Source organism: Castor canadensis, chromosome 1 (assembly GCF_047511655.1).
Source record: "Castor canadensis chromosome 1, mCasCan1.hap1v2, whole genome shotgun sequence".
NCBI classification, from domain to species: domain Eukaryota; kingdom Metazoa; phylum Chordata; class Mammalia; order Rodentia; family Castoridae; genus Castor; species Castor canadensis.
Window position 1 is genome coordinate 91,962,054 of NC_133386.1, and position 55,126 is coordinate 92,017,179.

General features: G+C 37.7%; 1 protein-coding gene across 1 annotated transcript; it reads right to left on the reverse strand.

Moving 5' to 3' along the window:
- Nucleotides 1-812: 812 nt before the first annotated feature.
- On the reverse strand, nucleotides 813-31,569 carry Elovl4 (ELOVL fatty acid elongase 4). The gene is made up of 6 exons (XM_020181933.2): nucleotides 31,182-31,569; nucleotides 11,303-11,490; nucleotides 9,482-9,562; nucleotides 6,437-6,608; nucleotides 5,059-5,186; nucleotides 813-2,872 (listed from the first exon to the last, which is right to left on the reverse strand). Exons 1-6 carry the CDS (start codon nucleotides 31,279-31,281, stop codon nucleotides 2,597-2,599), a joined length of 945 nt encoding a protein of 314 aa, XP_020037522.1. The 5' UTR covers nucleotides 31,282-31,569; the 3' UTR covers nucleotides 813-2,596.
- Nucleotides 31,570-55,126: the final 23,557 nt, after the last annotated feature.

The window sequence follows — 55,126 nt, forward strand, 5'->3', positions numbered from 1 at the left end:
GTGTACACATGTATCTAAATGGAAAAATGAGACCTGCTGAAACTATTCCAGGAATTGGGGAGGGGGAGGTAAAAAAGAATGATGGAGAGGGCAAATTCAAGTATAGTATATTATAAGAACTTTTGTAAATGCCACAATGTACCCCCAGCACAACAATAAAAATAAAAAATATTTTCAAATGCCTAGAGTGTGGAAAGAGAGAATAAATACTGTTAAAACTGAAACTAGTCATCAGCCAGTGTCTGTCAGCAAAACAGTCAAGAGTAATAGAGAAAAAAGAAAGAAGAGCTAGAGGAACTAACTACAGTGGAAAACCCACTGTTCCACATTTCTGGTATTTTTAGTTAAATATTTAAATATGCAAATGTTTAATGGATTCTCTATTTCTATATAAGAAAATGGTATTTTCGTTAGTGACAAAGTTTTGCTGCAAAGGGGATACAATCTAATTCACTGAGTTATACTGAATTATATGTAGGACATATACATACAGGTATATTACTCAAATCTGTAAAGTCAATGACTTATCCATGTTGATGGAGAAATTATGAAAGCAATTAGAAAAGGCTGTATTTATCACATCTTAAAGTCATCTTTGACAAAGAAACACATAGGAATGGTTGAATAATTTAAGAAGAGCTCTCCTATATCTGTAAGAAGAATTTAGAATTGTAGTTTCAGTTCTTTTCTACATAGGGAAATAGCGGCAGGAAAAAAATGACAGCTGAAAATAATTTAGAACATTAATAATCATATAAATATAAACATCTAGCAGACAATTTACATCATAATAAACTAACAAAAAAAAACCATTTTTCCTACAGCAGTATATATTTATTGTGCTGAAATCAGGTAGCCTGGAATGAATAGCTCTGCAAAATCAGTACAGAATGTTCACAAAGATTAAAAATCTCTAGTCATCACACACTGAGGAACAAAGACAACAGTGCTGAATCTTCTTAGGCCAAACTACTGTATATGTGTCACGAATTTTTTGTAATTCTCATGACTGCATGCCTTGGGGGAAAAGTATATAATTTTAATGCACAATAAATATTTTATAGTTTACAAAATATTCTGAAATAGTTTTACAAACAGCATACATCCTACACATGCAGTCTTTGACATGTTGAGATACTTACAAATATTCATGCTATTTTGTCACATTTTCTCTTTCTATAGTGATCCCTCTGTGGCATCCCCTAACAAATTAATCTATGTAATAAAACATGGTACAAATTCTGTTTTTCACTTTATTTCCAGCTGCTCATTTCTACTACATGAAATACTTCATTTGCAAATAGCAAATTTAACTTAGTTCTGTCTACTCTCACTGTTTTAACAATTAACACCTTGTAACATCAGCACTGAATTTAACTATCTTTAGCACCAAGGAGTCAAGAATATTGCACCCAAATAGTTCTATGCTTCATGTCTAGTAAATAAATAAGATTTTGCAAAACTCAGACACATGGGAAATATTATTCCAAAATTAAAACACTGAAAGAGAAGGACAATTTCACAAAAATGTTTGGTGTATGCTATTTGTAAAAAAGTCAAAAAAAAAATACTTGTGGATTTGAAAGTTCAAAAGTTAGAATTTACATTAGAGGACTCCTTGATTTTTTAAATTAAAATTTATTTAATTTTAAATGTTCTTTCCAACAGAAGAGGTAGGTATATTTCTATATATGAAAAATCAGTAACAGCCACAAATCAAAACAAGGAAAGCCTGATAAAAATCAACATACTCTGGGAATTCTAACTGCAAATAAATGTAACTATCTTATGATGTTATTAATAAAGACATGAGTTGCTTCATGTTTTAATCAGACAATAATCTTAATTTTCATAATGTATTGGAGTATTCAAAGGCTGCCTTTTCATCACAAAAATCGTTTCCCACAGTGATTTGTGCTGCAAGTCATGGTGACCTTTGGGTCACTAGACAGGATTTTACTAAACAGTATTTTATTCTTTCTTATTTTCACCAACACCATCATCATCAAGCCTCTAAGAGTCTACAGAGATCAGCAGATTTTTTAAATTTAATTACAACCAAAAGGGTATATTCTGAGGTGGAGAGATTCAACCACAATGGTCAATAAATGAATTCAAAAGCACAAATTCAAATGTCCCCATCCACATTTCTGTCTTTGGACAAGAAAATGTGAGGTTACTGATTTTAATCAGTAGGTAATGGTCATTTAGCCAAAAAGTGAACTCATAAAGACTGTGTTTCTGTGATCATCTAAAATCCAGATTGAACAATCAGTGAATATTAGATTCATGAGAAAATTTCACCCATTGGACAAATGGACAATGAATAGAAAGAGAGTCTCCAAAGTCACATTGTGACTGCTTTGGTCTGGACAATATCAAGGCTAATAAAAAAAAAAAGGTTTAAAATAAAAACTTTATAAATAAAACATCTGGGTATTGTATTGAACACTTTAGTCAGTCTAAAGGTCACCAGTACACAGAGCACATATGCCTTTTCTCCCCACCCCAAACCCTCCTTTGCTTCTGTTGCCCTGAAATTTTATATGACATAGGAATTTCCTCACTGTCAGCCACAGTTAAGGCCCAGTTCAATTTACTCTCCTTTTGCTTTTCCATTTTTCTGGTTTTTTCCATTTTCTAACACTAGCTGTTTTTCTGATTTGTTCACACCATTTGCTGAAATACCATTCATGGCTACTTTTCCAGTTTTTGCTTTCTTAGGCTCATTGTATGTCCGAATGTAGAAGTTGAGAAAGAGAAATATGAAGCTGATTGCATAGACGATTAGAGCCCAGTGCATCCATTTGGGGAAGGGGCAGTCGGTGTAAAGAGACAGTGCTGTGTGTCCAATGGTCACATGGAACTGAACCTAAAAACCAAAAACAGCATTTAATCAGAATAGCAAACATTGTGATCTTCTACATGCTATAGGAGCCCAAATTTTGCAACATTTAAAAACTTAATTCTGGTTCCAATTCATTAAGGCCATAGTTTGAATGTCTTCCCTCAGCAAGGACTTCCTTGTGGTGCCTTCCACAGGCCTTTCAATCCCACTAACCACAGAGGGCTGTGCTTTGTTTAGTTTCCCATTAGAATCTGAAATTGACTTGTGTAAGTAAGGTCTGTCTTATCATTAGAGATGTACTTCATATTTCTATTGCTCACTGATGATTCCCATATGATTCTTGGCTTAGCTTTGGACTATCTGAATATTTGCTGAATAATGTTACCTGATGAGAGAGAATCAATGGCCCAGAAGAGTAAAGCAGAAGCATTGTATGATGTTCAATTTTTTCCCCTCCTACATTTTGAACTGATTTTTTTGTACCAAATTGTCAGCAAGCACATACATATTTCTTTAAAAATGAACTTACCAAAATGGCTCATTTTGTTAGTTATTTCTTACATATAGTAGACAGGATAATTTTCATCTGAATGAATTGGTTTTGAAAAACTAATACACTGATTACAATTAGTAGATGTTTGAGAATGAGTGCAAAAAGAATTACCATTGACTTTAAGACTTCTTAAAAAGAAAAAAATGTAAAACTCAGAGGCTCAAAATAAAAAGTTTTAAATTCTAGATAGCCGCTCTACCACTGAACCACACCTCCAATCCTAAATTCTAAATTCTGATGTATTAATTAACCCTTGTTATTATAGAATTTGCAATTCTTATGTTGGAAACAACAAGGGTTAATTAATTCCTATAAGGTTCTTGTATGATTAACTTATAAGAACTTCTGGCTTTGAAATACAAATTCAACATCCTGTTTGGAATGGGCAATTACAACTTCTTTTTTAAGACTATCATTATCAATACTGTTATATTAAATATTATTGAAAATAACTTATTCCACATTGTCAGAAATTTATATTAAACAACTTTTACAATTCCCATGGCAAAAATCCAAATTTTAAGAGCTTTTGGTTTCACAATGGTTCTTAGAACCTGTGCCACTGCAGAAGGGTGTGTAGTAGGGTGTGATCTGAGCATGGTATAGCTCAAGGAGAGCCAGGGGCTCCAACCAAGCTGATGTAATAGTTCAAGTGGTTTTGGTCACCTCTTCATTTTCTGAGGACCATTCACTAGTTGATGAAAGAAATGAGCTATACAAACTGTATAAACAGCTGTTATACAAAAACTGGAGGAAGCTTCCTGTGGCATTTCATTATAAATGAGTCCTTCGTGCCTAGCGTTTCTCAAAAGTTGTGTTTCCTGTTTGGCTAGACAGCTGTTTAGCAACTTAAGGCAGAGATGGATATTTCCAAATGTGATTCCACTGATAAAACTCTGTACAAACTATAATTAAAGCAAATTATAATAGATTCTAGAGCCTGGAGATTAACTTACCAGTTTGGTTTTGGATTTTCAGTTTGATTACATGCCAGTACCTAGCTCTGAACAGTGCTCTGACAGGTGCACTCAGACACTACAAGTCCTGCTCGGAGCAGGTGTTGAAAAGCATCTACTATGAATACCAGCATGTGAACATACCTGGCTCTGTTCTTCAAGGACAGAGTTTTAGAGAATTAAAAGATATTCTCTGACCCTTACTCCCTTCTTTCACTCTACCTTTCCTTATCTCTTATCTTCTTTTCAATTTTACATTCTAAGTGTATGGGATCTATTCACAAGGACTAAAAATTGGAAGAAAATGCAGAAAATTTAAGCAAGGACAAGATGAAGACAAAAAAATAAAAATTTCACGTTAAAAAAAAAAATCACTCCAGGAAAAAAATACTGTTTTTTCTAGTCATTCATGAATCTGTATACTTTGTGGTGTGCTTAGAGGTTTTTTTTAACCATCCACTCTACAGGTATTTTTTAAAGCATGTTTTCCTTCGAGGGATAGGTGCTGAGTCTAGTTTTTTAAGCAAGTGGCTGGCTATGCAACAAACCCAAGAATATGTAGGTTAGAGCCAAGGCCTATGCTAAAGGATAAGTTTAATTTTACGACGGAAAATTATCTAAAGCAACTTAGTACTTTACAGATATTTTAAGTGAAATATTTTGGTGAAAACCAGAAGAAATTTTAGAAGCATTTGACTCACCAGCTGCAACATGGTCAGGTATCGTTTCCACCAAAGATACTTCTGAATCCACGGGCCAAAGGCAGTTAGCCCATAGTACGAGTACATAATCACGTGGATAAAGGAATTCATCTGGGCTCCAAAAAATGCTTTAGAGAAAATAAGAAGTGATTGCAGAAAACGTGGTTAGGCAATGAAACACTGAGCTAAAACATGAATTCACATTATTTTCTTAATCGAGTTAAGTACAGATAAAGTGATACCAATGAAAAAGACTTCTCTCAAATTAAGCTAGATAGTTTTAAGGTTTAGATTTGAGATTTTTATCAGACAAATAAAAATGTGTGTTGCTCAAATGCCAAGAACTTTCAAAGTGAACTTAAGTAAGCCCCAATATAGCAATCTTGCCTACACTGCTTTTAATTCTACTATTCTTAGGGGGAAAAATTATGGTATATCTAAGTACGTAAGTAGACTTGTAAATGTTCCATTACTGTCACAGCTGTGCCAACAGGAATACCAGTGACAAATGTTACTTATTTCTTAGGTTTCTACGTAGCTTTAAATATGACAGCAGCACCCACACTGGGCAATACGTTCAGTATATACATATCTACAGAGATATCCCAGTCAGCCTAAATCAATATTCCTTCATTTATTAAATCAAAGTATAGACTACAATAATAAATCTTGTTATAAAGCAATTTAACAAGTCAGTTCAGACTTACTAATTTTTTTAAGCTTACCAAGTTGGACTTTAATTGTGTGGTTTTAAATTGGAACCCTAAAAGTAATTTATGGGAGTGAAATGCCTAAATTGTCCATTGCACATGACAATGGAAAGAAAACAGCAGAGTGATCTGCACTAGGGGACTTGTACCCTGCACCCCACCAGAGGACAATGGTGTGGATCATCCTCAATCCACAGGCATCTGAAAAGACTGGAAGCAAATGCTGGCCAGACTGTGAATGCACACCCTCCTTAACACTAACAATGCTATATAAAATTTCATTTAAAGAAGAACGAATAAGGTCACGTAAGGCCTGTAATAGAGTAGAGGTGAGCTCGGAATGAAGTTCAATCATTACTCTGAGTTGTGTTGTGGTATCCTTTGGATAAGAGATCCTGACTAGTACTGTTCCCCATCAAAATATTATTTTTTACATGTAGGCTTGGTTTATGCTCATCTCTAAAGCAAATTCTTAGGTGTTAAAAGCATTCACAGATTGAAAGCTGAAGCTTTTCTTTCTTTGAAATTTTTAAAAATAAAATGAACATGGATGGGGATGATTAACCATGAAAGCAAGTTAAATGACAGACCAATTAAAACTCCCAGGCTCTCACTCCTTTCCAGCCAACGTATTTACATAATTTAATACATGCAGATACATTGCTCACCTTGTCCCCCTGCAACCCACTTAATTCCAATCCACCACAATGTAAACATTGTGCAGTGATGATAGACATGAAGGAAAGAAACTTGGTTGTTTTTCTTCCTCAGAATAAAAAACACTGTGTCCAAATACTCAACCCCTTTAGATACAAAGTACCACCACAAAGCAGCAGCTATCTGTAAAAGGAAGGAAAAGCATACTATAAACACCCAAATCACACTGTTGTGTGGGCTTCTAAAAGTGTTAATAGATTCAAAATATATTACACAAAAATGTACATTGAATCTTTTTTGTTTTTTTGGCTAAGTAGGTCTGAAAACTAAGCCTGTATATGGGGGGGTGGGGGATGGAAAAGAGAGACTCCAACACTTATCTCTACTCAGTAACAACTATCTAGAGAGAATTTTCAGTGTTTTACACAGGTGAATATCACACAGTGTGGGAATTGTTGAATACTGAGCTGTGAACACATTCACATTGCTATGCTTTCAATTTGATAGAGAAACAAACATGTTTACTTTATAAAGGTATTTCAAACCTTTGTGCAGAACCTACACTATACCTCAGACAAATTTACAGGAAGTAAACTCATGAAGCCACTGTCAGTCTTTCCCTCTTCTTTAAAAGGCACATACAAGATATCCAATCATAGCAGTTTGTGTTGGATAGTAAAACTTGTAAAGTGGTAAAACAAAACCAAAAATACCCCAAATATTTCCTAGGTCATAAATATAATCCTGCTTACGTGAATTAGTCTTTTCCTGGGCTCTAATTAAGGCACCAGATGGTGCTGAGATTAAGGATCTAGTAAGAGGTGACCTCGGTATGTATATCTAAAAATACTTTGCAAAGGATCTTATTATCACAGTAATTGAAACATAACTTTTTATAGCAAGTGCAAGTTTTCTATGTAAAAATAACAAATAAGGTAGTACATAACTGAAATCTATTTGTAAACATTTTTCTGTCAGAGGCTTGACAGATTCATTCAGGGACAGGCTGAGGTGTTATAGAATTGGAAGATCCCTTCCTCATTTTATACCTGCATCTAGGGGGTGTAATGAGTTTTTGTTTGCATGTTTTGGATTTTTGCTGTTTTATTTATTTATTGTTTATTAGAGCTGGCAATAAAACATATGGCCTTGTGCTAATTTAAAAATCTTAATTAGTTTTATTTTCAATTCTAGAATTGAGCAACACTTCAGTCCATTTCCCCAAAATTAGAATTTTAAAATGTGGATAAAGAACAAAGAGAGAGGCCAAATTAAAAAAAAATAAAGCTGTGTATTTATTGGTTTAGAATCATTTAGTGAATTTGCTTGAGCAATATTATTGAAAATAATAAGACTAGCTGAAAATGGGCTTGCAATAATTTACTCACGTCAACACTATACTTAGGACTCACAATTATGTTACTTTAAAGTAACTAAAACCATTTTGACCCAGAAAACTTTATCCTGGAGGAAGGAGACAATGTATTATTTTTTTCCTTCCATTTGTGCTACACTAGCTACAGTTCCCATAGAATTTTAATAAGTAAATAATAAATTTATCATTTGCTTATTAATATTTATTTTTATTAATATGATAAATTAATAGTTATAACATTAAACATTAAATTTTGATATTTTGTTTAATATTATTTAATATTTTAATATTTAAATAAATAAATATTAAAATATTAAATATTTAAATTAATGTTTATAATAAATTAATATTTATTGTTAATTAATAAATAAATAAGAAATAATTTTCCTTAGTTTGTAAACCCCACTAGCTGTCTTTGAATAGGCTACACCAAAGTGAAAAGTGATACTTCTTGATTCCATAACAGTGAACACAAAACTGAGTCTCTGAGCAAAGCATTCATTCTATTGGCTCTGGTGTTGGACAGGAGAGGGGAGCAAAAAGATTACAAACGCAGTCTGTTACAGCTCAGGCTCTTTCTCCTCCTAGATTACAGTTTGTGTAGTAGCTCACTTTTTACTCAAAGTTTGTCATGTCAGAAGAGTAGGCTCACAATTAGTAAGAGTGACAGTTTTGAACTTAGGCAGGCACTCTACTGCTTGACCCAGGCCCCAGCCCAGAAAGCAAGTCAGACACTTCTCCTCTCCCATTGTCTCAATCAAGCAAGATGCCACTTCTCTACTAAGAAGATAACTAGCAATATGGTCATCAGAAAAAAAATTTTCCTAGCCAGCAAATCTAAACTCAGTAGACCTCCTCATTCTCTCAGCCACATCATGGGTTTTATTTTCTTACCTATTTCTTTACATGCTAACTGCCTGCCTTGCTGTCCTCACTAAAATGTCAGCTCCGTGAAGGTGCAGAGACCTCCTGTCTTCTCACCTTGGTGTCCTCAGGACCCCTCACAGTATCATGCTCAGTACACAGGTATTAAGTGAATAAAACCAACATGACAACCACAGGGGTGATTTTCATTAAACATGCACATAAAATGGTGAGTACATTAAAGTAAATTGGTCACGGATCTTGATAAACACTGATAGGTATATTGACTATATTCCATGCCTGAAAGCTATTTTTCTTAATGTAAGCTACCATATATTACAACTGCATATCACAAAAAACACATTTTATTATACTTAATTTTTATGTGAACCACTGTATAAGAGTTCATTAAATACTTAATAAAATAACTTGGTAGTTCTTCCACTTATGTTAAATGGTAATTTTACTAATAAATGTGATTGGAAAATAAAATATTATATTACTAGTGATTTTTCTCCAAGTTTAAAAAAGACCCAAGATATACCTATACAAATTATGCTATGTTTAACTTCATAAATACAATGTACGTACTACATTCTAGTAATTCAATGCATATTCACTCTCATACTGCCAAATAAAAGAACATACTGAAGATACAAAACAGATTTTCAATTTTGTGCTTTAAAAAAAGCAGAGGTTTATTGACCCCAAACAATCCAGTCTAATTTTGCAAGCACACTAAAATACCTTTTTCATAGTCTTGGGAGTATAAAATTACACTACTTAAACTTACTAAGAGTAGTTTTAACATACTTACCCTGACTTCATGAACGTTATTAGAATAATCCACAGTTTGGCAAATATAACTATATCCTGCATTATACGATCCCATGAATAACTGGAGAAAGAGGAAAAATATTTGGAGTAAGGTTTAAGTATATACAGCATTAATTACAGCCTTCCAATTATTTGATATACAGTCTTTAAAATTATTTTCAAAGCAGTATTTTCTTTAGAAAAAGTTCATATTTGATACATTATAAGAACCCTTGTAAATGCTACAATGTACCCCCACCCAGCACAGCAACAACAAAATTTTCAAATGCATTAAACATTAATTTGCTACTTCTATTTTTTTTTTTTCTATTTTTGCCATACTGGGGATCAAATCCAAGACCCCACACATGCTAGGCCATGCTACACTACAGAGGTACACTCCCAGCCCCATACTGCACATTTAATGCACTGGAATTTCTAAAAGTTATTGTATGTCAATTTTTTTTCCTATAACTAAAGTCTAAATTAAAAATCAGGGCCGGGGGTGTGGCTCAAGTGGTAGAGTGCCTGACTAACAAGCACAAAATCCTGAGTTCAAGCCCCCGTACTGCCAAAACAAAACAAAACAATTTAATCTTTGGACCAAGATATCAATTCCATCCACTTCAAAATACCAAGACAAATTTTTGTTGCCATGATTCAGAGACAAGAGCTGTCCTGCCTTAACTTGTTTCTGTCCTTGATCCAGAGTGGTCTGTAGCTAAACAGTAAGTAAAGGTATCCAAATAAAGAAAATGAGAGTTCTTATCAAGCTGAGATTCTGTAGATCAAACTGTCAACAGAGAACAGATTTTTTTTTTTAAGGGTTACCATTAATTTTCCTAGCATCACTTGTCAATTCTCTGGGCTCATATAAAATTTTAAGATGTGTCTTAGGAACAAACACCTTACACCCTACTTTTGATTGTTGGTTTTGTTTTGTTTTTGAGATAGGTCTTACTATATAGTTCAGGGCAAATCCTCCTATCTCTGCCTCCTGAGTTCTGGGATTATAGGTATGTACCATCATGCCCAACTTCCTTAGAACTCTTGCTTTAAAAAATAACTGTACCAATCTAGCACTCAGGACATCCTTTCAAAATGTCACGGAGAATTTGCTGATTTCCAGGAAGGCATGTGATGGTTAGGAGCAACAGCTGTATGACAGTTCATTTGGGTTCAGGGGGTGGCTCAGTGGTAGAGCACTTGCCTAGCATGCTAGAGGCCCTGGATTCGATCCCCAGCCCCACAAAAATGATTAAAAATAAGTAAAAACAAAGTAAAACAAAACAAGGATGACAGTTAACTCATTTACATTCCAACACAAAATATAGTAAAATCATATAAGTGGATTTAACTTGAAATTGGCATTTATATCTATATATTTTGATCAGTTACCCAAGTCTGAAACTGATAAGGATTTTAAACAAATAATTGCTACTGTTTCCTGAAAACTGAACATGTGCCAAACACCATGAAAAAAGTATCTCATTTCACTCTGATAGCAACTCTAGATGGTAGATATTTTCCTTGAGGAAAACGCAGCAAAGAAAAGTTAAATAACTTCTAACATCAGAACAGCAAGAGTAATTTGAGAATCCATTCTCTGAATGAAAGTTCCATTTTAACAATGATCCTATACTTTCTGCTTGCTACTTTTTTTTCCTACTGTTTTTGTTATCCTAACATTTTAAATGTCAAAAATTTACTCTTAGTGTACCCAACAGTTATCCTGGGGTACAGGATTACAATGATAGCATTATACATTTTTTATTTCTGGTAATCCTGGACAATTACTTTAGATTGACCTTAACAGACCTACCTCTCTGAAGATGAAAAGGTTAAGCAAAACCATCCCAAAATTATAGACAATGAGCACTAAGCGCATCTGAAACGGTTCCCGGTCCTTCATCCACTTGGGACCCAGCCACACAAACAGGAGATAGAGGGTGCTAATGCTTAGCGTGGGCCACGGGGACTGCATCAACGGCCAGTCTTCCACCCGCTTATCTACAGAGAGAATGAACGACGAGACAGTCACTAAACAGCACGTTATGCAAAAGGAACCCTTTAAAACGGTTTAACTTAGCGTTGTAATTCCACCGAGTACGGGGCTCTTGAGTACCAACAAAAATAAGTGGTATAAAAGCCAAAAGATTGATTTCTGCAAGTAACTTTTTAAAATTATGGTATTTGTTATGTTTTAGAAACAAGGACAAGAGATAAAGTGTGCCAAAAGTACAGCAGATAAACTTGAGATTAAAAGTTAATCTCAAGACTTCAAAGACTGGAAATAACGATTTTAAGGAACCACTGTCATCTACAGTAAGCACATGACGTATCAGTTCAGCGTGGAAGCCGAACAGCTTATGTCATCCCTAAAGTAGGCCATGATTAGACAGAAGAGGTGTGGGGCAATGGAAACCATTTGCTGGAATCTCTCTAGAGAGCGAAAATAAGAGTACAGTGATACCTGAGGGGCTGGGTCAATACTCACTATAAGTCTAGAATTTATCTAGATCGTAAGCATATTCAAGACTTTTTAATACTTTTCCACTAAGATCATGCCTCTATTTTACTCCTCATGAATAATAATTTGTGTGCTTAACTTACATATGTGAAAACAGATACATTATGTAAAATAAATCAATATCCATAGACTGATACATTCCATAATATTCAAATATGCAACCATGAATAAATTTTATAATAGACTATTGCCACAAGTATAACATCTCTAAGACAAGCATAATAATGAAATATGGGATGAACAAAAATTCATCTTTTACTATATAAGTATATGTTAATTTTTACATTTCTAAAAGCTAGATACATTTAATTTTTTAATCTAATGTCTATTGTTGGACATGCAAAACATTTTTATATTCTACTTTGAGAAAAATAATGTATTTTTAAAAATAAAGGAAAATATGTCCTTTAGCCAGCTCCTAGAGTCCAGTCTAAATGAATTTAACGTAATTGCAGATTACAATAAACCTCTGTGTAAACTGTCTTGCTTATGAGAACTATACATGCAAAATGGTTCTGGGTTAGATAACTGAGCACTAAAATACCTTACTTAAAATTATACTAATCTTGGGCTGGGGGTGGAGTGCTTGCTTACCATGCAGGAGACCCTGGCTCAAAACCCAGCACTGAAAAAAAAATAAAGAAAGAAATGTGTGTCTGTTTATATATAATATTTTTCTGTATACTGTCAATGGAAAATAAGATTTTTAAAAACACAGCAGTTAAATAATATCCAGAGTGAGGAAGTGCTGTAATTACTATGGTTTCAAAGAAATCAGAGTTGTTAAAAAGATAAGGTCCTTCAGTACTTGGGAGTTTCAGGCAGGGGGATAATGAGTTCAAGATGGGACTGGGCTATATAATGAGACCCTGTCTCAAACAGACAGACAAAAAAAAAAAAGCCCCAAAACCAAAATACAAAGGTGATAGCGCCTGAAAAAAAATCATATATGGGAGGTGGGGGGAGAAAAACTGATTTTATTTCATAGTTTATAAAGGAAGAACCATTCTTGGAGATTATGGCTACAATGGTGAAATCACATACATTCCAGAGTTTAAAATAAACTAAAAACATCTGAAAGAAGAGATACCAAATGTCTTACAATGAGGAAGTGACTCAAGTGGTAGAATGCCTGCTTTGCCAGCATGAACCTCTGAGCTCAAACCCCAGTCTTACCAAAAAGAGGAAAAAGAATGTGACTTACAAGATGGTGTGGCTGACTTTTGGCAAAGGCCACTGTGATTTTGTCAGTATTGTTCACTTTTTTAATGTCATTTTATGCTTCTATGTTAATTATCCATTTATGACCATATCCTTCTATCAAGGACCACAATAAGAATGATGGAGGGGGTGAATTTAACTAAGATATATTGTAAACCCTTTTGTAACTGTCACAGTATACCCCAAGCACAACAATAATAGGATTTTTTAAAAGACTCCTAAAAAACCACAGGCACTGATCTCCTTGGGCCTTTGTTGATTTAGACAAACTCCGGAAGCCTAAAGCTTTGTTCTAGGTCATAGAGGGGTTGCCATCATGTCATATTCTTCTGCACAAATGCTACAGCAAATACTATCTAGTATTGTTAATGGGATAATCTATGTAACAGTGAAAGGAAAATAAATTCACCTTTAAGGAGATCTTAATATTTGAGATCATGGATTATTTCTCACCCCTTACCACATACCGGATTCCTACTGAATTTTTCAAAGAAAATTCTGAGAAGCAGAAAAATAGGTTGAAATTTTTGCCAAAAATTAAGTGACTAAAAACATTTAAAAATAATAATAATCTATGTTGTTCAACTTGGTGTTGAACCCATAAGGCTCAAGTAATCCTCCTGCCTCAGCCTCCCAAGTAGCTTGGACTTTCAAGTAGCTGTGTACCACCATGCCCAACTTGCTCTTTCTTCTAGATGTATGTGTATTTTGTGTGTGTACAAAGATGCATAGTGTGGTATACTTTACCATTCTCTCATTCAGAGACATTTACAGAGGACTATCAAAGGGAGACAGAGAGAGAAAAGAAAGACATGACTGACAGAGTGAAGATCTCACAATATGTAAAACTAAAAAAGGACAATAGGAGAGTAAGTGAGGAAATACAGATGTCAGAGGAAGCATGCAAGTGCTACCAGAAAACAGACCGGCTGAGTTCTAGCACTGGCTGGCCCTGTGTCGGAGGACCTTAGGGGAGAAAGTGAACTAGGTGAAGGCATCTCCAGCTTTACTTAGAAAAGGAATCCCTGGAAAGACTGGTTAAAATGCAGGTTCTGATACAGTCCGTCTGGGATGCAGCCCATTTGCAGGAAGAATGTGTGTTTTCTAGGATGTCCCAACTCATGCTTTGCCATTATCCCTGGATCACCTTTTAAGTAGTAAGAAACTCAATCCCTTAGGTTTATTTTAACTTCTAAAAATTGTTATATTGAAAATAATAATTAGGAGTAACAATGGGTTGAAGGTGAGGGAAACTAAATCAAGGAAACTGGCCCTGGTCAGGGACCCATTTTGCTCTGCCAGCACCCCCTCCTGAGGTGTCCCAGTGTAGCAGTGTCACACTGCCCTGTGACAGCCCTGAAGGCAGGGCTTGGGTTTCTTGTATTACAAGGCCTACCAAGTGCCAAAACATTTCTGGATGGTGAATATTAGTCATTTCCCTTCTGTCAAATCCAGTAGCATATTTGTTGACACCTGAGGCTTCTTCAGTGTCCAGCAATCCTTTGCTACAGCTCTTCCCAGATCACCCTCTGTGTTGGCACAACTTTAATCTCAGGTCAACAACACTTCCTCTCAGTATTTGATGACTGTGTATGTGCTCTGCAAGGCTCTATGCTTACTCTACAGTGGGGAGGGAAAGCCAGGCCCAAGCTCCTCTGAATAACAATACAAGTCATGCATTCCTTCAGCAATCACTTAACAAATCCCTGCTTTCGGCCTATATAAGGCCCCACATGTCTCAGACTAGCCCTTCCAGTTCACAAGGGTCAGGCAGCTCTCAAAAATTCTACCACCTGTGATTATTATGAAAGTGGGAGTACCTAAACCATGGCATAACAACTCCCATCCAAATACCTGCATGATATTTCATCAAGCCTTTCACATTGCTCCACAAATTGCATGTGTTTTTCTGTATTTATTTGCAATGTTTCTTTTCGAGCTTCTGATGAGATTCAAATATCCTGTAGTTCTGCTATGTTTCCTTTTTCATTAAAAAGGACTGAATGTATCACAATGATGTCACATAATATAAAAATACACCATTACCAACAGAGCTCCCTAAATCTTAAACCAAAAAAAGTGTTGGGGGCTAAAACAGTAAAGGAAAATCATGAGTGCCAAAGCTTTATGCATTTTATGACCTTCGAATACAATAAAATAATAAATTCTCCGTATTTTTATTAACCCAAATGTTTAAATATAAGTATTTTGAAGTTGAATTAAGTATTTAAGTTACATTGAACCCAAGTGCAGATCAAACATATTAGAGGAACAGAAGATATATTTCTAGTGTATTGCTAATATCCTAATCCTAAACAGTTGTGGGTAAAGACTGTATATTACAAATTTATTTGGGGCAAGAATGAAAGTTTTTTGAAACTCCCCCCTTCCTGCCACCACTGAAGTCAAATTCTGTCATCATAGAGTACCGGGATCCAAGAGTGTTTCATGTAACATTTTTGGACATTCTCTCTCTTTGGAAAGCTTTTTTGGAAGGATTAAAAATGGCACAAATATAACTTGACTTTTGTAAACTTGTTTTTCAAGTTGTCTTAATTCTTATTTCAGACTATGTTTAGATACATGATTATTATATCTTAATGTGTCAAAGGCTCCTATTTTGAGCCTACTTATTAATAACACCTTTCATAGTGTCACACAGGCCTTTATATAAACTAGAACTGTAAGATTTCATCTTTAGAAAGGATCCCTTTATCTTCGAAATGAAATTTAGAGAGAGCAGGAGATTTGCTAAAGAAACTGAAATAAGGTCTCGTGTAACCCAGCAGCCGCTTTAACATTATTCAGTCATTACGTATAATAATATTAACGGACAGCATTTCCCATTCCTTTTTCCAGATTATAGGTACAAAAAGATTATTCCTTTAGAAGAAAGAAAAGAGACCTACTAAAGGTCCCTTAGTAGAATGACAAGAGATACTCAAGCAAGCCACATCTCACACTCTATCAAATACTAAGCCTGGCAGGTCTGGTCCAGGATCACGGATGCTTTGGGAACCACGACACCACAGGTGAGTGTGTGTGCGTGACCAATGACGTCTAGTCTGGAAAACAGAAGGAGGGCTCATCAAATACTAAGAGATCAGATTTATTCTGTTTTCAGAGAGCAGATTTAGAACCAGTAAGAAGTTACAGGGAAATAAATCTCATCTAAATTTAGAAAATTTCTAACCACTGGGTCTTTCCCTCTGTATGTGGAAGGGTAGGTTCCTTATCCTAGTTTTAGTGAAATTTTAGTTTTAGTGAAATTTAAAAATTGCCAAGCAAAGTAGGCAGAAAGATCTTTTTTCAGAGGGCAGAATTAGAGGAACTTAAAAGTACTCTCAGTAGAATGACAAGAGACACAGAAATAAGAATACATGAAGACTTCTGAGAAAACCAAGCCATCCGGAAACAAGAAGTAAAACACTGATGGAGGCAGTGAGGAATGGACTGAAGGGGAAAGAGATAGGTCAAGAGGCAGGAAAAGCTGGGTGCCAGGGCTCACGCCTGTAATCCTAGCTACTCAGAAGGAAGAGATCAGGTATATCATGGTTTGAAGCCAGCTTGGGGAAATACTTTGTGAGACCCTTATCTCGAAAAACCCTTCACAAAAAAGGGCTGGTGGAGTGGCTCAAGGTGAGTTCAAACCCCAGTACCACAAAAAAAAAAAAAAGACAGGGAAAATAGTCAGGTCTGTGGTTCTCAAATACCAGTCTGTTGCTAGACTGCTCGTGTAAGAATTATATGCTTTTAAAAATACAGATTCCCAATGAGGAGAGAGGGGATAAAGGAGAAGGATGGGATGAATTCAAGTATGATATATTTGATATATTGTAAGAACATTTATAAATGCTACAATGTATCCCCAGCACAATAAAAAAGTAAATAAAAATACAGATTCCCAGGCCCCACCCCAGATTTACCAGTCAACAGCTCTACAGCTGGGGCCCAGCACTCTGATCATGAAGTTTCCTTGGTGATTCTGATAGGCAGCCAGACTTGGAGACCATGATAATGCAAGAGATAATGGAAGCCAGGTTTCGGGGGGGCCACACTGGTGATGGACAGAGTAGGCAATGTACAGGTTACAAGGGTAAAATCTACAGATTTGGAGACTGTTAAGGATGTGAGCGGTGAAAACAAAACAAAAGTTCAGGACTGCTCCCAGATTCATAAATCTGGCCTAATGGATAGCACAGATGGGAAGTCAGGATCCAAGAGAAGACAATAACTAGAGAGGAGAAGGTCTGAGAAGCCATGATCGGGTAAATGTTAAACATTTCCTGTTTAAGGTGCTCTTGGGATGGAGATGGAGGTGCCAGCTGGAGCTGCAGAGGAACTGCCAGGGCGGAAACACACAAGAGGCGTCACCGACCATAAAAATTAGATCAGAATTTGGGTCACAAGAGAAAGAGCACAAAGACTGATAAAATGAAAAAAAATTGAGCCTGGAGACACTTCTGGAGAGAGAGTGGGTAAATGGCAGCAAATCAGCCAGAGAAGCCAAGAGAGACAAAAAAGACATCAGAGACCAAGAGAACTTCACGTTTCTAAAAGGACAGGGCAGGCAATGACATCTACAGCTAGAGAATCAACTCTTCTTTTCCTTTTTTTTTTGTTTTCCTTTTTTAAATGGGAGAAATAATTACCTTATAGGGTTGATATGTGAGGACTAAATGAACTAAAGTATGTGGAAGTTCCCAGCACACATGCATGCTGCATCTGTTCCCGCCCCTCTCCAAATCTTCCAGGAGTAATGTGAGTTACTCCCCTTGAAAGTCAGGCTCTTTGGTGTCTTTTCTTCCTGATTTGTAGATTCTCTAGGCTCTGAATATGGACCCACTTTCCATAAGTCTAGGAGTTACTTAGTCTCTGAGCCTTCTGGATGACAAGGAATAAGGTAGAAAGTGTATACGTCTGAACTCTGACACAGAGTAAGAGCTCAATGTTCATTATTACTCACAATGTAATTATTACTCACAATAACCAAATCACTAAATCCTCCTCAGTCTTCCAAGAGAAGAGATAAACCAAATTAAAGAAAAATTACCATCAATAATTCAACCTCAAAGAGTTTATACTGAAATTGCAAGAACTTTTTATAACTTAAACACTGAGAAGACAAAATATTTTACAATTTACTATTTATTAAGGAAATCAAATACTTAAAAACTGTTACGGTGCTGGGGCCATGGCTCAAGTGGTAGAATGCCTGCCTAGCAAGTGAAGGCCCTGAGTTTAAACCCCAGTAATGAAAAAAAAAATTCTCACTAACTGAATTTTTAAATTATGTTGAGAAGGTGTTTTTTTAGGACTTTAAAAAAGATGGTTTAAAACAAGTTTTAATAAAGAATACTTGAAATCCAACAGCAGTTTTCTTTTTTTTTTTTTTGGTGGCACTAGAGTTTGAACTCAGGTCTTCATGCTTGCTAGGCAGGTGCTCTACCGCTTAAGCCACGCCTCCAGCCCTTTTACGTGTTGGCTATTGGGTCTCACTTTTTGCCCAGACTGGCCTTGAACCTCTGCTGTCCTCCTAATCTCTACCTTCCAAGTAGCTAGGATTACAAGTGTGAGCCACCACTGGTGCCCAGCAAAATCCAAGTTTTTAAATAATCTAAGCAACTTCTACTTATTTATAAACAATTATAATTAATGCTTACAAACTATAGAAATGATCCCTGAAAGTAGTTTTTATAAGTAATACTTATAACAAATTATCACTCTGTACATTAAAGCAACTTCCTTAAAAACTCTAATTGGCCTACTTTTTTTTTTTTTTTGAAAGACTGATTTAAAGTTTTTTGTACATCAGGATTTCCATCAGTCAAAATGAACTTTCTTCCTCAAGTTGTCTAATCTAGTAAAGTTCTACTATCTTGTCCTAGAATAAAAAAAAATCAGTAAAATTAAAAAACTTTAGGTCATTCAAATTCATAGATGAATTAAGAGAAGAAATCAAGATTGCAGAAGGAAATACTCTTTGTCAGGTAATGGCTTGTGAAATCAGATTGAGTACAGACAGCCTGGTATAGGGACAAGATGACAAACTGGAGCCAGGTGAATTGGCTCACTCCTGAAATCCCAGCTACTTGGAGGTGGAGCTAGGAGTATTGTAATTCAAAGTTATCGAAACCTATCTCACAGAACAAACCATGCACAACTGTAATTCAAAGTACGTGGGAGAGGCAGAGGCAGGAGGATTGTGATCTAAGGCCTGCCTCAGGCAAAAGAGAAATCCTATCTGAAAAATAACTAAAGCAAAAAGGGATGATCCCATCATTTGTTTTTTGTTTGGTTTCTTTTCTTTTTCTTCTTTTTTGAGACAAGGCATGCCCATGCTGACCTGCAACTCAGTATGTAATCCAGGCTAGCTTCCAAAAAATCCCCCAGCCTCAGTCTCTTGAGTGCTGGGATTACAGATGTGTGCCACCACACCTGGCCCATTACTTGGTTTTTAAATTAATAACTTGAATACCTTTAAAAATTATTCTTCTTCCATAATAGTACATAGCAGTAGATTGTAAAATAAATTAGGAATACTGCATACCCTTGCTATTGAAAGGTAAGCACCAGTACAAAGTTATCACCTGGAAGCTTCTAAGAAATGCAGAATCTTCACCACACCCCAGAACTACTAAGCCAGAATCTGCATTTTAATAAGATTATAAGGTGATTTAGATATTAAAGGCTAAGAAGAACTGCTCTAATCTACTGCTCTGAGTCAATTTGATTTGTTCCTACATTCCACCTGAAGAAGTCAGCCACTTTTTCTTCTAACAGTACTGACATCTGTTTAATCTACCATAAACGAAAAAAAACCACAAGTCTAACGATCACTAAATACTGAGTAGCTTCAGAGCATATTCAAGACATCAAGAAGTATGTCCTACACAGTACTCTCTGAAATGCTTCACATTTCTTCAACAAGCTAAGTCCCACAGTTGCAAATCAACTCCTTTTCTTTTTAAACATTGGACTAGTAATCACCACTAATATACTAAGTGATATTGTTAAAAATCCATTCACCTTTATTGACTATACATAAACAAAGGCTACTTTTTATAGTACAATGTTTGCCCCAAAGGCAAACTTTTAAGAAGGCAAGTCTTTTAAGAAGGTACCTGATGTCCTCTATCACAAATGTCACTAGGGCCAACACCATAGTCCTCATTCCTTGCTGTATCTTTATAATTTAGTGAAAAGAATTTTTATGAAAAATGTAGACAAACATCAAGAAACATCTGAGAAAGAACTCATCTCTGATAGAGAGTAACAAAAGATCACCTGCTCAAGGTTCTAACCTAAATGTGATGCTCAGTATTTTCCTCAAGCTAAGTAGGAGCCTGTGTATCAAATGAGGTGAAAAAAGCACGAGTATTGGAGAAGGATCTTTGAATAACTAGACAGAATGGGATAGGTAATGATCTGAAATATACTCTAGAATAAAGCCCACATTCTGAATGTGGGGGTCAAGGGCAGTCAAAGCAATTTCCTTTTTGGCAGGGGAAATATCTACTGTATTCAGGAAAGAAGACGGAAGAGAACCTGGATGTATGCTATGGGAAGGGCAGCTTTTGCAGAATGCAGCAGTGGACTAGGTCAGAAGCTGGGCTGCAAAATGGCACAAGAGGTCAAAGTATGGTGGGCAGATGGAGGGAAGGAAAACCTTCACCCACCAGGGAAGGGGGAAGTGAGTGTCTGAAGACAGGAAGAGGCAGATGGCCTCAGAGTACTTTAGTGGGGGGTTACACCAAGAGGGCTAAGATGTTTTACCTAACTCAGTGGTGTAACAGTCACTCAAGAGAGTGAAAGAACAGAGAAAGGAGGTAAGAAGCAGAGGGGAAAGGGCTGGGGGGTGTCCCTCACTGGTAGACTGCTTTCCCAGCATGCCCAAGGCCCTGGGTTTGATCCTCAGCACCACCAAGGGTCAAGATGGGAGGGGGAAGAAAAGCAGAAGAAAAAAGTATTTGGTTACAAGCCTGCTTGAGCAGAAACCACAATAAAGATAAAAAAGAGGAAAATTATTAAAAATTTCCCTTAGAAAGCAGATAAATATGGATGGATTCAGAAGCTGCAAAGAAGACTGAACCACAGTAGAGGAAAGTCAGTTTGTGTGTGATTCAAGCAGAAGGTTGCTTCTAACTCAGGAGGCTCAGACCAGTCAGATGGAGAACTTCAGTTTACTCGCCTGGAAGATGGAGATAAAGGTGGTATCTAGCCCAGAGGACTATGAGAGTAAATGTGATGAGAAATGTAATATTTATATTTATATTTATATTTACAGTGGCTGGACCTATAAATACTGAATATTCATGCTGAATGCTTGAGTAGGTTATGCTGCATTACAAAATGGGAACAGTCTTAGAAAGGAAAGATCTTGATTCTATCTCAACTCTATTACGTTTTAGCTGTGTAGTTTTGAGTCTATTCCTTTGTTTATAAATAGTTAAATAATACTTAACTTAAAAGGATACTATGGATATTAAATGCACGGTGTATAAAACGCATCACTACGACATCATATGGTCCATGATAGCCTATTGTAGAAGCTCCACAGATAGCAGTGGGCTTTATCACATGCAGATGACATGATTCATAATATTAAAATGGCATATTTATTTAAGCCACTTCATATGGGAAAGGAAAAAATGCCAGCAGGGGAATACATGTCTAGGGAGAGATTTGGAGAATGATACCTCACATCCTGGGTCTATGATCAGGGGTGGGCAAGCAGTTCCCTCCTGTCCTGTTCCCACATTCAGCTGGGATTCTCAGGAAAAGTGGTCCTGAAACTCCCTCTTGTCGATCTAGGATTTCCAAGTCCAAACATCTCCCAATGATCTCCAAGGTTTAAGAAAACTGAAATGGTGTTTCCCTTCAGTAAAAGACTTACGGTATCATTTGTCTCTCTCTCTATCTCTTTCTCCCTCTCTCTCTCTCTCTCTCTCTCTCTCTCTCTCTCTCTCTGTGTGTGTGTGTGTGTGAATGGGAACTTTCTTCTATAGAAGATTTTAGTTCATTTGTAGAACGGACTAAAACGGAATACCCACTGGGTAAAATAGTGTCAGTAGTTAATTAATTATCCTTTCACTAATTAACAGTAATTTCCCATTCTTGCATTAACAATTTGGAAAATATTTTAATAATTAACTTTTAATATACTTTTTATGGTTCTACTACTTCATCACATGGAAGAAAACATCTCAGGCTTAGTATCACTTCTTATATTTTATATGTATATTTGCATTTACAGTATAAACATACTTTTATATAGGCATCACTTTTTAGTTTAATCTCATACATCAGTCTTTGTTGGTTTTATGGCTTTATTAAGATTTAGTATGCTAAATATATAGATATTCTAAACTATGCAGAAAAGAGAGCAACATAAAAAAGGATAAAATACAAAAGATGCATAGTTGAGAGGCCTGATTATTTCTTTCCTACCAGGCTAGCACTTGGGAAGACAAGAGCCCTGGGCTAAGTGCACAAGGACCTATTCACACCCATTTCCACTATGTTTGCAAGTTATTTAATTCTATGAATCTCAGGAACCTCTAAACATGGAGATAACAATGCTTCTTACCTATCTCCCAGGGTTGCAAAACTGTAAAGCAAAATACAATGCCAAAGCAGTCTTCCTTATTATTTGTTACTTTCTAGCTAGGTGGATACTTTTTTAAGGCAATACTTTTGCATTCTCTTTATAAAGCTTTTAAAATAAAAAATCTTTTTTGCATTCAACGCTAAAGAAGGATCATTTCTAGAGGTGCTATTATATTAAATTATATAATATGCAGAATTCTTTTTAACTGTGGTAAATAACAAAACATATCATGTTAGTCATTTAAGTTACAATACAGTAGTATTGTATTAAGTGTATTCACAGTGCGGTGCAACCAATTTCCAGACCCTTTTCTCCAGCAAAACTGAAACTCCATCCCCCCTAAACAACAATTCCCCAAGTCAGCTCTCCCATCTCTCTCTCCTTCCCTCCTCCCCCTCTTTCTCTTCACCCCCCCACTCCACTTTCATGTAAGAGGAGTCACACATTATCCATCTTTTTGTGACTGGCCCATTTGTATGATGTTTGTGAGGTTCATCCATGTGCAGCAGATGCCAGAGTTTCCTTCCTTTTTAATCTGAAAAACATTCTTTTATTTATCGATTCATTCATTGACGGACATTTCAGTTGTTCATACCTCTTGGCTTCTGGGAAATGCTACTATAAAATGTAGTTTGTAAAACTTCTTAAGATTTGTGCCCAAGTTTTCATTTGATAAAAAAACAAAAACAAACCCAGAAAAGCTTACTCTTTTAAACTCACCAATTCAAAATCACAAATGCTTTTATGTGATTACAACTGGGTGAATAACTGATTTCTTCAATGAATCAACATTTGTCTTGCAAACACCAAGATATATTCCAAGTAAAATGTAATCATAAAAATACCATGTTCACCGGCACCAGTGGCTCACGCCTATAATCCTAGCAACTCAGAAGGCAGAGATCAGGAGGATCATGGTTCAAAGCCAGCCTGGCAATCGAGACTCTGAAAAAAACCCATCACAAAAAAGGGCTGATGGAGTGGCAAAAGGTGTAAGCCTTGAGTTCAAGCCTCAGTACCACACACACAAAAAGGAAAACATGCTAAGATATTTAAGAATGACAATATTCCATTAAAAAAACAAAAAAATGAAAAATTAACATACTGATTAAAGAACATATTTATAGCAAAATCATTTAAATTTCTTTTGCTTTTCCCTTACTGTGAAACCTACATCATCTTTAGCAATTTTATAAAAAAAAATTTTTGACCTATGCTTCCAAACTTAAGCCAGAATAATCAGAAACAATTTTTTGGCAATACTGAGGTTTGCATTCAGGGCCTCACACTTGCTAGGCAGGCACCTTACCAGTTGAGCCATGCTACCAGCCCTTTTTGCTTTAGTTTATTTTTCCAAATAGGATCTCACCTTTCCTCCTACCCCTGCCTCTGACTAGCTGGGATCACAGCCATGTGCCATCATGTTTATCTCATTAGTTGAGGTACAGTCATGCTAATTTTTTGCCCAGGATGGCTTTGAACCACAGTCCTCCCAATCTCTGCCTCCCACAAATGATCAAATATAAAATGTCTGTAATTGAAATGGTTATCATGATTATGATAAAAATTTTGTATTTTCTAGAGAAACAATATAAAGCAAGTAAAATTGTATTTAGTTGGATCTCTTAAGTCTTCGTTTTAGGAAATATGAGAACTCAATGAAGTGAGTTATATAAATTGTATCTAACTATAGATTATATCTCAATATTGATAGATACTTCAACTCACTTACGGTACAGGTAGAAATAAGAGATCCAAAGAAACATTAATAGCTTGCCGAAGACCACATAATAAGTCATCCTCAGAAACTGCATATCACGTAATAAACATAACATGTAGTTAAGACAACTTTAGACTTCCCGGTCAGTGCTCCTCATTTTGACAAAATAGCTAGTCCTAGATTTTGAAGGAACACTGAGATAGCTAAATAGCTACAATGATATAGCAAGAAACAGAGCACTATTTCAAAGCCACGGCCTAGGTATCTGTTCCCTTTGTCTCTCTATTCCTCTACTTATTTCTGTGGAACAGATAAGATAAAGCAAAAAGGGCAAATCTGCTAGTTTTACTATTGGGGCAGTACTGATAACAGTTTTGTGAGAAAATATTTAAATTATTGTACACAATGAGATTTTTGAGTTAATGATGTTTATTACTTGAAATTGCTTTATCTATTCAAAGAATAAAGAAAGCGGCATCACCCAGAACTCTAGAAACAGGCGGAACCTTAAAGATTATCACCTCACTGGATCCTCTTGTTTTATAGATAAAAAAAGTTGAGGATTGGAAAAGCAAAGGCACTTGTCCAAACTCTCACGGCTAATTACCAGTAGCCCCAGGACGAAAGCCTGGATGTCTCCATTCCAGTGCAGAATTTTTCCCACTCACTCTACTGTGCTACACTCCTCATTCCCACACACATCACAGTGCTTCTACATAAGCAACGAAGAGAAAAGAATAATTATATCTGATTTTATGTCTGTTTTGTACTATTAAATGATTTAATGGTTTGATTCAGTCATTAGCGCTAGTCAATATAAATTGAATTTGACCAACTGAAGCTAAAAATCATTAAAAAAAAAATGAACTTTCTGGGTCTGGGGGCATGGCTCAAGGGTAGCGTGCCTCCCTAACAAGTGCGAAGTCCTGAATTCAAATCCTGGCAACACCAAAAGGAAAAAAAACAAAAGAAAACAAAAAACATTTTCTGTAATTTAGTGTGGTCTAAAACTTTATTAGTGTTTAGCACACACCATATCACTATTTAAAATTATGCTAGATTAGCTAGGTGTGGTGGCACATGCCTGGAATTCTAGCACTTGGGATGCTAAGGCAGGAAAATCCAGGGTTCAAGGTTAGCCCTGAGCTACATAGTGAGACTAGTGTTGGGGAGAGAAATATAAAGTGAAGAGGTAAATAATAATGAAAATGTAAATAAAGAAGAAGCAATAAATAATGTGTTCATTTGAGGCTAACATGGTCAGAAATGGTTTTGTGACGCAGAGGTATAGGGTAACTGGAGAGGTGAACAGGGCAAAGATGAGTAAAGGCACAAGAATGAGGTAATGAGATACATACAGGTAGACAGGCACACATTTTGCTCAAAGGCCAGTGAGCTATTCAGGTTGGCTAGTGCATAGGCCTATGGGCAGGGGATACTGGCTGATCAAGTTAGAAAGTTAATTTGGAACGTGGGTCTGAAAGCCACATATTTTCTCCCCTTCTCTTTTCTAAAAGTTCAAACCCATGTGATTTTTAAATCATATACTCTAATACAGTCTCACTCTAAGGCAAAACAACAAGTAGCAGATTGATTTGTTACAGGTAAAATGTCCTAATAATGAGAAAGAAGAGACATCTCAAGTGAGAAAAGACAACTCTTTACAATTCTTCTTTGTGTGCTGATATATACCTAATTCAAAAGAAAGGCCTTGACAGATGAGAAATTATACCCATGTAAATGTTTAATCATTTGCAGATGACCTTATAGGACTTGAGAAAAGATAAAACAAATTGAATTTTTAAAAGGTTTACCAAGTGCTCTGTGGCTTGCATCACAAAGTACTGTCTGAGATCTGTACAATTCTTAAAACTCTGTCTTTGCATGAAACTGTCCTGACACCAGTGTCAGAACTGCATAGCCTCCTGTGATTCCATATGCAACAGCATATTTCACTATACACTGAGGTTGGGGAACAGGCAGGTGAATCATCCATTTATGTCCACAAGTCTGCAGCCTCAAATCAGACTGTGGTGAAGGAAAAACTCCAACCAAACAATCAAACAAATAAACAAAAAAGGTATGGACCTCCAAGAGGCCTCAGGGGGGCTATGAGACAAGATCTCATTGAAAACATTGATCAAGGGGTTCCCATATCAGAAGCCATGAACCCATGGTAACTGTGTTCCAGGCTAAGCCAGACAAAACCAACTTTAGACAATAACATAGATGAAAAACTATACATTAACTGCGACAAATGATAAAACTAATATTACCATGCTGTACAATGTTTAAAACACATGCTCCTCTGAGCCCCGCAAGCCCTAGGATAAACCTGCTTTTACTCCAGCTTATTAGAGCTAGGTTATAGGGCTCCTCCCACATCAAACCCAGATGACTCACTGGCCCTCACATCCATCCATCCCAGTTCCCCTGGTTTAGTCAGTGTTCCCTTTGCCTTTGACACCCTTTGCCTTAGTCTACCTATCCAAACATTCTCTGACAGTTCTTATCAACTTATCCACAGGCAGGGGTAAGGAACCTGCAGGAAACCCACTAAAACATTCTAAAAACAGAGCTTGTCTATTCCTTTCACAATTCAAGACTGAGGTGCAGGTGGAGAAGCAGAGATAAGAGGAGTAGAAAGCTGGTGGCTCACACCTGTAATCCTAGCTACTCAGGGGGCAGAGATCAGGAGAATAGCAGTTCAAAGCCAGTCTTGGCAAATAGTTCTTGAGACCCTATCTCAAAAATCCCTTCACAAAAACAAACAAACAAACAAAAAAATAGGGCTGGTGGAGTGTCTCAATGTAAAGGCTCTGAGCTCAAGCCCCAGTACAAAAAAAAAAGAGGATTAGAGAAGGATTTTTCTGACCTTCCTTGGGCCCTAGCTAGACCTTACACTGAAAGATCACATGGCCTTCAGACCTTGATAACAGGGAAGGGAGAATGGCAGTGGCAGTGACCACCCACTCCCCCGCTAGACTTTGTAAACTGGGACTTAGTGTCCTCCTTCTCTCTTGAGGACAAAGATCTGTGCTTCAATATGGCCAGTGCACGTAGAAAGAATGAATGACAAAGCCTGGATTCCAAATTTCATCATCCCTCCTTCTATACCACTCATCCCTTTTCCCTCTGCTTCCTCCAATATGAATCCAAGAATGGAGCTAGACTGGCCTTTTATACTCTAATTTCAAAAAATTCTCACAAAAATGTGGGGTACTGTATCTTTGACAGAGGAGTCATGCCAGCCACCCCCAACCAACACAAATGTGTATCCATGCCCCATGGTCAACAAGAAATATGGCAGCTCAGGAGACACCTGGATTTACTGTGGGTATTCTACTAACTTTCTAAGACGTTTCTATGCTAAATGTTGGGCACACAGAAAGCTACTGACAAATATTTATCAAAGTAATAATAAATGAATGCAATACATAAAGTAGATAATGTAGATACTTGTAGAATGGGGAATATTTAGATTCATCAGTTTTAAAATTTTGTACACAAATTTCCTTAACTAGATATACATTTTAAGCCTGGAATCATAGTTCTGATCATTTTGATATACTCATAAAATGAAAAGTAGAAAAAAAACTAACACAATGATATCAGAACACCTACTCTAATACCAACAATTGGCACAAAGGTCTACATTAGTCTATTATTTCTTCTCAGATGAACCAACATTAACTTCTGTGTTCTAAATATCTGAACAGACCACACAGAGAAGTCAAAAATTACTTTTATTGTTCTTCTAAAAGTAAAGCTTTTTCAAAGTTTCAATTCCCATGTATAAAATGTTAACAATATGTTAACACACTAAGGACTGTATTATGTATTTGCTAGATACACACCTTTGAAAAGCCCAGTTTCACACTTTGGTTTGGGCATGTCTTATTAGACAGTACCATTTCATATAATAGATCAAAATGATATTTTTCCAGAAACAGTTTGCTCTAAGGCAACAGTCTCTTGGACCATCAAATATCCTCTACAGATCTGTAACTATTCCTTTTAGGATAGTGCAAAGTAGATACACTCTATTTGAGCTCTGGTAGAAACTTCAAGGAGAGAAATACTTAACAAACTAATAAAAGGGAAGGAAAGAAGCACATAGCTGCAGTCCGGGAAGGCAGGCACGTGAGGACATGGAACTTAGCTCATTTCTCACTCTTCCTGAATAATTTTCATCCTTTCATTACACTCATCACTATTTCTCAAGATCAGTTTTCTCTCCCATCCATTTTTATTTCCCTCTTTTCAAATGCCTGACTTCACCGACTTTTCTTCAATCTCATCTAATAAACCCACACTTCTATTTGAAGCCCCTTTAGCCAGATTTTCAGGAAATTACAGCAAGAAGAGATGTTCTTGGAATGGGAACAGTATGGTTGAGCCCAAACAATGGACCAAGGAAAGCACAAGGAAAGAAAGGAAGGAAAGGGACTCCATAAGTTCCAGGCATGTGCTGACTAAACCTGAAAAAACAAATGGCCCTTCTTATACGGCAGCAAGGCAAAACAGACTCTGACCACTAAACTTCTCTGTGGGTTAAGAAGTACCTCTGCCTATACAAGGTAGCTCATTACAGAGGGAAGGAAGAAGTCTCAGGTTTCGTAAGTGGATAGTCAAGAGCATGGACGAATACTTTCCCTCCAACCTGCTAGTGAGAGGTCACTTGAGTGTTCTGGCAGTTCCTTTCACCTCTCAGGCTTGACCCACCATCTTATATTATTTTATATGCCCTTCAAAACCTAGCGAGCTTTTAAGTGCGGTGACCATCCAAGACTTCCTATTCCATTCATGGTCTCTTTTACACAAACCTCATTAGGAAAGAATTAACCACCTCAGGCAAATGTATTCTATCTTTGCTCTGTTTTTCTTTCTGAGACTCGGGATATGAGAAAGCTCCTGGACAGAAAGCGGATGGCAGAGAAGTGTTAGGCGTGGCTCTGGCTGGAAGGAGATTGGAGGACCTCAACAATGTACAACTCCACAGTATGCAAAGTGCAATTACCTGCCAGAGAGCTTGTCTGATGTGCAGCTCTGCACAATTGTGCAATGAGAAGCTCTGATGCAACGTTCAAAGCAAAATCACAGAGATGAGGGGAAGGATAGGTCTTCCCCAATTTTTGTAGGTACAAGAGAACATCAATGTGACGGTAAACTGAAGAAAGACTTAAAGAAGAAACACTCCATTAAAAACTGCCTTTTAATCCAGGTGTGGTGGTCCATACCTGCAATCCCAGCACTTGATGCCAAACGTCACAACCAGCCTGACCTACGTGGTGAGACGATGCCTCAAAAATGAACAAACAAAAACCACTGCCTGTTAATCATTTTTAGTCGCAATGGCTTATCTTCCAGTGTCAAATTGGAGATTTTCTGAAAAACGACACACTTTTCTAAATAAGTCAGTGCAGCATCAATGTCAAAAATCATTTCGTCTCATACAAAAATAAGTTCAGCAAGCACTTTGTCCACAACATAAACGGTACTCATTCTGTAACCACGGTCTTATTTGCCCTAACAACAGGAAACACAAAGCCCACAGAAATATGTTTCTATTTGTAAGGAGCAGAGTCATAACCTGGAACACTGGGATGCAGTACCAGACGGCAAAAGGAGTAGAACAATTTTAAATCAAAAGATCACTTCTAAAATTCTTCCCACTTCGTGTTTCAGATTTCAAAAATTTTCAAATGTCTTAATACCAAAAGCAACGAAGCAAATGAAGAAACGGTAAAATGTAAAAGAATGAGTAACAATTGTTTCTGCTGGGAAAGCTACAAAACTCAACCAAATGACAGTCCTGCAAAATCAACTGAACAGCTAAAGGAGAAGTTCGCTCATTTGAGAAAACTGTCCGTATGTGGGCTTTTGGGACAACCTCGAGGCGCTGCGATGGACACCCCCTAACCAAAGACCTCTTTTCTCCTTGCGTTTTAGCCTCCTCCGTCCCCGACTGCACTGCACTGCGCAAAGCCATTCTGCACAATCACGTCAAACAGATTTGCTGCTGAAAAAGTCTCAGAAACTAACATTCTTCAAGAAGCCAAATAAGGCTATTTTACTTTTCAGTCCAAATTATACAAGAGATGGATGTGCTACTAACGGGTTTTGTCAAAGTAGCCAGGAGGCTGAAGTAGCAAGAAGACGGCTACAATGGATCCCTCCTCCTTCTCAGCAGGCCTTCTTTCCATATGGAATATTGCTAAATGTTAAACAGATCCTGCGCATAAGGTGGAAAACTGTGAGATGAGCTCGGGAAATGTGGGAGTCCAGGGCGGGGCGGTTCCTGAGCCCGGCTCTTGGCTGCACAGGCTCCATCTGATCTGTCAGCTCGCGCATCGGAAGAGCTGATGAGAGATGGTGGAGGCTCAGAGGAAAATTTTTCGGGCGTCGGGGGGGAGGGGAGGCCTTAACGTTCGGATCGGATTAACCAGTGCACAAACGCTGGGCCCGCGCCGCAGCACCTGCGCTAATCAGAGGCACCCTAACAGCTGCAGGGCTGCAGGGGCGCTGGGACCCGGGCTGGGGTGTCCCGGGGAGGGGCCGCCGAGCGAAGCAGCCAGCGGCAAGGGACCAGGCGAGGATGGGTCGGCAGGCATCTTTACCTGCGATGGACCAGGTCCAGCGGTAGAACTCCACGGTGTCGTTGAGCGCTGTGGACACCACGTTCAGGACACTACCCGGCTCCGAGTCCAGGAGCCCCATCGCGGCGATCAGCGGGCGCAGGCGGTGGCCGAAGAGAAGTGGAGACCCCGCGGGAGGGGTGACCTCGGAGGTGGTGGCCGAGTGGCGAGCGGCGGCCGGGGACCCTACTAACGGCGGCGACCCCGCTGCGTCTTCTCCTCCTCCTCCCGGCAGCGGCGAGGGCCGGAGGCGCCGAGCGAGGAGCACCAGGTGTCGTCAAAGCTCCCGGGGGAAGGAGGAGGAGGAGGAGGAGGTCCCGCCGCGAGCGCCCGGCGCTGCACCACTCTGCTGCCGCGCGCCGCCGCAGCTCCAATCTCCTCCCGGCGTCACGTGGCCTCGCGGGGCGGGGGTGGGGGGGGCGCCCCTCCCTCTGCCCGCCCCCCCGCCCGCGCGCCGCCGCTCCCTTGCGCAGGGATGCTGCGGTCGCCGGGGGTGGCTGCCAGCCCCGCGCAGGCGCGCTGCTCCGCCCTGCACCCCATCCCTCACCCTTTCTCTCCGCGCCAGATCCAGGCACCTGGCTCCTCCTCCCCTCGTCAGTCTCCCCATCCTCCTCCGCGGCCCACCTCGCCCACGTCTGTCCGCTGCAGGGGAGTGCGCCACCCTTGCTACGGGTGACCTCTCGGCCGCCCGGGATACGTGCTGCGGGGCTGGACAGAAGAGAATGGGTGGTTTGTGGGCAAAGATGACGTGGGCGAGGTGCTTTGTGTCATTCATCTCTATCTCGCTTGTGTTCTTCTTCCTTCTCTCCCGCACACTCTAGTTCAAGGTAGTTTCCCTCTACATAAGAGAAGGGAAAATTGGCTTTCGCGCTGCAGTGGTGGAGAATAGATGTGTGTCTGCCCATTAACAAATTAGCATACAATTGAATCAGTGCTTGCCTGTGTTCGGTAGACTCTTCACCATCCCAGGAATGATCAAAGCAGTATGATTGTGCTAAAGTAGGCCATGAATAGTTCAGAGAAGAGGGAGAAATGAGAAGGGAATTAGGGTTAAGGAAGTCCGCTTGGACCTTCAGGAGTTGAGGTGAATGTAAAAGGATAGTCGCTTAGGAGATAAAGGACAATGTACTTGAGAGAGGGAATCAGAGTAATTTTTTTATCTGAAAAAATGTTCAGCTAAGAAACTGGAAGGCAATTGGAGAGGCTACCCCCGAAAAGTAGCAAAAATATCCTACACATAATTCACAATTTGATAGTTTCTGACATAAACTAAATCTTTGCGAATAGTCCAATGACAGTTTCATCTACTTATTTCCATGTGCACCCACTTTTTAACCTTTTCTCCACTTGCCGATTTAGGATGTGTCATTTTAAAGGCCGCTGACTCAAGTGTGTGATTGCCTCAGCCTTTTCACACTGTTAAAAAAATGTGATACTACCTTTTATCTTATTGATTTATTTCCCAATTGACCTGGCTACATGTTCTTTATATTTTATATTGGGAGCGTACTAGAGGATAACAATTATTTTTTGGTTGCGTGATGCAGCCCTAACCCAGTGTTATAAATAGTTAATAGAAATGCATGATGACAAGATTATTACTGACACTTCTTTCAGAGTATGATGAGTATTATTTAAGCGACAGGACATTTAGGGAGAGAAAGTAATTAAAAATAACTGATTATTGTATAACTCAAGCAACCAGTCTTCTCTAAATGCTTTATTCTTGGAATCAACCAACTAAGCTGTAATTTATTATTTGTCAAATATAAAAAATTCTAGTCAAATCTCTCCATTTGGAGACTGGATAATGATCAGCTCATTTCCTTTGATGATATGGGTATGCGCACATTAGTTTGGACTTTACCTACAAAATTGATTACTACTTCTATATTGTGGAATCCTGAATTTTTCTTTTATTATATTATTGTTGTGCTGGGGGTCCATTGTGATAATTACACTTACAATATATCTTAGTTAAATTCACCCCTCCATCCTTCTCCTTTATCCCATTTCTCCATTCTTAGAATAGTTTCAACAGGTCCTGTTTTTCCATTTTCACACACGAGTGCATAATACTTCACCACACCCTTTCCTTATATCCTCACCCCTCCCACTGGTACCAACCCCCAGATGGCACCTGCTTTACCTTCCTGTTCTCATTGTGGAAACCTGGATGATTTTTAGGGCAAAAAGATTCCTATCCTCAAGGCCATGCATACACACAAAGCCTCCTCATCTTTACTTACTTCATACAATGTGAAATTCTGAAAACAGCTTCTTGTATTTCCTTGGCCTCTCTTTTTCAAGTGGAGACCAACTTAAGTACCTTAATCACTAGGGGGCGCCAGTCACATATAAGAAAATCAGAAGAGCTTGCTAATAAGTTAGCCTTGGCAGCGGTTTGAATATGTGTCTCAAAGTTCATGTGTTGGATATTAATCCCCAGTATGACAGGGTTGGGAGGTATTTCATTCACGAGGGCTCCTGAGGAGCTCAAAGCTGTGAGTTTGGTTTTTCCTATGTACACTATTAGATACTCACTTTCTGCCATGGGATGATGAAGCAAGAAAGCCCTACTCAGGTATAGCCCCTCTGTCTTGGACTTCCCAGCTTTTAGAACTGTAAGAAATATGCAGGGGGCCCGTGGCTCAAGCCTGTAATCCTAGCTACTCAGGAGGCAGACATCAGGAGGACTGCAGTTTGAAGCTAGACCAGGCAAATAGTTCCTGAGACCCTATCTCGAAAAACCCATCACAAAAATAGGGCTGGTGGAGTTGCTAAGGTGAAGGCCTGAGTTCAAGCCCCAGTTACAAAAAAGAAAAGAAAGAAAGAAAGAAATCTCTGTTCTCTACAAATTATCCAATTTTGATTATTCTGTTATAGCAGTGCAAAAACAAAGACAGAAAATTAGCATCAAGAAGTGAGGCTATTGCTGTAACAAACTCTTGATAATGTGAAAAGAGCTGAGGGTGTGGCTCAAGTGATAAAGCTCCTGCCTAGCAAGCATGCAGTCCTAGTTCAAATCCCATATCATGAAGAAGAAGGAGAAGAAGAGTCAGGGGAGGAGAGAGAGGAGGGGTGGAGGAGGAGGAGAAGGAGAAATAATTTATTGCCAGGATGAAACTGAATTGTATTTGAGCAAGAGATAGGCTTGTGTATACAAATACACAAAGCAAAGAACAACACAGTGGCATAATGACTCCTGGCAGCAAACTCTATAAAGCCAGAGCAATCTGGTGAAAGCAAACTTGTACTTAAGAGAACAATGGCATGGTTTGGGCCAATTACAAAGCAGCCTTTTCATTAACACCATTGGACACAGAATCTGTGTGATGCTGCTCAAAGATTTAAATGAATGAAAACACAAAAAGTTAATAAAAGCATATTCTCTTAGTGTTTAAAAACTAACAGTGAGGTCTGGGTGCATGGCTCAAGTGGTAGAATGCTTTCTTAGCAAGCACAAGTACCTGAGTTCAACCCCAGTACCAACAACAAAAAAAAAGAGTTCCTTATCCAGGTTTGATGGTGCACATCTGTAATTCCAGCACTCAGGAGGCTGAAGCAGGAGGACTGCAAGTTCAAAGCCTGCCTCGGCTACAAAGCAAGACCCTCAAAAAAACAAAAACATGCGCAAGGATGTTTATAGCAGCTATATTCATAATAACCAAGAGGTCCTTTAATAGCTGAATGTATAAACATAGTGCAGAATATCACAAACATTACTCAGTAATGAAAGAAACCAATCTGAAAAGGTTGCATACTATATTATTCTAATTATTTGACATTTCTGCAAAGATAAAACTAAAAAAAAGATCTGTGGTTGCTGGAATCTCAGGGGGAGAGGAGACTGAATATATGACGTTGAGTTTTTTTTTAGGGTAGTCAAACTATTTTTGGATGCTACTGTAATTGTAGATAAATCACAGACACTGTGCATTTCTCACAACGCTCAGAACTTCAAGGCAAAGAATAAATCTTTTTTTTTTATTCATATGTGCATACAAGGCTTGGGTCATTTCTCCCCCCTGCCCCCACCCCCTCCCTTACCATCCACAAGAATAAATCTTAATATATGCAAATTTTTAAAAAATCTCTTAGGAGGTTGGGGAAATACCAAGGTGAAATACAGACTGTCATGAAAGACTATAACTGTATTTCAAAATATATAGACAACATCACTGAAGGGGATCAGGGTAAAATTTGCTGACCTAAATTCTCTTGAAACTGAGAAGTCTGTAAGAGTAAGGCAAAATGAACTGCAGATAGGCAATGTACTGTAGTTGACTGGATTGTTTCCCACAGTGGAACGAGTACATAGTTCTGATGCTGCAGAACACTGGAATTGAATAATTAAGTAAATGGATGTCAGATGATGGAAGCCAGGTTTCTTACAGATGAAGTGTAAGTTTACAGGTAAGCAAAGAGAAGAGACAAGAATGGTCCATGTGGGGCCAGTTGTGGTAGCTCAATCATGTAATCCTAGCTAGTCAGGAGGCAGAAATATGGAGAATCATGGTTCAATGCCAGCCAGAGAAAAAAGTTCTCAAGACTCCATCCCAACTAATGCCTGGGCTCAGTGTTTCAAGCCTGTCATTCCAGGTATATAGTGAGACACTATTTCAAAAATAACTCACACAAAAGGGGCTGTGGAATGGCTCAACTATTAAAGTATCTGCCTCATTAGCACTGCAAATGAATAAATAAGTAAATATGTATATGTATCCGCAGGCTCATTTATTCACATTATTCCCTTTATTAACTGAGAGGGCTTGAAATCAATGCTATGCTAGTAGCAACAAGCACTTAGCACCCAGATTCTGATTTCTGACACCATTTTTCTATCAAAGTAACTAGAAATCCTTGGAAAAAATGATTGTGGGCAGAAAATGCCCACAATGAGCCCCCTTATTACTACAGAAAGTAAGCAGTCTTACAGGAAAAAGACCCCCCAAATTTGTATGGGTATAGCACAGAAACATAGAAGCCAACTCAAAGAGCTCCCAAAGCTTAAAGCTGGAACATTGTGAGTAAAAGATAAATAGTACTGGATTGTAAACACAGTGTAAAATACACAACTATGAGCCCACACAGAGATAGATGGATGGATAGATAGATAGACAGAGATTCTTCGCAGGGCTTAGAATGTAGCTAAGTGATAGAGTTCTTGTCTAGTGTGCATGAGGCCCTGGGTTCCATCTCCAGCCCTTCCTGTATAGAAGACACTCAAGTAATTTCTATAGCTACTATACCTTATGTAGGTAAAGCATCACACACTCCTTAGGAACTACACATAGTGACTTATTTCCAAAAGTGCAGAATTGAAATGCAAAAAAGAAAAAAAAACTTTAAAATGAATAAATCTGCCAAATACTACCTCAACAGATGATCAAGACCAGCATCAGCAGAAATAAGAAATATTGATGATACGTACCCTTGCTCTGATGTGATGAAAATACTGCTTACCTCTGGTCTTTCTCCCCCAAATTCTAATCTTGTGAAAAATATCAGACAAATTCCAACTGGGGTACATTCTATAAAATGTCTAACTAGTGTGCCTCAAAACTATCAGGGTCATCAAAATTAAGGAAAAATCTGAGAAGCTTAAGAAACTATCAGAGCCAAGAAAAGCCTAAAGAGACATGAAAACTGAAAGAATGTGGTATCCCGTATGGGGTCCTGGGTCAGAAAAGGAACATTGGGTAAAAAGTAAGGAAATCTGAATAAAATATGGATTCAATATTGGTTCAGTAATTATGACAAAGGTATATAGATAGTATATGCACTATAGATATAGTACATATATCTATCTACAGATAGATTTAATTATATATATTATATAATATAAAGAGATAGATACCTGCATACACTATATACATGCATATATACATCATTTATATATATAGTTATATACCTGCATACACTATATATATAGATATCTATCTATCTATATCTATATCTATATGTATCTATCTATATAGATAGATATATATACTTCCATACACTATATACATGCATATATATACACCATTTATATATATATATATAGATAGATATATACCTGCATACACTATATACATTAAATATGGAGTATTTGGAAACTTTGTATTGACCTTGCAAATTCTATTTAAGTCTTAAGTGGTTCTAAAAGATGATTTTTAAAAATTATAAATAATAAAAAGTGAAAAAACAATTTCAACCTTTTGCGGTAATTTCAATTCTAGGAAGTTATTCTGGAGAAACAATTATTATGTATCTTAAAGTAGGTTTGACAGTAGTATCTACAATATTAGCGTATTATTGACAAAATATTGGCAAAAACTGACAGTGTCATAGAGACAAGTAAAAAGGTGAGTATAATAAAGTGCAGTAATTGATGACAAGTAGCTCTTTGTTTACTATATGACCTTGGAAGATGAGTTGATCTTACTACCTCAGCTTTCAGCATCCAGTAAATGTACCAATAATGATAATATTAATAATACTAACCTCAACAGCATTGATGACAAGATGAAGACAGAGTATGGTGGGGTGAAACAAAAGAATCTCCTAATTTTGAAAATATCTGTGGCTTATGAGGAAAAGTCATAACTAAAATGTGTTTCACGAATAAATCTTAACTAATTCATTTGCTCATTCAACAAGCATTCATTAAGTTTCTGTGTATGTTGGATTTTCTGTGTATGCCAGGCTGTCTTTATCTTGAGGAGTCCTACATTCCAGAGGTAAGATTTCAACATGATGAAGTAAGTGAAAATTTGTGGGCAAGAACTCTGATGTTAGTCCTCTCAAGTTAGCCAGTGTCAGGAAGGAGGAATCAGGGAAATCTTCCCAAAGAGATGATTGCTGTGTAGCAGAAGGGGTGGAATAACACTTCATGCAGTAGAGACAGTAAGAACACATCTGGAGGTGAGAGATAACACGATGTGCATCTAGAACAAGAAGCAATTGAATGTTGTTCAGGTGTTAAGTTTAAGACAAGGAGTATTCAAAGATAAAAATCAGGGATAAAGGCTTTGGGACATAGTGTTAAAAGTGTGGACTGTCCTGTGCATGTCAGAATAAAAGATAATAAGCATGAGAGGAACAAGATTACATTTTAGAAATTTTTCTTGATTTGATGTTTGAAAGATGAATTTAAAGGATTAACACTCTTCCAGAAAAACCAGGAAGCTTTTGCTGTACTTTACTGGGGTTTGAATTCAGGGCTTCATGTTTGCTAGGCAGTCGCTCTACTACTTGAGCCACTCCACCAGCCCTGCAGTACTTCAAGAAAGAGACAATGAAGTTGTGGACAGATGTTGAGAAGGAGAAGACTTGAAAAGTGTCTAAATGGTAGAATATGAAGAACTGGCAAGCACGAGGGAGTAGAAGGAAGACTCCACAGGCAACCCAAAAATCTGTGTCCAAGATGTCACCAGTGATTAATCTCCTTTCCCTCATATGTAAATATTTAACTGGGCCTAGGGATAAGGATTGCTGCCTTATTTGCAGCATCTTCCAGTTTCTGTGATGTAAATACTCTCCCCATGACTGACTAAGCACGTGACATTTCATCACTGAATACAGAGTTGGAAAGAAATATTGATAATCAACCTGCAAATGACAGACTAATCCAGTATGCCACCACTACTTCTTCCTCTCATCTGATTTATTACTCAGTTCTGTCATACACCTTCAAATTACAGCGTATCTCTGAACTTCCACTGTCCTGTAATCAGCCACCACCATCTCTTGCTTGGACTACCATGAGGAGTCTCCCTGCTCCAATCTTGCTTCTCTCCATCAGAGCAATTGAATCAAGCCAGTCCCATATTTAAATGCTGCAAATTGCTTCCCATCATTTTAAGAATAAAATCCTTACCATCACCAGTCAGACTGTACATATATTGGCTCTTACCTGTTCACACCATCTCTCTTTCCAGGCTGTTCCTCAAATTCACTTAGCTTTTCTTTCCTCTGGGCCTTTAATTCATCATTCCCTCTACCCAGAATATTCTGTTCCAAGCTGTAATTCATCATTCCCTCTACCCAGAATATTCTGTTACAAGCTGTTCTGGCCTCAACTCATATGTCCTTGGAGAGCCTACTAAACGCAAACTCTGTCATCACTTGGTTTATTTCCCCTATGGTACTTACCATTAGCTAAAATTATCTTGTTTGATAATTCTCTTTCTCCCCACTGAAATGAAAGTTTCTTATCTTCTATGCTTAGCATATGGTCTGAGCTCAGTAAATATTTTTAAAATGAGAGAATAAGTCATACCTACAAGTTTTAACTTGGATGATGGGTCATTAGAAATATAACTAAGTGAGGCAGAGAATGGAAGAGGAGCAAAATTGAAGAGACCTCTGAGTTGAAAACATGCAAAGATTCATTAGGAGTCTATCCAATAGGAGTCTATCATGCTCAATTTGTGTTCATATTAATTTTAATGTGCCTTTTAATAAGGCATAATATTTTAATTGAGAATTTCATTATTTTTATAAGATAGCCAAGTAAAGTTTTGGCCAGGAAACAAAAGAAGAATAGATGAAGATGATAGGAACTGTTATAGTTGAGTATTTCTGGGCTATTTAGTTACATTATTGGAATTTTTTCTCATTTTTCCACAGCTAGTAGGCTGCTTATTTTACTCATAGGATTTTTCTTTTAGCAAAGATCATAGGTTTTATGAGGAATAACTAGGAAGTCACCATTTTATAATAGAAAGCAATGTGAATGAAGAATCAGGAGAAACCTCAGTTCTATTTTTATCTCTGACCCTAATGTGTATGGGCATGGCAAAGTCATTAGTCTCAACCTCCTGATCTGATAAATGAAGATAATATATTCTCTGTCTACTTCATATAGTTGTTGTGTGGGTCAAATGAGACAATGAATATTAAAGTATATTTAAGGCATGGCATTTTTGACCATTGAGATGGTTCACTGCCAATAATACTTGAAAGAGAACAAGTATGAGCTGACGGCATGGCTCAAGCAGTAGAGCGCCTGCCTAGCAAGTGCAAGGCCCAGAGTTTGGCAAAAAAAAAAAAAGTTTCTAAAAGAGAATAAGTTCTCCACTGGACAGTGAAAAGATTTTTTAAGAGATATTATGATCTCTTCATTAATAATTAAAATAAACAACCATATATAATGTTCTAAAATTAACTCTGTACAAAAAGGGAGTAGCAATTGACAGCCATTTCATTCTATAAGAAATAGCTACAGTCACCTAGATATTCTATAATTTAGTCTCACACTTAAAATATTCCCCCATACCAATATAGAATGGTTGTATAAGATTTGGTCACCACAAATATACTTTAAGTAATTTGGAGTTATTCATTGTTTTTACTGCTCTTGAAAAAATAATGAGCTTTATTTCATAATCTTTGATTAGATATTGGATTAATATTATTTTGTCTCACATAGAATAATCAATGGATGTCCTGGGAAAGGAGAATATAACTTCCTTCCAGAAGTTTTAGTTGTGCCCCGACAACAAATGTTTCTATTCTTCTTATATTATATTTTCAAATCAGATATTTCATAGCAGGTTAGAGAAACATACAATTCCTCCAACAAGCCATCTTTAACGGACAACTCAAGAGCTGCTGTACAGGAATTTTCTACCTCTCAGAAAAAATTGGCACAGATAACACCCTTTAAGGAGCCTTGGTCTGCACCAGCATTGAAGGAGACAACATAAAACAGGTGTTCACATTTTGGAGAAAATTACCAGGAAAGAAAAGAAAGAAGACATTGGAGAATTGGTTCCTACAGCGTAGTAAGAGCTATTTAAGAGTAGGATTTGTGTTCTATTAATCTCTGTGCTGTGGTCCTAAAGACAGGGGCTGGCAATGAGTAAATGTTCAATACAGAAGACAGATGTTGAATAAATGAAAAGATTGATGGATGAATGGATAAATAAGATAAAATAGATTTATACAGAATTATAATGATCACTGTAATAATTTATATTTTGTATCCAGATATTTAACTACTTTGGAAAAGTTAATAGTTTAGAAACAGTTAATGGATCATTGTATCCAAGTCATCATACTTTGGCAGCTGTGCCTGCACACTCATGCCCTTAGACCTGGCCTTGCCATTTAGCTCACTTTTAGAATACTACTATTGCCATGCCAAGATCAGAGTCCAGCCCATGTATCCTTTCCAGGACAGTCCTGAGAGGCCTGTCCATCTCCATCTTTCCTATTCTGATGGGCTCCTAGAAAATCTAAATTGTCTTGGGGTTTTTGCCCTGATCCATTTCATCTCTCAAACCCTTCTCCTGGGGCTTGATTTACACAAACACACCAACAAGTAAGTTAACAAATGCATGGGCATCTCCATTACTCATTATCTTGTGCTCAGTAACGAACAGTGTGGCCTGAAATACCAAAATGTACACTTTCATGACTAACCCCATTTGGGCCTCAAGGAAATATTTCTTCAAATCTCTTGTCATGTGTCCTTTGAAACAAAACCAACTGTGTGCCTGGAGATTTATGGGTTGTTCCACTGCCACTGATGATACTGCTTCAGAGGATTAGAGTGGTGGATGTGCCTAGGTAACAGAAAAGATAATGTGGCAAGTTTTTCCTCATACTGTCATTCTCATTTTTGGAGAGCATCCTTTGTGTTTGCATGTGTGACACTGGAGCTTGAATCAAGTGGTTTACTTTTTGAGACCTGTCCCGAGTTCTTTTGCTTTTAGTGTTTTTGCAGATAGGGTCTCTCACTTTTGGCCAGGGCAACCTTGGACTATAGTTCTGTACCTTTGCCCCCTAAGTAACAGGGATTACAGAGATGAGCCACCGTGCTTGGCATGAGAAACACCCATTTTTCTGGGCATTGATTTCATGAATTGATGCACAGCCTCACCAATCAAATCAGCATTTGCATGTGGCAACCCAGGAATGCTTGCCATATTCAACAGCTCACATTGTTGTCCCATTTGGTAGCCTTAGTCTCATGTGGCTATAGGGCACCGGAAATGTAACTAGCGCAACTGAGAAATGGCATAAGTGTAAAATGCACTTTTGTGGGTTTTTTTTTAAATTTCGAAGACCTAACATGAAAAAAGAATGTAAGAGGCTTTATTGATTTATATTGATTGCATGCTGAAATATTTCACGTTGGAATAAAATATATTAAAATATATTTCAATTTTTGAAATGTTTGCTTTTTAATTTTGCTAATATAGATAAGCTTTTAATATGAAAAATAAAAACATATATGTGGTTTGTTCTGTATTTCTACTGGACAACGCCAATATAAACATAACAAATAAAATGTGATACTAATTTTTATACTGATAGCTCATGGACATTCAATGATAAAATTGTGAAGAGTTTTATTTTTAGGAAATTATCTAAAGACTTAATTAAATTTTTGAAAAGTGAATTTAAAATTTTAACTTATTTAGGTAATTTTGATTATAGTTTTATGTACATTAACAGAGACTTTTAATTTTAATAGATCATTTTGAATATTTTAAAAGACAAATCACTTTTGGGGTGGGGCTGTGGCAAGTGGTAGAGCACTTGCCTTGCAAGCTTGAGGCCATCCTGTTTGCAATACCACTGCCACATAAAAAAGAAAAAATTGCTTTAGTTCCTTTTGTTCCTCCCCATACTTCCCAGTACCAAAAACATGCATATATGTGCAGAATGATATTAATTTTATGTTTACTTTTAATTATTGCTGAAAACATTCAAATTTTGTACTCTGTATAATTACAATCAATTTTTGATCTCTTAACTCATTATTGTTAATATAGCACAAACTATGTGAAAATGTTTTTGTTGTTGGTTTTTGGGTTTTTTTGGTGGTAATGGAGTTTGAACTCACAGCTTTGGGCTTCTTAGGCAGGCATTCTACCACTTGAGCTTTATTTTACCACTTTTGGCTTTACTTATTTCTCAAGTAGGGTCTCGAGTTTATGCTCAGGCCAGCCTAGACAAATACTCTTCCATTTACACTTGCTGAGTAGCGGGGATGGCAGGAAGGCACCACTATGCTCAGCTTTTTACTGGTTTAGACGGAGTCTTGTGAACTTTCTTTTACAGAGGCTGGCCTCAAACCAAGATCCTCCTGATCTCAGCCTCCCAAGTAGTTGGGCATGGACCTCCACTCCTGGATTGTTGTGGTTTTTAACATTTGTTTTGTTTGAGATAGGGTCTCACTAAGTAGCCCAGGCTGGCCTTAAACCCACCTCTGCCTCCCAAATGCTGGGATTGCAGGCATGTACCACTACACCAAGTTACTGAAATCTTAATTACTGCAACATAATAAGTAATCTCTTTCTAATGAAAATAAGAACAATAAATCTATGCAATAAATCAAGTTATAACTTATAAATTATATACTTGCATATGATATTCATGCAAATATCAGTGGCATGATAACAAAAATGTCTAAAGTATAAAATAATAATTAAATTCAAATGCCTTATATTTTGCCAAATATTAGTAACATAAAACTGTAACTTTAAATATGCATCTTAATTTCTTATTATCGATGCACCATTTTTGCAGTAGGAGAACAGAGTATATTTTATTTCACATCTATTTAGGCTGACATTTAAAATGTGGACCTCTATTTGTTCTCTTGCCCTGGAACTCTCAAATGTTAAGGGTCTGCCTTTTCTGATCATAAAGGAAACCCAAGGAGACTAGAAATGCAATAAACACGATATTCTTCACGGAATCGTATCACATTCGAAACTTCCATGGCTTCTGGGGGTCCTTCAGAGCTGACAGTTTTTAATGGACTCTCAAGGTCTTTGTGAGTCTCAAGACTACACCACCGGTATGTTTGCTTTCTCCCTGGCCTGCATGGAAATGGATGAATCTAGGAAATAGGTGGGGAAGGGAATGAACCTGATGGTGTCCCTGCAAATGTGTTTCTCTACTTCTGCTCTTTCCGGAGTGAATTAAATAATCTGATTGAAAGTTGCTGAGACAGATCTAAAGCAAGCGCAAAGCTTCTGCAGTGTGTGAAATATGACAGCTGTGGTGCCAACTTTTGGTAGAAACTGGGTCAAAGGGTGGAGCAGGTAAAAGTGATGCTCCTCAAAAGTTACATCTGCCAACCAAGCTGCGATTAAGTCTCTTGGAGAATACAAAGAAAAGTTGAGAGCTGAGTTTACTAGATTGACTCGCATATTATTTTATGGTGCGTGAAAACGGACTAGAATAAAATAATAAGTACTGTGAATCACACTATCTGTGGATAAGTTTCACTCATCTCTGGAAACTAATGACTATTTGCAATGACAGATCTGTAGAACTATTAATATCTTTCTACCAGAAACAAAAGTGGACTGAGAAGAAGAAGTCCAAAGTTCTAGTCCCAGTTTTGGTTTTTCCAGCCATGTAACCTAGGGCAAGTCACTAAACTGATCTGGATTTGAATCTTCTACCTGAAAAATGATGGAAGAATTTGTGCTGCCTAGCTCATAAACGGCTGTGAGGATCAAATAAAACTAAGTAACAGCACTTTGACCATCATACAGTGGCTTGCAAATTTAAAGTTTTGTCATTTTTGGTTTCACCGTATGATAGTTCCTTCAGGAAATTAGGACTAATTGCTGTTTATTTCCATTATCACTCTCTGGCCCTATTTGATGATTGTATACTAAGATGCCTTTCTTTCTCAAATGGCCACAATTCAGAATGCTAAATCAAAATCAAATACCAAAACTATTGAAGTAGTATTTCAAAGAAACTTGCTTTTTTTGTAAAGTCTCATCAATTTCACCCACTAATACACCATTAAATTCCTGTTACTCTTTCCTTCTCTTTGGAAAAAAATCAGGTGGTTTCTTTTCTTTAAGAGAAACATGTTGCCAAAATAAATGCTACCATTTTACCAGTTTCTACTTTTCTTCTGTTCTTCTCCACTCTGCACTTATCTACAGCATTGGTGGGGAAAGGGCCTCTTAGTTTTTCTCACCCTGGCTGTTCTTAGAGGACAGGAACCCTTGTTGCCCACTTCCTCACCCCAGAGGCATCTGTGGATACTGACAGGACTAGTTGAGCTGCTGGACACTCCCTAAACACCCTTGCCCTATCAGATGAAGCAGGGAGTGAACCTCTGACAGGTGTCTCAGTCACTGTCATGGGTGTCCGTGGTGCAAGTGGAATTCTAATCAGACCTATATTGTGCAAAAGGCTGTGTGTGGGTGCTTCTATCCTCCACCCTACAGGAATGTCTCAATGCTGAGAGTGAAATAAACCCTTCTGAAATTAAAATCTGTATGAAAGTGCTAGGGCATTGCTCCTATTACTAAAAGATAAACATTTCATTATCCAAAGCAGAAACTCCAGGCCCCAACAAACCAGAATAAAATAATGTTTTTTTTTTTTTTATATAGCCAGGTGAGGAAAGGATTTGGGCCTTTCTGTATTCAAATAGCAAGTTATTTCAGACCCCTCATAGAAAACCCAATTAAAAGATAATTTTTCTTTCTGGGAACACTGAAAAGGCTAACTTTCAACACAGGTACAAGCAGCTTTATTGATGATTCAAGTGCCTTGAACGTGAACAAAAGCAGCAAAATCCCCCCCCCCTTACCCCTGTAAATGCCCTGGTACTTCAGCAGAAACCAGTGTGAGCAAATGATTGATAACTGAGGCCCTCCCAAGTCTTAGTGAAATACAAGGTACAAAGCATAGACTTAGGTAGATGGAGCCTCAACTGCTACTGAATTTTCCATATGTAAATGGAGCAGAGAGCTGGATTTCAAGCGATATAGATTATAAACAAATGTGAGCTAGGTATGGTGGAGCACATCTGTAATCCCAGCTACTTGAGAGGCAGAGGTGAGCAGATTGCAAGTTAGAGGTAAGCCAGGCAAAGTTAGTGAGACCCTGTCTCAAAAACAAGATACAAACAAAAGGGTTGGGGCTGTGTGGTTCAAGTGGCAAGACCACTTGTCTAGCATGCATGAGTGGTCTTGGGTTCAATCCCCAGTAACCCCCCTCCCCCCAAAAAAGCAAACAAATATGATACTACGCACTTTTGAATTTGCGAACTGGGAGTCTTCTCTTTCTCCTTCCTTCCTTCTTTCCTTCTTCCCTCCCTTCTTTCCTTCCTTCCTTTTTGAGATGAGGGTTAGGGGGTCTTACTATGTTGCCTAGGCTGTTTCTGAACTCCTGGTCTCCAGTGATGCTCCTGCCTCAGCATCTCGAGTAGCTAGAACTACAGGCACATGCTAGAGCACCTGGCCTACTTTGCTCTTTCGATATTATGATAAAAATTGATACTGACCTGGTGCTGGTGGCTCATGCTTGTAATCTTAGCTACTTAGGAGGCTGAGCTCAGGAGGATCATGGTTCTAGGTCAGCCCTGACAAATAGTTCATGAGACCCCATCTCCAAAATAACTAGAGCAAAATGGACTGGAGGTGTGGCTCAAGCAGTACAGTACCTGCTTTGAAATAACAAAGCCCTGAGTTCAAACCCTAGTCCCACCAAAAAAAAAAAAAAAATCACACTCACGAAAGAATTAGAATTAATTATTCTTGTCTTGAACAGAGCTTATTTGCTTAGAACAGTTAGGCTTACAAATTTATAACAGCAATCTTCACTACTTTCCCTTCTTTAATTGTGAGAAGAGTAATGAATGAAATGTAGAAATGAATTATTTAGAAAAAACTTAGCACCACAATTCCATCATCCAAATATAGCAATATTCCAATAATGAATATATCTTTCTAGGCTATTTTCCTGTATATTAACAAGTAACATGTTCCCAGTTTGAGGAGTATCTTGGAGAAATTACAGAATTTTTGGAATTTCAAATTCCTTCCTGCTCTTGGCAGAGTATTCTGTGGGGTGGTTGTCTTCTGTATTCCCTTTGGTGCTCTTACTGCCACCTCATGGCCTTAGTTGCTGCTGGCTGTCTTTATTGCCAAGGGTGTGCGGTAGCTTCATGTTACTGCTGAGTTCACTTGAAGACTTTCTAGAGCATCACCATAGCACAGTTTCATCTTGAATCTGGGCTGAAGCTCCCATAGGGTTAGGCCCATCTGAGCACGTCTGGGGGAATTTGTTACACCAGCCTGTTTTGGGGGTGCTGAAGAACCTCTGAGGAAGAGTTTGAGTTCTGACTCCTGCTTGAGTTGTGAGGCATTTTGGGTAAATGGTGATATACTCTGATGAAACTCTAAGTGAACAGAGGCTATAAAGTCTCCTGGGAAGGATCTCACCCTAAGGATGGAGGCAGGCACAAGTTCCTCAGTAATACACACTTACTCATCAGAAGACAAAACAGATTCAGAGTATAGCTTTGTGAGTTCTCTGAGGAAAAAGGATGAAAACAAAACCTAGATGAATAACTGAATAGTTGATGGGTGCTGGAGAAATGGGAGGATTATCCCAGGTAGACAGAAGAACATTTGGGAAGGACACCTGTTGGGGGAAACAAATCTAAAGTGGCTACTGTAATGGTTTGAATATGAAGTGTATCCCATAGACTCATGTGTTGAATGCTTGGTCCCCAGTAAGAGGCCCTATTTTGGAAGGCACTGGAAAGTAGATAGGTGGGGCCTAGCTGGTGTAAGTGGGTCACTGGGGGTGTGTCTTTCATTCGTATGTATTAGCTTGGCCCCTTCCTGTCTTTCTGTTTTTTGTCCACCATGAGGTGAGTAGCCTCTGTAAAATGTTCCTGCCACCATGATGTTCTGCCTCATCATAGATCCAGAATTAACGGAGACAAGGATTATGAATTGGAATCCCTGAAATCATGAGCCAAAATAAATTCTTCCTTTAAGTTGTTTCTGTCGGGTGTTTGGTCACAGTAATGATGAAACTCACACAACTATAGCACAGTGAATAGTGATGGGAAGAGGTATAAGATGTGGCTCAACAATAAAAACAGCATGGTCCTGGCACAAAAACAGATATGAAGACCAGTGGAACAGAATGGAAGACATGGGTATGAATCCATGCAGCTATGTCCACGTAATTTTTGACAAAGGTACCAAAAACATATGATGGAGAAAAGATAGCCTCTTGAACAAATGTTGCTGGGAAAACTGGATATCTACCTGCAGAAACTGAAATTAGATCCATGTCTGTCACCCTGTCCAAGTGTCAATTCAAAGTGGATTAAATACCTTAATATCAGACCTGAAACCTTGAAGTTAGTGCAGGAAAGAGCAGGGAATACACTGGAAGAAATAGGCATAGGCAAGAACTTCCACAATAGAACTCAATTGGTTCAGCAGCTAAGAGAAGGCTCGACAAATGGGATTATATGAAATTGAAAATCTCCTGTACAACAAAAGAAATGGTTTCTAAACTGAAGAGGCCACCCACAGATTGGGAGAAAATCTTTGCTAGCTATATATCAGATGAGGAACTGATAACCAGAATATACAGGGAACTCAAAAAACTAAACTCCCAAACAATCAATGACCCAATGAAAAAATGGGCAAATGAACTGAACAGAATCTTTTCAAAGGAAGAAGTCCAAATGGCTAAAAAAACACATGAAAAAATGCTCACCATCCCTGTCCATAAAGGAAATGCAAATCAAAACCACATTAAGATTCCACCTCACTCCTGTTAGAATGGCTACCGTCAAGAACACAAACAACAATACATGTTGGTGAGGATGCAGGGGGCAAGGAGGGGGGGAAGGAACCTTCATACACTGCTGGTAGGAATGTAAATTAGTATAGCTACTATGGAAAACAGAATGGAGTCTCCTTAGAAATCTAAAAATAGATCTGCCATGCGATCCAGCAATACCACTCCTAGAGATATACCCAAAGGAATGTGACTCAGCTTACAACAAAGGCACCTGCACACCCATGTTTACTGCAGCATTTTTCACAATAGCTAAGCTATGGAAACAGCCAAGATGCCCCACTACTGACAAATGGATGAAGAAAATGTGGTATTTATATATGATGGAATTTTACTCAGCCACAAAGAAGATTAAGATTTTGTAATTTGCAGGTAAATGGATGGAACTGGAGACCATCATCCTAAGTAAAGTTAGCCAGATTCAGAAGGCCAAAGCCATTTTCTCTCTCATCTGTGGAATATAGACCTAATACAAATGCAACACTGGTCATGCTAAGGGGAGGTCACACACGGGAGGGGTGGGGTAAAAGAAGGAAACTAAGAACTTGAATACAGGTGATATACCCTCCCTACAAGAATGAATATAGAAATCTTAAACTGGCTGAAACCACCATAAGAAAAGGACTAAAGTAGAATGTGAATAATTAGAGAAGATAAACCAATTGGGGGTATAACACATATATACATGGAAAAATCACAAGGAACTCCTTGTATAGCTACCTTTATCTCAAACAAACAAAAATATCATGTTTTTCTTTTTATCTTTTCTCTTCTGCAAAATTGGAGAAAAGTAGGGTGGAACAAGCCCTGCCTAGAGGGGAGGGTTGGCACCAATGGGAATGGGGAGGTGATAAGGAAAGGGGATAGGAGAGTGAATGTGGTGCAAAACGTGTACACATGCTTGTAAACGCCATAATGATATCTGTTGCAACTATTCCATGAATTGGAGGAACAGGGATAAAGGGGAGGAATGGAGGGGGCAAATTCAAGTATGATATAGTTGATACATTGTAAGAACCTTTGTAAATTCTGCAATGTATCCCCACAGAGCACTGACAATTTAAAAAAAAAAAAAAGGTGCGGCTCAAGAGGTAGGGACCAGATCTTGGAGCACCACATAGACTGAATTAAGGATTCCAAGCTCTATTCTAAAAACAATAGGAAATACGTCAAAGACTAACAAACTGACTTGTGTCTTAAAAGGGTCATTTGAAGGATAAGAGTAAATGTGAAAATACAAATAGTGAAAGCATCACTGTTTTCCTCATAAGGAGCAGACTCTTACGGATTTAAGAGTGTGATGACAGAAGAAAAGGAGAAAAGGTTGTGCTTGGGATGTAGTACAGGTGTAGAGTGCTTGCCTTTCTTAGCATGTATGAGGCTCTAAGTTGAATCCTCAGAACAAAAAGAAAAGAAAAGAAATGGTTAGAGTCAAGTAACATATAGAAGATGAATGAAAAGAACTTAGTATTGAGTAACTAAAATGGGAGTGGTGGCCGGGGGTATGGCTTACTTAGAGAGTACTTGCTTAGCATGTGTAAGCCCCTAAATTGAATCCCAGCAACACACAAACACACACACACACAAAGGATGGAGAGATTTTGAAAACGACATTAAAATCAGAAGCAGAAGAGTATTTTTTATACTGGTTTGCTTTATTCTTTTATGCTTTGGCAGCATTCTGGCATAATCTTATACCCTACCCAACATGTGCACAGCACATACACATTAGTTAGTGAATTTTACTTAAGGATCAGACATAGCTCAGTGGCAAAGACATTTTTTTTTACTTTAGCATTTATTTATTTTTGTTATTGTTGTGCTGGGGGTACGTTGTGACATTAGTAGTAGAATACTTGCCTGGCATGTGCAAGGCCTTGGATTCAATCTCCAGCACTGAAAAAAAGATTTTTTTAAAAAGGTATTCCTAGCCAGGTGCTGGTGGCTCACACCTATAATCTTAGCTACTCAGGAGTCAGAGATCAGGAGGATCGTGGTTTGAAGCCAGCCTGGGCAAATAGTGAGCAAGACTCTATCTCGAAAAACCCTTCACAAAAATAGAGCTGGTGGTGTGGCTCAAGGTGAGTTCAAGCCCCAGTATGGCAAAAAAAAAAAAAAAAAGGTATTCTTTAGAAACTGTCAGCTTTCCAACACTATACTGATTCATTTTGCTATAGACTGGCTTGTGCCTTCCAAAAGGAAGACAATCCACATTGTAATTATATTTGGAGATAGGCCTATAAGGAGGTAATTAGGATTAAATGAAATCATAAGGGTGGGGCCTTAATCCAATAGGACTAATGTCCTTATAAGAAGAACAGGCACCAGATATTTCAGCTTTTGCACAGGGAAGAAAAAAAAAAAAGATGTGAAGACACAGAGACAAGGCACCCTCTGCAAGCTAAGAACAGAAGCTTTAACAGAAACCAATTCTGTTGTACCTTGACTTAGGTTTCCACAACCTCCATGCTATGAGAAAATAAATGTTTAAGCAACTCAGCTTGTGTATTCTGTTCTGGCAGTCCACACTCTCTAATACATCTCTCCACCCTAAAAACGTCTTTCCTTTCCATGCCTGTTTGTAAATTTTGATCTGGAAATTTGATCTTAAATTTTTGGTCAATTTAGGTAAACCAAAAAGATGTATCATTTTACCTTTTAACAAAGTACATCATGAAGAGCAATGCATGTTTACTTTCCTTTGTTTTACTTTTAGTTCTCTCTAGACGAATGATCTGGGGTCATGGTGAATGCAGAGTACACTGGTGGTGGTGGTGTGTAGTTAGTACTTGTTCCATTAATGAGGCAGATTATTATAGTTAAATCCTGTTTCTCTATCCTGAAGTTTTTGGCAGATTTTTTTTTGTTATTAGTTACTCCAAACTATCTTGGACTGTCTTGGTATATTGTATGCTGAATCCATTGCTATAAAATGTGTCAAAAACTATTTTTGTCTACCAGAGAATGATGTCTACTTTCATGGTTGTTTAAAGACTTGCGATACAGAAACTGGGACTGAACTCTAAAGCATTTGGTCTAGATTTCCATCAGATACATTCAGTGTGGATCCACACACTGAACACACGTTCAATGTGTATCGATCCTAATCAGAGAGCAAAGGCTATTTACTTACATAAGCAAAAACTCTGTTTTCATAGACCTCTGTGTAGTTTAGGTCTTCCTGATTTTAGTAGTTTAACATGATACATCTTTTAGATTCTTCTACTTTTATCCTGTTTGTGCCACATTCAAATTGGATAGCTGGACATGGTGGTGCATACCTCAAGTTCCAGCTACTTGAGAGACTGGGGCAGGAGGATTGCTAGAGCCCAGGAGTTTGGGCAGCATAGAAAGAAACCACCTCAAAACAAAATGAAACAAAACAAAAACTAAATATTTTGGGTTTCTTGTAGGGAATGGATAATATCAAACTTTTAATATTAAGGTGAAAAATGTATCTTTTTCAGGGAATGTTTTGATCATGTACACTTAATGTGATTATCAATATAACTGGATTTAAGTCTGAAACAGGTGAGGAGGTAGAGGAAACACAGGCAGGTATGACATGGCCCCTGATAACAAATCAAGACTCATAAGACATTGGACTTCTCAGGTCTCCGTGAGAAACAACAGGCATGGAGACTCCCAATGATTCTGTAGGAAAATAATGGACACAGACTACATGACACATGGCAAACTTCCTCAACTAGAGGAACACGGCCTGAACCCTTCTGCAAATCCTAGCCATTGTCTGATACATGATCAGCAACCTGATAGGGCAAGAAGCACATAAACAAAACATGCAGATGCTTCTTTGGCCCAAGAAGGTAATCTGAATGGTGCCAGCCAATCAGGATAAGGATCTCTGTTTGAACTTTCTTCTGTACAACAATATTAGCCACTAGACAAAGACCAGCAGCAGCAACCCTCTCTTGGGACCCCACCCAGCTGTGGGAGCTCTGCTGTTTGTCCATGATTTTCATTCTTCAAAATTGTGAGACAAAGACCCCAGGCTCAGACAGAACAAATTAACATTTTTCTAAATTATTTTTAGTTTTTTTTTTCCTCTTTCATTTTGGGTTAGTTGGATATTTTTTCATTTTCCCTCTTTTGTTTACCTACTAGTTATAATTTTTTTGTAATTTGTTGGTTTGGTTTTTACTTTTTCCCCCCAATGGTATGGGGTTTGAACTCAGGGTTTCACATTTGTTAGGCAGGTGCTCTACCACTTGAGCCACTCTGCTAGCTTGGGTTTTTACTTTTTTGTTATTATTGTTTTTAGTGATTGCTTTAGGGATTTTAGCAACCCTTTTTTTTGGCCATACTGGGTACTGGAGCTTGAACTCAGGACCTCTACCAGTTGAGCCACTCTGCCAGCCCTAGGAACATTGTCTGATAGATACACAATGTGATCCACCCATATCAGTTACAATTTTTCTAATAGTTACATTTAAAATAGCTAAAAGGAGCAGGTGAAATTACTTTTAATATTAGTTTAAACCAATATTCTCCAAACTTATTATTTAAATCTGTAACAGTATAAAATATTAATAAGCAATTTTGTAATATTTTCCACACTATGTTATTGAAATCTGGTGTATATTTTATACTTATAACACATTTCATTTTGGACTAGTCACATTTCAAGCACTCAAGAGTTATATGACCCAGTGGCTACCATGATGGACAGTAGTTTTATAGAATGCACCTTTATCACAAGTAATATTATACAGTATGTGTAGTAGACAAAAATCTTTAATGTTTCTTCCTCCCAGCACTAGTGCTGTAACTGTCATATGTTTTACTTCTGTGTATCATAAACCTGACAATACATTATCCTTCGTTATCTTTAAAGAGATTTTAAAAATAATAATTACGGTATGTCTTTATGCTGGACATGGTGGCACAAGCCCATAAATCCAGGAGGCTGAGGCAGGAGGATCAAGAGCTCCAGATCAGCCTGCGCTACACAGTGAGACTGTCTCAAAAAAAAAAAAATCTTTATATGTGCCCACATAGTTACCATTTTCAAAATTGTTTTTTTTGTAGATTTAGAATTATTTCACCTGATGAACTCTTAATATTTGTTTTGCTGTTTGGTGATATGTTCTTTCAGTTTTCATTTGTCTGAAAACATTTTTAATTCCTCCTTGTAATAAACAGTATTTTTTCTGGATGTACAATTTTAGGTTGGTATTTTTTCTTTCAGTATTTTAATGGCTGGATGTCGTTTTCTAGCTTACATTGTTTCTGACAAGAAGTCGTCATCCTTATCAGTGTCCCAATTTATTAGTGCATGTTAATTGTAAAATGTGAGTGGTTTCATTGTGGTATTTCCATACATGCATATGATATACTTTGGTCACATCATTCACTCTACTCCTCTGTCTTATGCCCCTACCCCACGCCCTTCGTTTCTCTATATTTAACGTGTCTTATTCTCTGGTTGCTTTTAAGATTTTCTCCTTATCACTAATTTTAACCAATTTAATTATGTACTTACAGTTTTCATAAATTTTTTGTGCTTGGAATTTATTGAATTCATTGGTTTATAATTTTCATCATATATGAACAAACTTTGGCCAGTTTTCCTTTGAATATATTGTTTCTCTTCTTTCATTGGTTTATAATTTTCATTGGTTTATATTTATTGGTTTATAATTTTCATCATATATGAACAAACTTTGGCCAGTTTTCCTTTGAATATATTGTTTCTCTTCTTTCCTTTGAAAACTCCTATTTCATGTACATTAGTCCACTTTAAATTGTTCCACAACTCACAGATGCTCTGTTCAGCTTTGTTTCTGTTTCATTTGGCATAGGTTTTTATTGCTGTTTTCAAGCTTGGTGATCTTTTGTTTTCCAGAGATTAATCTGCGGTTAATCCTATCCAATGTAATTTTTATTGCAGATATTGCGGTTTTCATCCCTAGACATTTGTTTTGGGTGTACTCATCTCCACATCTCTCCTCAACACATCTACACTGTACTGTAATTTCTGGAATGTATGAAACATAGTTTAAGTTACTGTCTTAGGGTCCTGGTCAACCAATTCTCTTCTCTGTTCCACTCGTGGGTGTGTTTTAACTTACCCATTTCCCTTCGTTTAGAGTTGCACTCATTTTTCTGTTTTGAATGTCTGGTAATTTTTTAAATTAGATGCCAGATATTTTACTTCTAAAAATTCATTATTACTAGTGGTACTGGGGATTGAATTCAGGGTCTCAAACTTGCTAGGCTAGCGCTCTACCACTCGAGCCACGCCCCCAGCCCCAGATAGTTTAAATTTGACCCTGTTTAATCTTCTTGTACTTCTATAAATATTCCTGAGCTGTGTT

Bases quoted from the DNA above. Each gene is read 5' to 3' on its own strand.
- Elovl4 (XM_020181933.2), bottom strand. From the start codon at position 31,281: ATGGGGCTCCTGGACTCGGAGCCGGGTAGTGTCCTGAACGTGGTGTCC. The intron at 9,563-11,302 runs GTAGGTCTGTTA...CTCTTTCTCCAG, and splicing joins ACCTTTTCATCTTCAGAGAG to TTATTCATGGGATCGTATAA. The intron at 6,609-9,481 runs GTAAGTATGTTA...TTCCTTTTACAG, and splicing joins ATAACGTTCATGAAGTCAGG to ATAGCTGCTGCTTTGTGGTG.